This window comes from Bidens hawaiensis, unplaced genomic scaffold (assembly GCF_021521415.1).
Source record: "Bidens hawaiensis isolate Kalapana, Puna unplaced genomic scaffold, B.hawaiensis_p1.1 tig00028598_1, whole genome shotgun sequence".
Classification (NCBI taxonomy): Eukaryota; Viridiplantae; Streptophyta; class Magnoliopsida; order Asterales; family Asteraceae; genus Bidens; species Bidens hawaiensis.
The window spans coordinates 196,318-268,406 of NW_027505126.1; the positions used below are offsets into that span (position 1 = coordinate 196,318).

A 72,089-nucleotide genomic window follows, 5' to 3' on the forward strand; every position below is an offset into this window, starting at 1 on the left:
TCCCCCGGCTCGTGTACTACCCCCTTTGGCAATACTGCCAAAATTTCGAACGGGCCAAGGAGTGGCGTGAGGGCATAATTATTGATCCGATTCTTTCTTAGGGTCATAAAATATTGTATGGCAGTCTCCTTGACCGATTTTATGATTCGATTCAGTGGTTCGTCCCATACTCAGTTTTTCCTCCGGCTCGTGTACCCACTTTGTCAATACTGCCAAAATTTCGAACGGGCCACGTGGAGGCGTTAGGGCATAATTATTGATCCGATTCTTTCTTAGGGTCTTAAAATACTGTATGGTAGTTTACTAGACCGAATTTATGATCCGATTCAGTGGTTCGACCCATCCTCAGTTTTCCCCCGGCTCGTGTACTACCCCCTTTGGCAATACTGCCAAAATTTCGAACGTGCCACGGGGTGGCGTGAGGGCATAATTATTGATCCGTTTCTTTCTTATGGACATAAAATATTGTATGGCAGTCTCTTAGACCGAAATTATGTTCCGATTCAATGGTTCGACACGTCCTCCGTTTTTTCCTCCGGCTCATGTACTACCCCCATTGGCAATACTGCCAAAATTTCGAACGGGCCACGGGGTGGCTTGAGGGCATAATTATTGATCCGATTTTTTCTTAAGGTCATAAAATATAGTATGGCAGTCTCTTAGACCGAATTTATTATCATATTCAGTGGTTCGTCACATCCTCTGTTTTTCCCCCGGCACGTGTACTATCCCCTTTGGCAATACTACAAAAATTTCGAACGGGCCACGGGGTGTGTGAGGGCATAAATATTGATCGGCTTCTTTCTTAGGGTCATAAAATAATGTATGGCTGTTTCCTAGACTAAATTTTTAATCTGATTCAGTAGGTTCGACCCATATTCAATTTTTCTTCCTGCTCGTGTAGTACCCCCTTTGGCAATACAGCCAAAATTTCGTACGGGCCACGGGGTGGCGAGAGGGCATAATTATTGATCCGATTCTTTATTAGGGTCGTAAAATATTGTATGACACTCTCCTAGACCGAATTTATAATCCGATTCAGTAGTTTAACACATCCTCTGTTTTTCCCCGGCTCGTGTACTACCCCCTTCGGCAATACAGCCAAAATTTCGAACGGGCCACGGGGTGGCGTGAGGGCAGAATTATTGATCCGATTCTTTCTTAGGTTCATAAAATATTGTATGGCAGTCTCCTAGACCGAATTTATGATCCGATTCAGTGGTTCGACCCATCCTCAGTTTTTCCCCCGGCTCGTGTACTACCCATTTTGGCAATGCTGCCAAAATTTCGAACGTGCAACGGGGTGGCGTGAGGGCATAATTATTGATCCGATTCTTTCTTAGGGTTATAAAATATTGTATGGCAGTCTCCTAGACCGAATTTATGATCCGATTCAGTGTTTCGACCCATCCTCAATTTTTCCTCCGGCTCGTGTACAACCCACTTTGGCAATACTGCCAAAATTTCAAATGGTCCACGGGGTGGCCTGTGGGCATAATTATTGATCTGATTCTTTATTAGGGTCATAAAATATTGTATGGCAGTCTCCTAGACCGAATTTATGATCCGATTTAATGGTTCGACACATCCTCTGTTTTTCCCCCGGCTCGTGTACTACCCCCTTTGGCAATACTGCCAAAATTTTGTACGAACCACGGGGTGGCGTGAGGGCATAATTATTGATTCGATTCTTTCTTAGGGTCATAAAATATTGTATTTCAGTCTCCTAGACCAAATTTATTATCCGATTCAGTTGTTTGACGCATCCTCAGTTTTTCCTCCGGCTCATGTACGACTCCTTTTGGCAATAATGCCAAAATTTCGAACGGGCCCCGGGGTGGCTCGAGGGCATAATTATTGATCCGATTCATTCATAGGGTCTTAAAATATTGCGTGGCAGTTTACTAGACCGAATTTATGATCTGATTCAGTGGTTCGACCCATCCTCAATTTTCCCCCGACTCGTGTACTACCCCCTTTGGCAATACTGCCAAAATTTCGAACGTGCCACGGAGTGGCGTGAGGGCATAATTATTGATCCGTTTCTTTCTTAAGGTCATAAAATATTGTATGGCAGTCTCCTAGACCGAATTTATGATCCGATTCAGTGGTTCGACACATCCTCTGTTTTTACCCCGGCTCGTGTACTAACCCCTTATGCAATACTGCCAAATTTTTGAACGGGCAACGGGGTGGCGTGAGTGCATAAATGTTGATCCGATTCTTTATTAGGGTCATAAAATATTGTATGGTTGTTTCCTAGACTGAATTTATGATCCGATTCTGTGGTTCGACCCATACACAGTTTTTCTTCCGGCTCGTGTAAAACCCCTTGGCAATACCGCCAAAATATCGAACGGGTCACGGGGTGGCGTGTGGGCATAATTATTGATCCGATTTTTTCTTAGAGTCATAAAATATTGTATGGAATTCTCCTAGACCGAATTTATGATCTGATTCAGTGGTTCGACACATCCTCTGTTTCTCCCCCGGCTCGTGTGACCTTTGGCAATACTGCCAAAATTTCGCACGGGCCACGGGGTGGCGTGATGGCATAATTATTGATCTGATTCTTTCTTAGGGTCATAAAATATTGTGTGGCAGTTTACTAGACCGAATTTATGATCCGATTCAGTGGTTCGACCCATCCTCAATTTTCCCCCGGCTCGTGTACTACCCCCTTTGGCAATACGGCCGAAATTTCGAACGTGCCACGGGGTGGCGTGAGGGCATAATTATTGTTCCGTTTCTTTCTTAGGGTCATAAAATATTGCATGGCAGTCTCCTAGACCGAATTTATTATCCGATTCAGTGGTTCAACCCATCCTCAGTTTTTCTTCCGGCTCGTGTACTACCCCTTTGGCAATAATGCCAAAATTTTGAATGGGCCACGGGGTGGCGCGAGGGCATAATTATTGATCCGATTCTTTCTTAGGGTCTTAAAATATTGTATGGCAGTTTACTAGACCGAATTTATGATCCGATTCAGTGGTTCGACCCATCCTCAGTTTTCCCCCGGCTCGTGTACTACCCCATTTGGCAATACTGCCAAAATTTCGAACGTGCCACGGGGTGGCGTGAGGGCATAATTATTGATCCGTTTCTTTCTTAGAGTCATAAAATATTGTATGGCAGTCTCCTAGACCGAATTTATTATCCGATTCAGTGGTTCAACCCATCCTCAGTTTTTCCTCTGGCTCGTGTACTACCCCTTTGGCAATAATGCCAAAATTTTGAACGGGCCACGGGGTGGCGCGAGGGCATAATTATTGATCCGATTCTTTCTTAGGGTCTTAAAATATTGTATGGCAGTTTACTAGACCGAATTTATGATCCGATTCAGTGGTTCGACCCATCCTCAATTTTCCCCTGGCTCGTGTACTACCCCCTTTGGCAATACTGCCGAAATTTCGAACGTGCCACGGGGTGGCGTGAGGGCATAATTATTGTTCCGTTACTTTCTTAGGGTCATAAAATATTGCATGGCAGTCTCCTAGACCGAATTTATTATCCGATTCAGTGGTTCAACCCATCCTCAGTTTTTCTTCCGGCTCGTGTACTACCCCTTTGGCAATAATGCCAAAATTTTGAACGGGCCACGGGGTGGCGCGAGGGCATAATTATTGATCTGATTCTTTCTTAGGGTCTTAAAATATTGTATGGCAGTTTACTAGACCGAATTTATGATCCGATTCAGTGGTTCGACCAATCCTCAGTTTTCCCCGGCTCGTGTACTACCCCATTTGGCAATACTGCCAAAATTTCGAACGTGCCACGGGGTGGCGTGAGGGCATAATTATTGATCCGTTTCTTTCTTAGAGTCATAAAATATTGTATGGCAGTCTCCTAGACCGAATTTATTATCCGATTCAGTGGTTCAACCCATCCACAGTTTTTCCTCCGGCTCGTGTACTACCCCTTTGGCAATAATGCCAAAATTTTGAACGGGCCACGGGGTGGCGCGAGGGCATAATTATTGATCCGATTCTTTCTTAGGGTCTTAAAATATTGTATGGCAGTTTACTAGACCGAATTTATGATCCGATTCAGTGGTTCGACCCATCCTCAGTTTTCCCTCGGCTCGTGTAATACCCCATTTGGCAATACTTCCAAAATTTCGAACATGCCACGGGGTGGCGTGAGGGCATAATTATTGATCCGTTTCTTTCTTAGGGTCATAAAATATTGTATGGCAGTCTCCTAGACCGAATTTATGATCCGATTTAGTGGTTCGACACATCCTCTGTTTTCCCCCCGACTCGTGTACTACCCCCTTTGGCAATACTACCAAAATTTCGAACGGGACACAGGGTGGCGTGATGGCATAATTATTGATCTGATTCTTTCTTAGGGTCATAAAATATTGTATGGCAGTTTACTAGACCGAATTTATGATCCGATTCAGTGGTTCGACCCATCCTCAGTTTCCCCCGGTTCGTGCCCTTTAGCAATACTGCAAAATTTTCGAACGTGCCACGGGATGGCGTGGGTGCATAATTATTGATCCGTTTCTTTCTTAGGGTCATAAAATATTGTATGGCAGTCTCCTAGACCGAATTTATGATCCGATTCAGTGGTTCGACCCATCCTCAGTTTCCCCCGGCTCGTGCCCTTTGGCAACACTGCCAAAATTTCGAACGGGCCACGGGGTGGCATGAGGGCATAATTATTGATCCGATTCTTTCTTAGAGTCATAAAGTATTGTATGGCAGTCTCTTAGACCGAATTTATTATCCGATTCAGTGGTTCGTCTCAACCTCTGTTTTTCCCCCGGCTCGTGTACTACCCCCTTTGGCAATACTGCCAAAATTTCGAACGGGCCACGGGGTGGCGTGAGGGCATAAATTTCGAACGGGCCACGGGGTGGCTTGTGGGCATAATTATTGATCCGATTCTTTCTTAGGGTCACAAAATATTGTATTGCAGTCTCTTAGACCGAATTTATTATCCGATTCAGTGGTTCGTCACATCCTCTGTTTTTCTCCCGGCTCGTGTACTACCCCCTTTGGCAATACTGCCAAAATTTCGAACGGGCCACGGGGGTGGCGTGAGGGCATATATATTGATCCGATTTATTCATAGGGTTATAAAATATTGTATGGCTGTTTCCTAGGGTAAATTTTTGATCCGATTCTGTAGGTTCGACCCATACTCAATTTTTCTTCCTGCTCGTGTACTACCCCCTTTGGCAATACAGCCAAAATTTCGTACGGGCCACGGGGTGGCGAGAGGGCATAATTATTGATCTGATTCTTTATTAGGGTCAAAAAATATTGTATAGCAGTCTCCTAGACCGAATTTGTGATCCGATTCAGTGGTTCGACACATCCTCTGTTTTTCCCCCGGCTCGTGAACTACTCCCTTTGGCAATACTGCCAAAATTTTAAACGGGCCACGGGTTGGCGTGAGGGCATAATTATTAATCCGATTCTTTATTAGGATCATAAAATATTGTATGGCAGTCTCCTAGACCGAATTTATTATCCGATTCATGGTTCAACCCATCCTCAGTTTTTCCTCCGGCTCGTGTACTACCCACTTTGGCAATACTGCCAAAATTTCGAACGGGCCACGGGGTGGCGTGTGGGCATAATTATTGATCCGATTCTTTCTTATGGTCATAAAATATTGTATGGCAGTCTCTTAGACTGAATTTAATATCCGATTCAGTGGTTCGACACATCCTCGGTTTTTCCCCCTGCTCGTGTACTACCTCCTTTGGCAATACTGCCAAAATTTTGAACGGGCCACGGGGTAGCGTGAGGGCATAAATATTGATCCGATTATTTATTAGGGTCATAAAATATTGTATGGTTGTTTCCTAGACTGAATTTATGATCCGATTCTGTGGTTCGACCCATACACAGTTTTTCTTCCGGCTCATGTACTACCCCCTTGGCAATACCGCCAAAATATCGAACGGGCCACGGGGTGGCGTGTGGGCATAATTATTGATCCGATTTTTTCTTAGAGTCATAAAATATTGTGTGGCAGTCTCCTAGACCGAATTTATGATCCGATTCAGTGGTTCGACACATCCTCTGTTTTTCCCCCGGCTCGTGTGCCCTTTGGCAATACTGCCAAATTTCGAACGGGCCACGGGGTGGCGTGAGGGCATAATTAATGATCCGATTCTTTTTTAGGGTCATAAAATATTGTATGGCAGTCTCCTAGACCGAATTTATTATCCGATTCAGTGGTTCAACCTATCCTCGGTTTTTCCTTCGGCTCGTGTGCTACCCCTTTGGCAATAATGCCAAAATTTTGAACGGGCCACGGGGTGGCGCGAGGGCATAATTATTGATCCGATTCTTTCTTAGGGTCTTAAAATATTGTATGGCAGTTTACTAGACCGAATTTATGATCCGATTCAGTGGTTCGACCCATTCTCAGTTTTCCCCCGGCTCGTGTACGGTAATTATTCCCTTTTTTCTTTTCCAATACCACCAGTACCAGAAATGCATCTCCTTCGCCCTTCGCGGCTGCTAGTGAAGTGGAAACTGGCCAGTGGGGCGTCTTCTCAGAATCGATACCAAAGTGGTCAGCTCTATCTGATAAGGTAATGAACGACGTCTTCTGCTCCAGCTGCATCACTCTCCATTTTCTTGCTGGAACTTCATGAGATGCAAGGATTGACTACTGTGAAAAGAAAGATAGTTAGAGTATAGACTCTCCCGAATGGGAAAAGGGCCTACCTTAGGACATTCACCTGTGGAAGGAAGGTAAGCTACAACACGCTGCTTGAAAATGTCACCTGCATGTAGGTAAGGCGAATAATCCATCCCTCTCCTTAGTTTCACTATGTTCAACTAAATGAGTTGATAAACGAATCCCTTTCCTTTCTTTCAGTCGAGCTGAATGACATTCACCCTCACCCGTCATCCAACATGGTTTATCGGGAGAGGATGTGGTGGTAACCCCCTCAGCTTCGTCTAGAGCCGGGCGTCCAGCCGTGTAGGAAAACTCACCATAGCCACTAAAGCGACCCCACCCCCAACTCTAGCTGAGAAGCACCCTCCATCCACTTCCCCTTTTCCGTGTGCCCAAAAGCCCGACCGCCCGGTTTATGAGCCATTTCCGATTCCCTTACCCAATCTCATGAGAAGCAAGCCAAGCAGGCCCTACCTTAAAATGTCCCCAGACAGCCAGCCCTCACCAGGCTGCTAGCATTGCTAAATGCTCCACCACGAAGCAAGCTCTCCCGAATACGACAGATGCGGAAGTGGCGAAGCCGGAAGTGGCTAAAGAAGTCGGAGGAAGAAAGTAGTTGGACAACTGTATACACGAGGGTACATTAGGCAAGAGCTGGAAAGAGAGGATCAGATGAATTGAATCAATCGTTTTGGCAGCATCTTAAACCTTAATATCAATCTTTCATAGCATACCTCTATCTATCATTTATGACAAGATCACGGAGGTTTCTTCTTGACTGTCTTAGTTTGATTGTAAGTTTTCTTTGCCGTCTTAGTAACCTTATCAGTCTTAGTTTTCTGATCGGGCTTGGTGGTCTTAGTTTTCTGTTCGGTTTTAGTATCCTTATCACTCTTAGTGAGATTGTTCATATGATTGCGTATCTCTTCAATCTGTCTTTTCATCTCAGATATCTCTCTATCTTTATCTGAAACGAGGCTTTTCATCTCACTATCCATCTGGGTTAATCTCTCACTGAGAATAGTACTATTTACCATATACTGATTCAATTCATTCCTTAGAAAGGATAAGATTATTTCACTATACTGGGGTGTAATGTTAGACAGATCTTTGATCTCTATTGGTTCTGTATCAACCCAGAGATCCTCTCTAAAGACTGCTAACCTCTTTGTCCCCATACTAATACCTATCTGGTATAGTACTTCTTTTTTATGAACAGTAAGTGTTTTCCAATCACGACCAAAGTTGTTTGTAACAGATACCTGTTCTTTACGAGACGGGTTAGCATACTGTGACTTAAACCATTCAGGTGTGATCTGGTTTTTAGCAGCACCCTTGTACTTGAGAATACCTTTGCCTTCCACTGTTGTGTAACAATAAGATTTCGGGGCTAAAAAGTAGCCCTCTTTGATCCTGTCTTCTAGCTTAAACATACCTAAGACCGAAGAAGATATCAATCCATCTGGGAGCGGCTGTCCTAGCACAACCGAGTCAGTATCAGTGTAGTAACAGTCCTCCCTTGAGATGTAAGGGTACATATAGATCCTAGCACAGGCTGTGATAGCAGCAGCTAGTTGTATAGCACCGTTCTTCGGTGGGTTCCATGCTTCAGAGGTGGAGCCTGTGTTGACATGATAGGCAACTATGAACTTCTCCTCGTTAAGCGGTTCACCGAAGATAAACGAATCCTTCCTGATCAATCTTCTGTATCGATCATGATCACAGATCTCGGCTGTAGTGCTTGTTGGGTTAATACCAAATCTACCGTATAGTGAGTTCATCAGGGTCTGGAACACATAGGATAAAGCTTCATTACCAGCTTTCTTAGCTTCTAACCTACTTGAAAATAGTGAGCTAACAAACTCCTTGAAAGGGCTTTCCCTTTCCTCATAGATGTAGCCTGAGACTGGGAGCACGGTGTAGCCAAGATCTCTTGCATACTTTAATTCTTCGCTATAGTAGACACCTAGAAATTCACCTGTTGGAAAGACCAGTGTCTCGTTCTTTTCCCGATAGGGAAGAAAGGGTTTATTGATTGTCTTCGGACAGACCACATAGGCCTCTATAAAGCCACACAAACTATCTAAATCCTTGTCTTTTAGATCTCCATACCAGATCGGTTCACCACCTGGCATTTGGTATTCCTTCATTATAAAAGGATAGAGTGAGTTAACGTCATAATAGTAAAGGTTTTCACCATATGGTTTGTATGAATCAGTATGACCACCATAGTATGCTTTCCTGATAAATCTGTCTTGATTCTGATTTGGTATGTAGATAGGCCAATCTTCCTCATCATAATATCTCAAACGAAAGATGCTTAGAGCTAGTGAAGATAGCGTGATCTTGGAAACGATATCCAAACCAAAATTGTGATAATAGATCTCTTGTGCTTTCTGCATTATCCCACCAAGAAGGAGGATATCCTGCTTCATATACTCAATCAAGTCCTCCCTATCATCTTCCAAATTGTCTAGAGACACATTCTCGTGATCGATTGTTCCTTTACTACCAAGAGATGGGCATAGACTCTTAGCTAGCTCTTTCAGAGAACTTGGAAGTAGATTCAAGGAGTCTCTGATTCGAAATAACATCCTCTTATCAGAATAGACTGATAACTCGGAAAGCCTATTGTTCCTCATCAGTGGTTTAAGCGTGTAGCAATGATGGCATACAAGGTGTTTTAGGAGGTTTGGGCTAGGTCGTTGCGCTCCTGCCACCTCTTGGCAAAGTAGACTGCTGGGAAAGCCCCCTCCTGTCGCAACGGTGAGGGGCGTCAGAGGCTGTTGCCCCGTGGCCAACTCGAAGGGGTTGAAGTTCGACGCAGAGCTTTTTGGTTGTTAAGTTATAGCAGCACTCAGCAACATCCAACAACTCCAATCCTTCTGGTTTGCACTAAAGTGGCTTAAGTAGCCCTCGAGGAGTCCGTTTATTCTCTCCGTCTGAGCTTTCAAAGATATACCGACTTAGGTATCTGACCAAAAAATAACGACCTTCTAACATTACCGACTTTGAAATCTCGGGGTTTCAAAATGATTCAGAGAAAAAAAGCTCTTTTCATCATCAGAAACAACCCGCTTTCCGACCTCTTGCATTGCATTACCATAACGAAAAGATAAAATAATTCAAAAATGGTTCTTGTGACTCGGAATGAACCTTTCTCGGTGGAGGAAAGGAATAGCAATGGATTCCTATGGAGCATCCAGGAACAAGCAGATCATTCGGACGACGAATTCTTACGTGGAAAAAGGAAAGAAAAGGTCCGCTTCCACGATTTCATCTATATTGAATCTCTTAAGAATAGCTTATATAGTCATGGTTCAATTCAGATCCACTTACTTTTGATTTCTTTCTCATTTTTCGGATCTGAATGGAACAATTCAGAAGTAGGAAGACTTTGGCGATTCATATCATAATAGGTATAATATTTATGTCCCAGCACAGAAAATAAGAATAATGAAACATGAGGAAGAGTATACCCTGTAGTGACATAGCAGTTCTCCTAATCGACTACTTATCATAATGAACATTCAAAAAAAGCCCTTTCTCGAATTTGAAGCGATGACTTAAGCCTCTTTCTTAGCTTAGGGCCTTTAAAGTGAAAGAGCGTGACTCTTTAAAATAAAACCATTTGATTCAATTCATGAATTAGCCCACTAAGAGTCTACTCTACTGCATTTAAAAAATATCTAATTATATAGATATTTAAAAATCTTTAGAATGATTATAATCTAATAAAGTATATCATTCGTGTTTCTGTTACAATACGGCGAAAGTCAAAAGTTCGAATGAAGAGAAAAAAGTGGAGGCTGTACACCTCCTTTTCCTGGGATTGTAGTTCAATCGGTCAGAGCACCGCCCTGTCAAGGCGGAAGCTGCGGGTTCGAGCCCCGTTAGTCCCAACGCTGGATTCAAAAAATACATCAAATCATCTCTCCATTTTCTGTGAAAAAGGACTTCCCAGGTGAGCTAGAGTTTGATCAAGTCCAAAGTATAATCCAACTCTGGTGTCATGAAGGATCGCGAGACGCCTTTCTTCATCTATACCAGCTGCCACGCACGATGTCCCTGCAGTCTATATGCGATGAATAGACTCCGAACATACTTTATTTCCTGATAAAAAAATGCTTTGAAAATAGATTTCAATCTCAGTTTAGGAAGGTACCTTCATGGCTTCGATCAAACTATCAACTGACCGACAGGCTGGACCACTGGACATACCTACATACGGACTGCAGACAGACAGATACGAATTCTACACTCCGGCTATTACACATGACCAGAGGAAGGAAAGTCTAACCTATACCTATATGACTCCTACTCTTATTGATGAATGTGGGTGTTGATACCTCTTCCAGTCTTCTTTTTCATGCCCACCAGGCCAAAGAAAAGTCAAATGAGCGAGGAAGGTTATAGCAAAGCGCACGAAATAGAATCTATATGAGCGGGCATTCATTCTTTCAGCGGGGGTTGCTAATGCTAATACCAGAGGAGAGTAGTTCCCCAGCGACGATAGGTGATATCTGTGACCAGCCCCGGCCCCGGATCACATCCTTCACCCGCTCCTAACCTTGAAAGTAAGAGACTTTATCCTTATCCAATTCCATTGGGCGCTACAAAGTATCCTACTCCAACACTTGGGAATTGAAGCAAGAATCCTTCGGAATGATTGGCTTTAGCCCTTTCCCCTGGGAGCACATCCAAGACTCAAAATATGAACTTTGAATAAAACCTAAAATTTCGGTCTTGCAGCAGCAGCAGAAGAGTTCGCGGATCACCTATTTAATAAAGATTAAAATACCTTCCCGCTGCTGAAAGATCCCCATCAAATGCTACATCCGAAGCAACTATAAATCGATCTGCCAAACAAAACTCCCCTTTATAGAAGGGTTTCACCCCAAGCTCCTTTAGAGCAAGGCTTTTCCGGCTGTACTGACTTAGCTGAATAATCCGCTCTAGCAACTCTTGGTCAAGCTGTTTTCATCTACTTATACTTAGCTCCTAGCCCGCAAGGCACTTAAAAAAAGGTATTACTTAAGGCAAGGAAAGCGCCAAACGAAGTTCCGCAAGGTATTACTTCGGACATATCTTTTCGATTGTTAGCAGGAAGAGAAAGCAGACTAGATTGAAAGAGGAGAAAGGCGAGCGGAAAGCTGCAACTTCCTTGCTAGAAGGCCTTCCTCGCTAGAAGTACGATTGGAAGGCAAGGTAAAGCGGTAGCAAGCGAGGGCTTTTGTGGATCCTTCCCCGGTGGAATTGCTTTTTTTGAAAAAAAAAAACAGAACCCTACTTGAGTTTTTGAAACTAGATAATAAAAGAGTACAGAGTCATCTTCCGTTCATTTAGTATGATACTATTAATCATAATGAAAACTATACAGACTCTTATAGAACTTACCCTTTTTTAAGTCATTGACTTTTTTTTTTATTGATAAAATCTATCATTACACCCTTATTATAAACACTCTCAAGACATTTACCAGGTATTGGTGTTATAGACTGATAATCAGCTTGTATTCCAAGGAAACTAAGAAAGTTTTCACATTTTTCATCATCAAACACCACAAGATCACTATATTTGCATGATATATATATATATCTGATCAAGGTTTCTAGTAAAAGACACACCTGGATAGTATTCGGGAAACATAACATCAAATGTATCCATTAAACCTATATGAACTAATAACTTATAAAGTTGACCAATAAAATAACTCATATAAAATGCTTTATCTTCCCCATCTAGGAAAAGACTATCCAGAAAAGTCTCAATCAGTTTATACGTATAACTACCCACCTCAACTTTCTTCTTAATACTATTTAAGATAAGATTTTTTGGAAACGGGTATTTCATTTCTATACGGTATAACCTATCACAACACCCCATTTCAAAGAGCCGTGTTTCTAAATCAACCAGATTATAATCGAATTCAGATACATTATCAATCTCATCATGAGTATAACATGATAAAACAAAATTGGTAACTAAATAATAGATTATTCCTAATATAACAACTATATCAATATAAGCGGGATTAGTTATCACCGTTATCTCTGGTTTTTTAAGCTTGCTATAATAGTAGAATCCTGAGAATGCTGAAATATCAGATTCCGCATCAGCCAACTCAGAATCGAATTCTTTTGTGAGTATATCTGAAATATGAAAATTGAAAACATACTTACCACAATCAATTTGATCTTTAATTTTATGATATTCTTCCTCAGTGATTAAGATTCCTGTGTTATTACAGTCCTTATATGCAAAATAAAGAAAATCTGATACCTCTAACCTTTTCACAAGACTCATATCACCTCGTGCCTTAACTAAATCATAAACAACATCTTTCCAAGAATCCATTTTCTATTTTCCTTTTACGATATAAACTAAGGATTTACCCAGTTTCTGTTTCTCTGGTGTCTTTACCTATGGAATACTGATATACGATTAGATGACAAGCATGGATACAAACAATGGCATTTCCCAGTTCAATACCGGGTGTCTTAGCCTGGAATGAAAACATAGTTAGACAACCTCAGCTATGATAGGTTTCTCTCGCTGGGAGTAGAAACATCAGCTGGGGACAGGCATAGAATCATGAAACAATCTAATCTTATTAGACATTTGAAAAGAAGATAGATGTTTATAGATTTAGGGAATTTTCTAAGCACCACACCCTATCTAACTAAGCACCACACCCTATCTAATAGATATTTTAATTCCCTCTAGTATAGACTAGAGACAGACTAGTTTATATCTATAGTATATATCTCGACTTATAGTACTTGCGTTTCCGCTAAGAAGAAGAAAGTTTGGATGTTTAGAACGGGAATAGCACGTTCTGGAAAGTCAGAAAGCCTAGGTACCACACCAATGCAGACAGAGAGGCAAGAGCTGGAAATAGAGGATCAGATGAATGGAATCAATCGTTTTGGCAGCATCTTAAACCTTAATATCAATCTTTCATAGCATACCTCTATCTATCATTTATGACAAGATCACGGAGGTTTCTTCTTGACTGTCTTAGTTTGATTGTAAGTTTTCTTTGCCGTCTTAGTAACCTTATCAGTCTTAGTTTTCTGATCGGGCTTGGTGGTCTTAGTTTTCTGTTCGGTTTTAGTATCCTTATCACTCTTAGTGAGATTGTTCATATGATTGCGTATCTCTTCAATCTGTCTTTTCATCTCAGATATCTCTCTATCTTTATCTGAAATGAGGCTTTTCATCTCACTATCCATCTGGGTTAATCTCTCACTGAGAATAGTACTATTTACCATATACTGATTCAATTCATTCCTTAGAAAGGATAAGATTATTTCACTATACTGGGGTGTAATGTTAGACAGATCTTTGATCTCTATTGGTTCTGTATCAACCCAGAGATCCTCTCTAAAGACTGCTAACCTCTTTGTCCCCATACTAATACCTATCTGGTATAGTACTTCTTTTTTATGAACAGTAAGTGTTTTCCAATCACGACCAAAGTTGTTTGTAACAGATACCTGTTCTTTACGAGACGGGTTAGCATACTGTGACTTAAACCATTCAGGTGTGATCTGGTTTTTAGCAGCACCCTTGTACTTGAGAATACCTTTGCCTTCCACTGTTGTGTAACAATAAGATTTCGGGGCTAAAAAGTAGCCCTCTTTGATCCTGTCTTCTAGCTTAAACATACCTAAGACCGAAGAAGATATCAATCCATCTGGGAGCGGCTGTCCTAGCACAACCGAGTCAGTATCAGTGTAGTAACAGTCCTCCCTTGAGATGTAAGGGTACATATAGATCCTAGCACAGGCTGTGATAGCAGCAGCTAGTTGTATAGCACCGTTCTTCGGTGGGTTCCATGCTTCAGAGGTGGAGCCTGTGTTGACATGATAGGCAACTATGAACTTCTCCTCGTTAAGCGGTTCACCGAAGATAAACGAATCCTTCCTGATCAATCTTCTGTATCGATCATGATCACAGATCTCGGCTGTAGTGCTTGTTGGGTTAATACCAAATCTACCGTATAGTGAGTTCATCAGGGTCTTGAACACATAGGATAAAGCTTCATTACCAGCTTTCTTAGCTTCTAACCTACTTGAAAATAGTGAGCTAACAAACTCCTTGAAAGGGCTTTCCCTTTCCTCATAGATGTAGCCTGAGACTGGGAGCACGGTGTAGCCAAGATCTCTTGCATACTTTAATTCTTCGCTATAGTAGACACCTAGAAATTCACCTGTTGGAAAGACCAGTGTCTCGTTCTTTTCCCGATAGGGAAGAAAGGGTTTATTGATTGTCTTCGGACAGACCACATAGGCCTCTATAAAGCCACACAAACTATCTAAATCCTTGTCTTTTAGATCTCCATACCAGACCGGTTCACCACCTGGCATTTGGTATTCCTTCATTATAAAAGGATAGAGTGAGTTAACGTCATAATAGTAAAGGTTTTCACCATATGGTTTGTATGAATCAGTATGACCACCATAGTATGCTTTCCTGATAAATCTGTCTTGATTCTGATTTGGTATGTAGATAGGCCAATCTTCCTCATCATAATATCTCAAACGAAAGATGCTTAGAGCTAGTGAAGATAGCGTGATCTTGGAAACGATATCCAAACCAAAATTGTGATAATAGATCTCTTGTGCTTTCTGCATTATCCCACCAAGAAGGAGGATATCCTGCTTCATATACTCAATCAAGTCCTCCCTATCATCTTCCAAATTGTCTAGAGACACATTCTCGTGATCGATTGTTCCTTTACTACCAAGAGATGGGCATAGACTCTTAGCTAGCTCTTTCAGAGAACTTGGAAGTAGATTCAAGGAGTCTCTGATTCGAAATAACATCCTCTTATCAGAATAGACTGATAACTCGTAAAGCCTATTGTTCCTCATCAGTGGTTTAAGCGTGTAGCAATGATGGCATACTAGGTGTTTTAGCAGAAGAATCCCATCAAATCTAGAGAAGTTGTGAAAATAGACAGTATTAGCCTTCTCTTTCTTCACCATTGAAATGATCTTGTTGACCAAGTCATTCAGCACCTTTTTACTCCTTTCTTCAAAGGATTCAATGAATGAGCAGTCTTCACAGAAGTAGGTATAAATTAGACCATCCTTGATGTCTTTACCCGGATGAACAACCTTGAGACCACCAGCATAAACCCTATGTTCGTTATTGATCAGGATCGTCTCGAGATCGGACACCATGAATGGTTTCTTCCCCTTGCTCGTCTTTTTAAGAGCAGTTATATAACCTAGATAGTTATGCTTACTATGTTTGATCTTTCTAACAGAACTAGCTATTATAGGTTCGACATAAATCAATTCCTCTGACATCACCGGGATGAGTTCCCTATATCTAAGTATTTACCTTATATGCCTTAAATTTACAGATGAGTCGGGATCCTAATCTTACTATTACAATTATAGGATCAGCTCTTATTTGTAATCTTCCTTAAAGAAAGTCTAAGGTAGTTGCAGGTCCATTTTCCTTTTTTTATAATGTGCGGGATTCCTACTCTGAGTAGGCTTCTTCGTGCGTGCCATTCTAGGAGTCTTCTAGTAGCGCTCACTGCTGAGACGAAAGAAAGGAGCAAGATACGGCCAAAAAGCCGGAAATTCTCGTGCAGGAACAAGCGTAGGCCTGTAGCGCGCCCTTCAACCAGGAAGAAGTGCTTTTCTTGGCGAAGCGAGGAAGCACAGTTGCGCGCCTTTCCTTAGCCCCTCTATACTCTAGAGGTATTAGTACCAAGCTGGAAGCTTGCTGTGTAATTTCATAAAGAAAGGTGTGTGAACCTCAGCGAGTCCGGGTTTCATTTCAACCTAGCCTCCTGGACTGAACATACCTTCTTAATAGGTTATAACTATCAATAAAGTAGGAATGGCAGAGAAGGAGATGCGCTTTCTTGAGTTACAGACAAGGAACTCCATTCTGTTGACTCTACCAGATAGAATAGAACCCGTCTTTTTTCATAGTCTAGTCAAAAGAAGAGTTTGATCTGGGCTCAGAAGGAACGCTAGCTATATGCTTAACACATGCAAGTCGAAAGGGGAGCTGGGCAGAAGGAAAAGAGGCTCCTAGGGTTTATGAGAATCATATATAAGATCTCGTCTAAAGGCAGGGGTGAGCTTTCTCACTATACAATGTAAAAAAAGGACCAACGACGATGAAGGAGGAGTAGGAGCTAGCTTTCATTGAAGTAGGGGCGGAATCGAAGCGAATCAATTCTGAGTTCATGCCACGACGATCTATATGGAAGGGAAGTTTGATGCATTCCTGTTGAGAATGAAGAAGAAGAGATATCTTCTTTTGAACAGGAAAATTGGGTCACATCTTCTTCTATTTTGCTTTGCCGGAATTCTTTGATTGCTCCGCACGAATTTACAATGGAATCCTGTTCGTTGTAAGATCACTGAAGGAGGTCATCAATTTGGAGAGTTTTCTTCTACACGGAAACGAAGATCTTCGAGAACTAATATTGGACCGGGAATCAAAAAGGGAAAAAAGTAAAGTCTAAGCGCATATGGCACGAAAAGGAAATCCGATTTCGGTAAGACTTGATCTAAATCGTAGTTCAGATTCAAGTCAGTTCAGTGAGGGCGACCGCGAAAGTCACCGAAGGGGTTATTTTTTTTTACTTCACCCCAGATTAAAAAAAGTAAAGCGGGAAGGGCGTTGCAGATGTCCGGGACTACCCCCATTGGCAATACTGCCAAAGTTTCGAACGTGCCACGGGGTGGCGTGAGGGCATAATTATAAATTCGTTTCTTTCTTAGGGTCATAAAATATTGTATGGCAGTCTCCTAGACCGAATTTATGATCTGATTCAATGGTTCGACACATCCTCTGTTTTCCCCCCGACTCGTGTACTACCCCATTGGCAATACTGGCAAAATTTCGTACGGGACACGGCGTGACGTGAGGGCATAATTATTGATCCGATTCTTTCTTAAGGTCATAAAATATTGTATGGCAGTTTACTAGACCGAATTTATGATCCGATTCAGTGGTTCGACCCATCCTCAGTTTTCCCTCGGCTCGTGTACTACCCCCTTTCGCAATACTGCCAAATTTTCGAACGTGCCACGGGGTGGCCTGAGGGCATAATTATTGATCCGTTTCTTTTTTAGGGTCATAAAATATTGTATGGCAGTCTCCTAGACCGAATTTATGATCTGATTCAGTGGTTCGACACATCCTCTGTTTCCCCCCCGACTCGTGTACTACCCCCTTTGGCAATACTGCCAAAATTTCGATTGGGCCACGGGGTGGCGTGAGGGCATAATTATTAATCCGATTCTTTATTAGAGTCATAAAATATTGTATGGCAGTCTCTTAGACCGAATTTATTATCCGATTCAGTGGTTCGTCACATCCACTGTTTTTCCCTCGGCTCGTGTACTACCCCCTTTGGCAATAATGCCAAAATTTCGAACGGGCCACGGGGTGGCGTGAGGGCATAAATTTCGAACGGGCCACGGGGTGGCTTGTGGGCATAATTATTGATCCTATTCTTTCTTAGAGTCATAAAATATTTTATGACAATCTCTTAGACCGAATTTATTATCCGATTCAGTGGTTCGTCACATCCTCTGTTTTTCCCCCAGCTCGTGTACTACCCCCTTTGGCAATACTGCCAAAATTTCGAACGGGCCACGGGGTGGCGTGAGGGCATAAATATTGATCCGATTTTTTTTTAGGGATATAAAATATTGTATGGCTGTTTCCTAAGCTAAATTTTTGATCCAATTCTGTAGGTTCGACCCATACTCAATTTTTCTTCCTGTTCGTGTACTACTCCCTTTGACAATACAGCCAAAATTTCGTACGGGCCCGGGGTGGCGAGAGGTCATAATTATTGATCCGATTCTTTATTAGGGTCAAAAAATATTGTATAGCAGTCTCCTAGACCGAATTTATGATCCGATTCAGTGGTTTGACACATCCTCTGTTTTTCCCCCGACTCGTGAACTACCCCCTTTGGCAATATTGTCAAAATTTAAAACGGGCCACGGGGTGGCGTGAGGGCATAATTATTAATCCGATTCTTTCTTAGGGTCATAAAATATTGTATGGCAGTCTCCTAGACCGAATTTATTATCCGATTCAGTGGTTCAACCCATCCTCAGTTTTTCCTCCGGCTCGTGTACGACCCACTTTGGCAATACTGCCAAAATTTCGAACGGGCCACGGGGTGGCGTGTGGGCATAATTATTAATCCGATTCTTTCTTAGGGTCATAAAATATTGTATGGCAGTCTCTTAGACCGAATTTATTATCCGATTCAGTGGTTCGTCACATCCTCTGTTTTGCCCCCGGCTCGTGTACTACCCCCTTTGGCAATACTGCCACAATTTCGTACGGGCCACGGGGTGGCGAGAGGGCATAATTATTGATCCGATTCTTTATTAGGGTCTTAAAATATTGTATGGCAGTCTCCCAGACCGAATTAATGATACGATTCAGTGGTTCGACACATCCTCTGTTTTTCCCTCGGCTCGTGTACTACCCCCTTTGGCAATACTGCCAAAATTTTGAACGGGCCACGGGGTGGCGTAGAGGGCATAATTATTGATACGATTCTTTCTTAGGTTCATAAAATATTTTATGGCAGTCTCCTAGACCGAATTTATGATCCGATTGAGTGGTTCGACCCATCCTCAGTTTTTCCTCCGGCTCGTGTACTACCCACTTTGGAAATACTGCCAAAATTTCGAACGGGCCACGGGGTGGCGTGTGGGCATAATTATTGATCCGATTCTTTCTTAGGGTCATAAAATATTGTATGGCAGTCTCCTAGACCGAATTTATGATCCGATTCAGTGTTTCAAACCATCCTCTGTTTTTCCCCCGACTCGTGTACTACCCCCTTTGGCAATACTGTCAAAATTTTGAACGGGCCACGTGGTGGCGTGTGGTCATAATTATTAATCCGATTATTTCTTAGAGTCATAAAATATTGTATGGCAGTCTCCTAGACCAATTTTATGATCTGATTCAGTGGTTCAACCCATCCTCAGTTTTTCCTCCGGCTCGTGTACTACCCCTTTGGAAATAATGCCAAAATTTCGAACGGCCCACGGGGTGGCGCGAGGTCATAATTATTGATCCGATTCTTTCTTAGGGTCTTAAAATATTGTACGGCAGTCTCCTAGACCGAATTTACGATCCGGTTCAGTGGTTCGACCCATACTCAGTTTTTCCTCCGGCTCGTGTACTACCCAGTTTGTCAATACTGCCAAAATTTCGAACGGGCCACGGGGTGGCCTTAGGGCATAATTATTGATCCGATTCTTTCTTAGGGTCTTAAAATACTGTATGGCAGTTTACTAGACCGAATTTATGATCTGATTCAGTGATTCGACTCATCCTCAGTTTTTCCTCAGGCTCGTGTACTACCCACTTTGTCAACACTGCCAAAATTTCGAACGGGCCACGGGGTGGCGTGAGGGCATAATTTTTGATTTGATTCTTTCTTAGGGTCATAAAATTTTGTATGGCAGTCTCCTAGACCGAATTTATGATCTGATTCAGTGGTTCGACCCATACTCAGTTTTTCCTCCTATTCGTGTACTACCCCCTTAGGAAATACTGGCAAAATTTCGTACGGGACACGGAGTGACGTGAGGGCATAATTATTGATCCGATTCTTTATTATGGTCATAAAATATTGTATGAAAGTCTATTAGACCGAATTTATGATCCGATTCAGTGGTTCGACACATCCTTTTTTTTTCCACCGGCTCGTGTACTACCCACTTTGGCAATACTGCCAAAATTTCGAACGGGCCACGGAGTGGCGTGTGGGCATAATTATTGATCCGATTCTTTCTTAGGGTCATAAAATATTGTATGGCAGTCTCCTAAACCGAATTTATGATCCGATTCAGTGGTTCGACACATCCTCTGTTTTTCCATCGACTCGTGTACGCCCTTTGGCAATACTGCAAAAATTTTGAACGAGCCACGGGGTGGCGTGAGGGCATAATTATTAATCCGATTCTTTCTTAGGGTCGTAAAATATTGTATGGCAGTCTCCTAGACCTAATTTATAATCCGATTCAGTGGTTCAACCCATCCTCAGTTTTTCCTCCGGCTCGTGTACTACCCCTTTGGCAATAATGCCAAAATTTCGAACAGGCCACGGGGTGGCGCGAGTTCATAATTATTAATCCGATTCTTTCTTAGGGACTTAAAATATTGTATGGCAGTTTACTAGAACGAATTTATGATCCGATTTAGTGGTTCGACCCATCCTCTATTTTTCCCCGGCTCGTGTACTACCCCCTATGGCAATACTGCCATTTCGAACGGGCCAAGGAGTGGCGTGAGGGCATAATTATTGATCCAATTCTTTCTTAGGGTCATAAAATATTTTATGGTAGTCTCCTAGACCGAATTTATGATCCGATTCAGTGGTTCGACCCATACTCAGTTTTTCCTCCGGCTCGTGTGCTACCCACTTTGTCAATACTGCCAAAATTTCGAACGGGCCACGGGGTGGCGTTAGGGCATAATTATTGATCCGATTCTTTCTTAGGGTCTTAAAATACTGTATGGCAGTTTACTAGACCGAATTTATGATCCGATTCAGTGGTTCGACCCATCCTCAGTTTTTCCTCCGGCTCGTGTACTACCCCTTTGGCAATACTGCCAAAATTTCGAACGGGCCACGGGGTGGCGGGATGGCATAATTATTGATCTGATTCTTTATTAGGGTCATAAAATATTGTATGAAAGTCTCATAGACCGAATTTTTGATCCGATTCAATGGTTCGACATGTCCTTAGTTTTTGCTCCGGCTCGTGTACTACCCCCTTTGGCAATACTGCCAAAATTTCGAACGGGCCACGGGGTGGCGTGAGGGAATAAATTTTGATCCGTTTCTTTCTTAAGGTCTTAAAATATTGTATTGCAGTATCCTAGTCCGAATTTATGAACCGATTCAGTGGTTCGATGTATCCTCTGTTTTCCCCTTGGCTCGTGTACTACCCACTTTGTCAACACTGCCAAAATTTCAAACGGGTCACGGGGTGGTGTTAGGGCATAATTATTGATCAGTTTCTTTCTTAGGGTCACAATATATTATAAGGTTGTCTCCTAGACAGAATTTATGATCTGATTCAGTGGTTCGACACATCCTATGTTTTCCCTCCGGCTCGTGTACTACCCCCATCGGAAATACTAGCAAAATTTCGTACGGGCCACGGGGAGACGTGAGGGCATAATTATTGATCCGATTCTTTATTAGGGTCATAAAATATTGCATGAAATTCTCTTAGACCGAATTTATGATCGGATCAGAGGTTCGACACATCCTCTGTTTTCCCCCCGGCTCGTGTACTACCCCCTTTGGCAATACTGCCAAAATTTCGAACTGGCCACGGGGTGGCGTGAGGGCATAATTATTGATCCGATTCTTTCTTAAGTTCATAAATTATTTTATGGCAGTCTCTTAGACCGAATTTATTATCCGATTCAGTGGTTCGTCACATCCTCTGTTTTTCCCCCGGCTCGTGTACTACCCCCATTGGCAATACTGCCAAAATTTCGTACGGGCCACGGGGTGGCGAGAGGGCAAAATTATTGATCCGATTGTTTCTTAGGGTCATAAAATATTGTATGACAGTCTCTTAGACCGAATTTATTATCCGATTCAGTGGTTCGTCACATCCTCTGTTTTCCCCCGGCTCATGTACTACCCACTTTGGCAATACGGACAAAATTTCGAACGGGCCACGGGGTGGCGAGTGGGCATAATTATTGATCCGATTCTTTCTTAGGATCATAAAATATTGTATGGCAGTCTCCTAGACCGAATTTATGATCCGATTCAGTGGTTCGAACCATCCTCTGTTTTTCCCCCGACTCGTGTACTACCCCCTTTGGCAATACTGCCAAAATTTTGAACGGGCCACGGGGTGGCGTGTGGTCATAATTATTAATCCGATTCTTTCTTAGGGTCATAAAATATTGTATGGCAGTCAACTAGACCAATTTTATGATCCGATTCAATGGTTCAACCCATCCTCAGTTTTTCCTCCGGCTCGTGTTCTACCCCTTTGGCAATAATGCCAAAATTTCGAACGGGACACGGGGTGGCGCGAGGTCATAATTATTGATCCGATTCTTTCTTAGGGTCTTAAAATATTGTATGGCAGTCTTCTAGACTGAATTTATGATCCGATTCAGTGGTTCGACCCATACTCAGCTTTTCCTCCGGCACGTGTACTACCCACTTTGTCAATACTACCAAAATTTCGAACGGGCCACGGGGTAGCGTTAGGGCATAATTATTGATCCGATTCTTTCTTCGGGTCTTAAAATACTGTATGGCAGTTTACTAGACCGAATTTATGATCTGATTCTGTGGTTCGACCCATCCTCAGTTTTTCCTCCGGCTCGTGTACTACCCACTTTGTCAACACTGCCAAAATTTCGAACGGGCCACGGTGTGGCGTGAGGGCATAATTATTAATTTGATTCTTTTTTAGGGTCATAAAATATTGTATGGCAGTCTCCTAGACCGAATTTATGATCTGATTTAGTGGTTCGACCCATACTCAGTTTTTCCTCCTACTCGTGTACTACCCCCTTTGGAAATACTGGCAAAATTTCGTACGGGCCACGGGGTGACGTGAGGGCATAATTATTGATCCGATTTTTTATTAGGGTCATAAAATATTGTATGAAAGTCTCTTAGACCGAATTTATGATCCGATTCAGTGGTTCGACACATTCTCTGTTTTTCCCCCGGCTCGTGTACTACCCCCTTTGGCAACTCTGCCAAAATTTCGAACTGGCCACGGGGTGGAGTGAGGGCATAATTATTGATCCGATTCTTTCTTCGGTTCATAAAATATTTTATGGCAGTCTCCTAGACCGAACTTATGATCCGATTCAGTGGTTCGACCCATCCTCAGTTTTATCTCCGGCTCGTGTACTACCCACTTTGGCAACACTGCCAAAATTTCGAACAGGCCACGGGGTGGCGTGTGGGCATAATTATTGATCCGATTTTTTCTTAGGGTCATAAAATATTGTATGGCAGTCTCCTAGACCGAATTTATGATCCGATTCAGTGGTTCGAACCATCCTCTGCTTTCCCCCCGACTCGTGTACTACCCCCTTTGGCAATACTGCCAAAATTTTGAACGGGCCACGGGGTGGCGTGTGGTCATAATTATTAATCCGATTCATTCTTTGGGTCATAAAATATTGCATAGCAGTCTCCTTGACCAATTTTATGATCCGATTCAGTGGTTCAACCCATCCTCAGTTCCGGCTCGTGTACTACCCCTTTTGCAATAATGTCAAAATTTCGAACGGGCAACGGGGTGGCGCGAGGTCATAATTATTGATCCGATTCTTTCTTAGGGTCTTAGAATATTGTATGGCAGTCTCCTAGACTGAATTTACGATCCGATTAAGTGGTTCGACCCATACTCAGTTTTTCCTTCGGCTCGTGTACTACCCACTTTGTCAATAATGCCAAAATTTCGAACGGGCCAAGGGGTGGCGTTAGGGCATAATTATTGATCCGATTCTTTCTTAGGGTCTTAAAATACTGTATGGCAGTTTACTAGACCGAATTTATGATCTGATTCAGTAGTTCGACCCATCCTCTGTTTTTCCTCCGGCTCGAGTACTACCCACTTTGTCAACACTGCCAAAATTTCGAACGGGCCACGGGGTGGCGTGAGGGCATAATTATTGGTTTGACTCTTTCTTAGGTCATAAAATATTGTATGGCAGTCTCCTAGACCGAATTTATGATCTGATTCAGTGGTTCGACCCATACTCAGTTTTTCCTCCTACTCGTGTACTACCCCATTTGGAAATACTGGCAAAAATTCGTACGGGACACGGAGTGACGTGAGGGCATAATTATTGATCCGATTCTTTATTAGGGTCATAAAATATTGTATGAAAGTCTATTAGACCGAATTTATGATCCGATTCAGTGGTTCGACACATCCTCTGTTTTTCCCCCGGCTCGTGTACTACCCACTTTGGCAATACTGCCAAAATTTCGAACGGGCCACGGGGTGGCGTGTGGGCATAATTATTGATCCGATTCTTTCTTAGAGTCATAAAATATTGTATGGCAGTCTCATAGACCGAATTTATTATCCGATTCAGTGGTTCGACACATCCTCTGTTTTTCCCCTGACTCGTGTACTACCCCCTTTGGCAATACTGCCAAAATTTTGAACGGGCCACGGAGTGGCTTGAGGGCATAATTATTAATCCGATTCTTTCTTAGGGCATAAAATATTGTATGGCAGTCTCTTAGACCGAATTTATGATCCGATTCTGTGGTTCAACCCATCCTCAGTTTTTCCTCCGGCTCGTGTACTACCCTTTTGGCAATAATGCCAAAATTTCGAACGGGCCACGGGGTGGCGCAAGGTCATAATTATTGATCCGATTCTTTCTTAGTGTTTTAAAATATTGTATGGTAGTTTACTAGAACGAATTTATGATCCGATTCAGTAGTTCGACCCATCCTCTGTTTTTCGCCCGGCTCGTGTACTACCCCATTTGGCAATACTGCCAAAATTTCGAACCGGCCAAGGAGTGGCGTGAGGGCATAATTATTGATCCGATTCTTTTTTAAGGTCATAAAATATTGTATGGCAGTCTCCTAGACCGAATTTACGATCCGATTCAGTGGTTCGACCCATACTCAGTTTTTCCTCCGGCTCGTGTACTACCCACTTTGTCAATACTTCCAAAATTTCGAATGGACCACGGGGTGGCGTGATGGCATAATTATTGATCCGATTCTTTATTAGGGTCATAAAATATTGTATGAAAGTCTCCTAGACCGAATTTTTGATCCGATTCAATGGTTCGACATGTCCTTAGTTTTCCTCCGGATCGTGTACTACCCTTTGGCAATACTGCCAAAATTTCGAACGGGCCACGGGGTGGCGTGAGGGAATAAATTTTGATCCGTTTCTTTCTTAGGGTCTTAAAATATGTATGGCAGTATCCTAAACCGAATTTATGTTCCGATTCAGTGGTTCGACACATCCTCTGTTTTCCCCCCGGCTCGTGTACTACCCACTTTATCAACACTGCCAAAATTTCGAACGGGTCACAGGGTGGAGTTAAGGCATAATTATTGATCTGTTTCTTTCTTAGGGTCATAATAAATTGTAAAGCAGTCTCCTAGATCGAATTTATGATCTGATTCAGTGGTTCGACACATCCTATGTTTTCCCCCCGGCTCGTGTACTTTGGAAATACAGGCAAAATTTCGTACGGGCCACGGGGTGACGTGAGGGCATAATTATTGATCCGATTCTTTCTTTGGGTCTTAAAATACTGTATGGCAGTTTACTGGACCGAATTTATGATCCGATTCAGTGGTTCGACCCATTCTCAGTTTTTCCTCCGGCTCGTGTACTACCCCCTTTGGCAATACGCCAAAATTTCGAACGGGCCACGGGGTGGCGTGGTGGCATAATTATTGATCCGAATCTCTATTAGGGTCATAAAATACTGTATGAAAGTCTCCTAGACCGAATTTTTGATCCGATTCAATGGTTCGACATGTCCTTAGTTTTTCCTCCGGCTCGTGTACTACCCTTTGACAATACTGCCAAAATTTCGTACGGGCCACGGGGTGGCGTGAGGGAATAAATTTTGATCCGTTTCTTTCTTAGGGTCTTAAAATATGTATGGCAGTATCCTAAACCGAATTTATGTTCCGATTCAGTGGTTCGACACATCCTCTGTTTTCCCCCCGGCTCGTGTACTACCCACTTTGTCAACACTGCCAAAATTTCGAACGGGTTACGGGGTGGAGTTAAGGCACAATTATTGATCTGTTTCTTTCTTAGGGTCATAATAAATTGTAAGGCAGTCTCCTAGATCGAATTTATGATCTGATTCAGTGGTTCGACAAATCCTATGTTTTCCCCCCGGCTCGTGTACTTTGGAAATACTGGTAAAATTTCGTACGGGCCACGGGGTGACGTGAGGGCATAATTATTGATCCGATTCTTTATTAGGGTCATAAAATATTGTATAAAAGTCTCTTAGATACGATTCAGTGGTTCGACACATCCTCTGTTTTCCCCCGGCTCGTGTACTACCCCCTTTGGCAATACTGCCAAAATTTCGAACGGGCCACGGGGTGGCGTGAGGGCATAATTATTGATACGTTTCTTTCCTAGGGTCTTAAAATATTGTATGGCAGTTTACTAGACCGAATTTATGATCTGATTCAGTGGTTCGACCCATCCTCTGTTTTTCCCCCGGCTCGTGTACTACCCCCTTTGGCAATACTGCCAAAATTTCGAACCGGCCAAGGAGTGGCGTGAGGGCATAATTATTGATCCAATTCTTTCTTAGGGTCATAAAATACTGTATGGCAGTCTCCTCGACCGAATTTACGATCCGATTCAGTGGTTCGACCAATACTCAGTTTTTCCTCCGGCTCGTGTACTACCCACTTTGTCAATACTACAAAAATTTCGAACGGGCCACGGGGTGGCCTTAGGGCATAATTATTGATCCGATTCCTTCTTAGGTTCTTAAAATACTGTATGGCAGTTTACTAGACCGAATTTATGATCCGATTCAGTGGTTCGACCCATCCTCAGTTTTTTTTCCTCCGGCTCGTGTACTACCCACTTTGTCAACACTGCCAAAATTTCGAACGGGCCACGGGGTGGCCTTAGGGCATAATTATTAATCCGATTCTTTATTAGGGTCATAAAATATCGTATGATAGTCTCATAGACCGAATTTATGATCCGATTCAGTGGTTCGACACATCCTCTGTTTTTCCCCCGGCTCGTGTACTACCCACTTTGGCAATACTGCCAAATTTTGAACGGGCGACGGGGTAGTGTGTGGGCATAATTATTGATCCGATTCTTTCTTAGGGTCATAAAATATTTTACGGCAGTCTCCTAGACCGAATTTATGATCCGATTCAGTGGTTCGACACATCCTCTGTTTTTCCCCCGACTCGTGTACTACCCCCTTTGGAAATACTGCCAAAATTTTGAACGGGCCATGGGGTGGCGTGAGGGCATAATTATTAATCCGATTCTTTAATAGGGTCATAAAATATTGTATGGCAGTCTCTTAGACCGAATTTATGATCCGATTCAGTGGTTCAACCCATCCTTAGTTTTTCCTCCGGCTCGTGTACTACCCCTTTGGCAATAATGCCAAAATTTTGAAAAGGGCCACGGGGTGGCGCGAGGTCATAATTATTGATCCGATTCTTTCTTAGGGTCTTAAAATATTGTATGGCAGTTTACTACACCGAATTTATGATCCGATTCAGTGGTTCGACAGATCCTCTGTTTTTCCCCCGACTCGTGTACTACCCCCTTTGGCAATACTGCCAAAATTTTGAACGAGCCATGGGGTGGCGTGAGGGCATAATTATTAATCCGATTCTTTATTAGGGTCATAAAATATTGTATGGCAGTCTCTTAGACCGAATTTATGATCCGATTCAGTGGTTCAACCCATCCTTAGTTTTTCCTCCGGCTCGTGCACTACCCATTTGGCAATAATGCCAAAATTTCGAAAAGGGCCACGGGGTGGCGCGAGGTCATAATTATTGATCCGATTCTTTCTTAGGGTCTTAAAATATTGTATGGCAGTTTACTCGACCGAATTTATGATCTGATTCAGTGGTTCGACCCATCCTCTGTTTTTCCCCCGGCTCGTGTACTACCCCCTTTGGCAATACTGCCAAAATTTCGAACGGGCCAAGGAGGGGCGTGAGGGCATAATTATTGATCCGATTATTTCTTAGGGTTATAAAATACTGTATGGCAGTCTCCTAGACCGAATTTATGATCCGATTCAGTGGTTCGACCCATACTCAGTTTTTCCTCCGGCTCGTGTACTACCCACTTTGTCAATACTGCCAAAATTTCGAACGGGCCACGGGGTGGCCTTAGGGCATAATTATTGATCCGATTCTTTCTTGGGTTCTTAAAATACTGTATGGCAGTTTACTAGACCGAATTTATGATCCGATTCAGTGGTTCGACCCATCCTCGGTTTTTTTCCTCCGGCTCGTGTACTACCCACTTTGTCAACATTGCCAAAATTTCGAACGGGCCACGGGGTGGCGTGATGGCATAATTATTGATCTGATTCTTTCTTAGGGTCATAAAATATTGTATGGCTGTCTCATAGACCGAATTTATGATCTGATTCAGTGGTTCGACCCATACTCAGTTTTTCCTCCTACTCGTGTACTACCCCCTTTGGAAATACTGGCAAAATTTTGTACGGGACACGGGGTGACGTGAGGGCATAATTATTAATCCAATTCTTTATTAGGTTCCTAAAATATAGTATGAAAGTCTATTAGACCGAGTTTATGATCCGATTCAGTGGTTCGACACATCCTCTGTTTTTCCCCCGGCTCGTGTACTACCCACTTTGGCAATACTGCCAGAATTTCGAACGGGCCACGGGGTGTCGTGTGGGCATAATTATTGATCCGATTCTTCTTAGGGTCATAAAATATTTTATGGCACTCTCCTAGACCGAATTTATGATCCGATTCAGTGGTTCGACATATCCTCTGTTTTTTCCCCGACTCGTGTACTACCCCCTTTGGTAATACTGCCAAAATTTTGAACGGGCCACGGGGTGGCGTGAGGGCATAATTATTAATCCGATTCTTTATTAGGGTCATAAAATATTGTATGACAGTCTCTTAGACCGAATTTATGATCCGATTCAGTGGTTCAACCCATCCTTTGTTTTTCCTCGGGCTCGTGTACTACCCCTTTGGCAATAATGCCAAAATTTCGAACGGGCCACGGTGTGGCGCGAGGTCATAATTATTGATCCGATTCTTTCTTAGGGTCTTAAAATATTGTATGGCAGTTTACTAGACCGAATTTATGATCCGATTCAGTGGTTCGACCCATCCTCTGTTTTTCCCCCGGCTCGTGTACTACCCCCTTTGGCAATACTGACAAAATTTCGAACGGGCCAAGGAGTGGCGTGAGGGCATAATTATTGATCCGATTCTTTCTTTGGGTCAAAAAATATTGTATGGCAGTCTCCTAGACCGAATTTATGATCCGATTCAGTGGTTCGACCCATACTCAGTTTTTCCTCCGGCTCGTGTACTACCCACTTTGTCAATACTGCCAAAATTTCGAACGGACCATGGGGTGGCGTTAGGGCATAATTATTGATCCGATTCTTTCTTAGGGTCAAAATATTGTATGGTAGTCTCCTAGTCCGAATTTATGATCCAATTCTGTAGGTTCGACCCCTTCTCAGTTTTTCCTCCGGCTCGTGTACTAGCCCTTTGGCAATACTGCCAAAATTTCGAACGTGCCACGGGGTGGCGTGAGAGCATAATTATTGATCCGTTTCTTTCTTTGGGTCATAAAATATTGTATGGCAGTCTCTTAATCCGAATTTATGATCCGATTCAGTGGTTCAACACACCCTCAGTTTTTCCTCCGGCTCGTGTACTACCCATTTGGCAATACTGCCAAAATTTCGAACGTGCCACGGGGTGGCCTGAGGGTATAATTATTGATCCGTTTCTTTCTTAAGGTCATAAAATATTGTATGGCAGTCTCCTAGACCGAATTTATGATCCGATTCAGTGGTTCGTCACATCCTCTGTTTTCCCCGGGCTCGTGTACTATCCCCTTTGGCAATACTGTCAAAATTTTGAACGGACCACGGGGTGGCGTGAGGGCATAAATAATGATCCGATTCTTTTTTAAGGTCATAAAATATTGTATGGCAGTCTCCTAGACCGAATTTATGATCTGATTCAGTGGTTCGACCCATACTCAGTTTTTCCTCCTACTCGTTTACTACCCCCTTTGGCAATACTGCCAAAAATTCGTACGGGACACGGTGTGACGTGAGGGCATAATTATTAATCCGATTCTTTATTAGGGTCATAAAATATCGTATGAAAGTCTATTAGACCGAATTTATGATCCGATTCAGTGGTTCGACACATCCTCTGTTTTTCCCCCGGCTCGTGTACTACCCACTTTGGCAATACTGCCAAAATTTCGAACGGGCCACGGGGTGGTGTGTGGGCATAATTATTGATCCGATTCTTTCTTAGGGTCATAAAATATTTTATGGCAGTCTCTTAGACCGAATTTATGATCCGATTCAGTGGTTCGACACATCCTCTGTTTTTCCCCCGACTCGTGTACTACCCCATTTGGCAATACTGCCAAAATTTTGAACGGGCCATGGGGTTGCGTGAGGGCATAATTATTAATCCGATTCTTTATTAGGGTCATAAAATATTGTATGGCAGTCTCTTAGACCGAATTTATGATCCGATTCAGTGGTTCAACCCATCCTTAGTTTTTCCTCCGGCTCGTGTACTACCCCTTGGGCAATAATGCCAAAATTTCGAACGGGCCACGGGCTGGCGCGAGGTCATAATTATTGATCCGATTCTTTCTTAGGGTCTTAAAATATTGTATGGCAGTTTGCTAGACCGAATTTATGATCCGATTCAGTGGTTCGACCCATTCTCTGTTTTTCCCCCGGCTCGTGTACTACCCCCTTTGGCAATACTGCCAAAATTTCGAACGGGCCAAGGAGTGGCGTGAGGGCATAATTATTGATCCAATTCTTTCTTAGGGTCATAAAATATTGTATGGCAGTCTGCTAGACCTAATTTATGATCCGATTCAATGGTTCGACGCATACTCAGTTTTTCCTCCGGCTCATGTACTACCCACTTTGTCAATACTGCCAAAATTTCGAACAGGCCATGGGGTGGCGTTAGGGCATAATTATTGATCCGATTCTTTCTTAGGGTCAAAATATTGTATGGTAGTCTCCTAGTCCGAATTTATGATCCGATTCTGTAGGTTCGACCCATCCTCAGTTTTTCCTCCGGCTCGTGTACTAGCCCTTTGGCAATACTGCCAAAATTACGAACGTGCCACGGGGTGGCGTGCGGGCATAATTATTGATCCGTTTCTTTCTTTGGGTCATAAAATATTGTATGGCTGTCTCTTAATCCGAATTTATTATCCGATTCAGTGGCTCAACACATCCTCAGTTTTTCCTCCGGCTCGTGTACCACCCTTTTGGAAATACTGCCAAAACTTCGAACGTGCCACGGGGTGGCCTGAGGGCATAATTATTGATCCGTTTCTTTCTTAGGGTCATAAAATATTGTATGGCAGTCTCCTAGACCGAATTTATAATCCGATTCAGTGGTTCGTCACATCCTCTGTTTTCCCCGGGCTCGTGTACTATCCCCTTTGGCAATACTGCCAAAATTTTAAACGGACCACGGGGTGGCGTGAGGGCATAAATAATGATCCGTTTCTTTCTTAGGGTCATAAAATATTGTATGGCAGTTTTCTAGACAGAATTTGTGATCCGATTCAGTGGTTCGACACATCCTCTGTTTCCCCCTCGGCTCGTTTACTACCCCCTTTGGCAATACTGCCAAAAATTCGTACGGGCCACGGGGTGGCGTGAGGGCATAATTATTGATCCGATTCTTTCTTAGGGTCATAAAATATTGTACGGAAGTCTCTTAGACCGAATTTATGATCTGATTCAGTGGTTCGACACATTCTCTGTTATTCCCCCGGCTCGTGTATTACCCCCTTTGGCAATACTACCAAAATTTTGAACGTGCCACGGGGTGGCGTGAGGGCATAATTATTGATCCGATTCTTTCTTATGGTCATAAAATAGTGTATGGAAGTCTCCTAGACCGAATTTAGGATCCGATTAAGTGGTTCGACCCATCCTCAGTTTTTCCTCCGGCTCGTGTACTCCCGACTTTGGCAATACTGTCAAAATTTCGAACGGGCCACGGGGTGGCGTATGGGCATAATTATTGATCCGATTCTCTCTTAGGGTCATAAAATATTGTATGGCAGTCCCCTAGACCGAATTTATGATCCAATTCAGTGGTTCGACACATCCTCTATTTTTCCCCCGGCTCGTGTACTTCCCCCTTTGGCAATACTGCCAAAATTTCGAACGGGCCACGTGGTGGCGTGAGGGCATAATTATTGATTTGATTCTTTCTTAGGGTCATAAAATATTGTATGGTAGTTTACTAGACCGAATTCATGGTCTGATTCACTGGCTCGACCCATACGCAGTTTTCCTCCGGCTCGGCAATACTACTAAAATTTCGAACGGGCCACAGGGTTACGTGAGGGCATAATTATTGATCCGATTCTTTATTAGGGTCATAAAATATAGTATGAAAGTCTCTTGGACCGAATTTATGATCCGATTCAGTGGTTCGACCCATCCTCTATTTTCCCACGGCTCGTGTACTACCCCTTTTGGCAATACTGCCAAAATTTCGAACGGGCCACGGGGTGGCGTGAGGGCATAAATAATGATCCGAATTTATGATCCGATTCAGTGGTTCGACCCATCCTCAGTTTTTTTTCCTCCGGCTCGTGTACTACCCACTTTGTCAACACTGCCAAAATTTCGAACGGGCCACGGGGTGGCCTTAGGGCATAATTATTAATCCGATTCTTTATTAGGGTCATAAAATATCGTATGATAGTCTAATAGACCGAATTTATGATCCGATTCAGTGGTTCGAGACATCCTCTGTTTTTCCCCCGGCTCGTGTACTACCCACTTTGGCAATACTGCCAAATTTCGAACGGGCGACGGGGTAGTGTGTGGGCATAATTATTGATCCGATTCTTTCTTAGGGTCATAAAATATTTTACGGCAGTCTCCTAGACCGAATTTATGATCCGATTCAGTGGTTCGACACATCCTCTGTTTTTCCCCCGACTCGTGTACTACCCCCTTTGGAAATACTGCCAAAATTTTGAACGGGCCATGGGGTGGCGTGAGGGCATAATTATTAATCCGATTCTTTAATAGGGTCATAAAATATTGTATGGCAGTCTCTTAGACCGAATTTATGATCCGATTCAGTGGTTCAACCAATCCTTAGTTTTTCCTCCGGCTCGTGTACTACCCCTTTGGCAATAATGCCAAAATTTTGAAAAGGGCCACGGGGTGGCGCGAGGTCATAATTATTGATCCGATTCTTTCTTAGGGTCTTAAAATATTGTATGGCAGTTTACTAGACCGAATTTATGATCCGATTCAGTGGTTCGACAGATCCTCTGTTTTTCCCCCGACTCGTGTACTACCCCCTTTGGCAATACTGCCAAAATTTTGAACGAGCCATGGGGTGGCGTGAGGGCATAATTATTAATCCGATTCTTTCTTAGGGTAATAAAATATTGTATGGCAGTCTCTTAGACCGAATTTATGATCCGATTCAGTGGTTCGACCCATCTTCTGTTTTCCCCCCGGCTCGTTTACTACCCCCTTTGGCAATACTGCCAAAATGTCGTACGGGCCACAGGGTGGCGTGAGGGCATAATTATTGATCCGATTCTTTCTTAGGGTCATAAAATATTGTATGGCAGTCTCCTAGACTGAATTTATGATCCGATTCAGTGGTTCGACACATCCTCTGTTTTTCCCTCGGCTCGTGTACTACACACTTTGGCAATACTGCCAACATTTCGAACGGACCATGGGGTGGCGTCAGGGCATAAATATTGATCCGATTTTTTCTTAGGGTCAGAAAATATTGTATGGCGGTTTCCTAGACTTAATTTATGATCCGATTCTGTAGGTTCGACCCTTACTCAGTTTTTCTTCCGGCTCGTGTCCTACCCTCTTTGGCAATAATGCCAAAATTTCGAACGGGCCATGGGGGGCGCGAGGTCATAATTATTGATCCGATTCTTTCTTCAGGTCTTAAAATATTGTATGGCAGTTTACTAGACCGAATTTATGATCTGATTCAGTGGTTCGACCCATCCCCTGTTTTTCCCCCGGCTCGTGTACTACCCCCTTTGGCAATACTGCCAAAATTTCGAACGGGCCAAGGAGTGGCGTGAGGGCATAATTATTGATCCGATTCTTTATTAGGGTCATAAAATATTGTATGGCAGTCTCCTAGACCGAATTTATGATCCGATTCAGTGGTTCGACACATCATCTGTCTTTCCTCCGGCTCGTGTACTACCATTTGGCAGTACTACCAAAATTTCGAACGGGCCACGGGGTGGCGTTAGGGCATAATTATTGATCCGATTCTTTTTTAGGGTCAAAACATTGTATGGTAGTCTCCTAGTCCGAATTTATGATCCGATTCTGTAGGTTCGACCCATCCTCAGTTTTTCCTCCCGCTCGTGTACTAGCCCTTTTGGGAATACTGCCAAAATTTCGAACGTGCCACGGGGTGGCGTGAGGGCATAATTATTGATCCGTTTCTTTCATTGGGTCATAAAATATTGTATGGCAGTCTCTTAATCCGAATTTATGATCCGATTCAGTGGTTCAACACATCCTCAGTTTTTCCTCCGGCTCGTGTACCACCCTTTTCGAAATACTGCCAAAATTTCGAACGTGCCACGGGGTGGCCTGAGGGCATAATTATTGATCCGTTTCTTTCTTAGAGTCATAAAATATTGTATGGCAGTCTCCTAGACCGAATTTATGATCCGATTCAGTGGTTCGTCACATCCTCTGTTTTCCCCGGGCTCGTGTACTACCCCCTTTGGCACTACTGCCAAAATTTTGAATGGACCACGGGGTGGCGTGAGGGGATAAATAATGATCCGTTTCTTTCTTAGGGTCATAAAATATTGTATGGCAGTTTTCTAGACCGAATTTGTGATCCGATTCAGTGGTTCGACACATCCTCTGTTTTCCCCCCGGCTCGTTTACTACCCTCTTTGACAATACTGCCAAAAATTCGTACGGGCCACGGGGTGGCGTGAGCGCATAATTATTGATCCATTTCTTTCTTAGGGTTATAAAATATTGTATGGCTTTTCCTAGACTGAATTTATAATCCGATTCTGTAGGTTCGACCCATACTCAGTTTTTCTTCCGGCTCGTGTAGTACCCCCTTTGGCAATACAAACAAAATTTCGTACGGGCCACGGGGTGGCGAGAGGGCATAATTATTGACCTGATTCTTTATTAGGGTCATAAAATATTGTATGGCAGTCTCCTAGACCGAATTTATGATCCGATTTAGTGGTTCGACACATCCTCTGTTTTCCCCCCGGCTCGTGTAATACCCCCTTTGGCAATACTGCCAAAATTTCGAACGGGCCACGGGGTGGCGTGAGGGCATAAATAATGATCCGTTTCTTTCTTAGGGTAATAAAATATTGTATGGCAGTCTCTTAGACCGAATTTATGATCCGATTCAGTGGTTCGACCCATCTTCTGTTTTCCCCCCGGCTCGTTTACTACCCCCTTTGGCAATACTGCCAAAATTTCGTACGGGCCACAGGGTGGCGTGAGGGCATAATTTTTGATCCGATTCTTTCTTAGGGTCATAAAATATTGTATGGCAGTCTCCTAGACTGAATTTATGATCCGATTCAGTGGTTCGACACATCCTCTGTTTTTCCTTCGGCTCGTGTACTACACACTTTGACAATACTGCCAACATTTCGAACGGACCATGGGGTGGCGTGAGGGCATAAATATTGATCCGATTCTTTCTTAGGGTCAGAAAATATTGTATGGCGGTTTCCTAGACTTAATTTATGATCCGATTCTGTAGGTTCGACCCTTACTCAGTTTTTCTTCCGGCTCGTGTCCTACCCTCTTTGGCAATAATGCCAAAATTTCGAACTGGCCATGGGGGGCGCGAGGTCATAATTATTGATCCGATTCTTTCTTAGGGTCTTAAAATATTGTATAGCAGTTTACTAGACCGAATTTATGATCTGATTCAGTGGTTCGACCCATCCTCTGTTTTTCCCCCAGCTCGTGTACTACCCCCTTTGGCAATACTGCCAAAATTTCGAACGGGCCAAGGAGTGGCGTGAGGGCATAATTATTGATCCGAATCTTTCTTAGGGTCATAAAATATTGTATGGCAGTCTCCTAGACCAAATTTATGATCCGATTCAGTGGTTCGACACATCATCTGTCTTTCCTCCGGCTCGTGTACTACCCATTGGCAGTACTACCAAAATTTCGAACGGGCCACGGGGTGGCGTTAGGGCATAATTATTGATCCGATTCTTTCTTAGGGTCAAAATATTGTATGGTAGTCTCCTAGTCCGAATTTATGATCCGATTCTGTAGGTTCGACCCATCCTCAGTTTTTCCTCCGGCTCGTGTACTAGCCCTTTTGACAATACTGCCAAAATTTCGAACGTGCCACGGGGTGGCGTGAGGGCATAATTATTGATCTGTTTCTTTATTTGGGTCATAAAATATTGTATGGCAGTCTCTTAATCTGAATTTATGATCCGATTCAGTGGTCAACACATCCTCAGTTTTTCCTCCGGCTCGTGTACCACCCTTTTGGAAATACTGCCAAAATTTCGAACGTGCCACGGGGTGGCCTGAGGGCATAATTATTGATCCGTTTCTTTCTTAGGGTCATAAAATATTGTATAGCAGTCTCCTAGACCGAATTTATGATCCGATTCAGTGGTTCGTCACATCCTCTGTTTTCCCCGGGCTCGTGTACTACCCCCTTTGGCACTACTGCCAAAATTTTGAATGGACCACGGGGTGGCGTGAGGGGATAAATAATGATCCGTTTCTTTCTTAGGGTCATAAAATATTGTATGGCAGTTTTCTAGACCGAATTTTGATCCGATTCAGTGGTTCGATACATCCTCTGTTTTCCCACCGGCTCGTTTACTACCCTCTTTGACAATACTGCCAAAAATTCGTACGGGCCACGGGGTGGCGTGAGGGCATAATTATTGATCCGTTTCTTTCTTAGGGTCATAAAATACTGTATGGCAGTCTCTTAGACCGAATTTATGATCTGATTCAGTGGTTAGACACATCCTCTGTTTTCCCCAGGCTCGTGTACTACCCACTTTGGCAATACTGCCAAAATTTCGAACGGACCACGGGGTGTCGTGAAGGCATAAATATTGATACGATTCTTTCTTAGGGTTATAAAATATTGTATGGCTTTTCCTAGACTGAATTTATGATCCGATTCTGTAGGTTCGACCCATACTCAGTTTTTCTTCCGGCTCGTGTAGTACCCCCTTTGGCAATACAACCAAAATTTCGTACGGGCCACGGGGTGGCGAGAGGGCATAATTATTGATCTGATTCTTTATTAGGGTTATAAAATATTGTATGGCAGTCTCCTAGACCGAATTTATGATCCGATTCAGTGGTTCGACCCATCCTCAGTTTTTCCTCCTGCTCGTGTACTACTCCCTTTGGCAATAATGACAAAATTTCGAACGGGACACAGGGTGGCGCGAGGGTATAATTATTGATCCGATTCTTTCTTAGGGTCTTAATATATTGTATGGCAGTTTATTAGACCGAATTTATGATCTGATTCAGTTGTTCGACCCATCCACAATTTTCCCCCGGCTCGTGTACGACCCCCTTGCGCAATATTGCCAAAATTTCGAACGTGCCACGGGGTGGCGTGAGGGCATAATTAATGATCCGTTTATTTCTTAGGGTCATAAAATATTTTATGGCAGTCTCTTAAACCGAATTTATGATCCGATTCAGTGGTTCGACACATCCTCTGTTTTCCCCCGACTCGTGTACTACCCCCTTTAGCAATACTGCCAAAATTTCGAACGGGCCACAGGGTGGCATGAGGGCATAAATAATGATCCGTTTCTTTCTTAGGGTCATAAAATATTGTATGACAGTCTCCTAAACCGAATTTATGATCCGATTCAGTGGTTCGACCCATCCTCAGTTTTTCCTCCGGCTCGTGAACTACCCACTTTGGCAATACTGCCAAAATTTAGAACAGTCCACGAGGTGGCGCGAGTGCATAAAAATTGATCCGATTTTTTCTTAGGGTCATAAAATATTGTATGGTTGTTTCCTAGACTGAATTTATGATCCGATTATGTGGTTCGACCCATACTCAGTTTTTCTTCCTGCTTGTGTACTACCCCCTTTGGCAATACTGCAAAACTTTCGAACGGGCCACGTGGTGGCGTGAGGGCATAATTATTGATACGATTCTTTCTTCGGGTCATAAAATATTGTATGGCAGTCTCCTAGACCGAATTTATGATCTGATTCAGTGGTTCAACACATCCTCAGTTTTTCCTCTGGCTCGTGTACTACCCTTTTAGCAATACTTCCAAAATTTCGAACGGGCCACGGGGTGGCGTGAGGGCATAATTATTGATCCGATTCTTTCTTAGGGTCATAAAATATTGTACGGAAGTCTCTTAGACCGAATTTATGATCCGATTCAGTGGTTCGACACATTCTCTGTTATTCCCCCGGCTCGTGTATTACCCACTATGGCAATACTGCCAAAATTTCGAACGTGCCACGGGGTGGCATGAGGGCATAATTATTGATCCGATTCTTTCTTAGGGTCATAAAATAGTGTATGGAAGTCTCCTAGACCGAATTTAGGATCCGACTTAGTGGTTCGACCCATCCTCAGTTTTTCCTCCGGCTCGTGTACTCCCCACTTTGGCAATACTGCCAAAATTTCGAACGGGCCACGGGGTGGCGTGTGGGCATAATTATTGATCAGATTCTCTCTTAGGGTCATAAAATATTGTATGGCAGTCTCCTAAACCGAATTTATCATCCGATTCAGTGGCTCGTGTACTACCCCCTTGGCAATACTGCAAAAATTTCGAACGGGCCACGTGGTGGCGTGAGGGCATAATTATTGATTTGATTCTTTCTTAGGGTCATAAAATATTGTATGGCGGTTTACTAGACCGAATTCATGGTCCGATTCAGTGGCACGACCCATACGCAGTTTTCCTCCGGCTCGGCAATACTACTAAAATTTCGAACGGGCCACGAGGTCACGTGATGGCATAATTATTGATCCGATTCTTTATTAGGTCATAAAATATAATATGAAAGTCTCTTGGACCGAATTTGTGATCCGATTCAGTGGTTCGACACATCCTCTGTTTTCCTCCGGCTCATGTACTACCCCCTTTGGCAATACTGCCAAAATTTCTAATGGGCCACGGGGTGGCGTGAGGGCATAAATATTGATCCGTTTCTTTCTTAGGGTCATAAAATATTGTATGGCAGTCTCCTAGACCGAATTTATGATCCGTTTCAATGGTTCGACACATCCTCTGTTTTCCCCCCGGCTCGTGTAATACCCCCTTTGGCAGTACTGCCAATATTTCGAACAGGCCACGGGGTGGCGTGAGGGCATAAATAATGATCCGTTTCTTTCTTAGGGTAATAAAATATTGTATGGCAGTCTCTTAGACCGAATTTATGATCCGATTCAGTGGTTGGACCCATCTTCTGTTTTCCCCCCGGTTCGTTTACTACCCTATTTGGCAATACTGCCAAAATTTCGTACGGGCCACGGGGTGGCGTGAGGGCATAATTATTGATCCGATTCTTTCTTAGGGTCATAAAATATTGTATGGCAGTCTCCTAGAATTAATTTATGATCCGATTCAGTGGTTCGACCCTTACTCAGTTTTTCTTCCGGCTCGTGTCCTACCCCCTTTGGCAATACAACCAAAATTTCGTACGGGCTACGGGGTGGCGAGAGGGCATAATTATTGATCCGATTCTTTATTAGGGTCATAAAATATTGTATGGCAGTCTCTTAAACCGAATTTATGATCCGATTCAGTGGTTCGACACATCCTCTGTTTTTCCTCCGGCTCGTGTACTACCCCCTTTGGCAATACTGCCAAAATTTCGAACGGACCACGGGGTGGCGAGAGGGCATAATTATTGATCCGATTCTTTATTAGGGTCATAAAATATTGTATGGCAGTCTCCTAAACCGAATTTATGATCCGATTTAGTGGTTCGACACATCCTCTGTTTTTCCTCCGGCTCGTGTACTACCCCCTTTGGCAATACTGCCAAAATTTCGAACTGACCACGGGGTGGCGTGAGGGCATAATTATTGATCTGATTCTTTCTTAGGGTCATAAAATATTGTATGGCAGTCTCCTAGACCGAATTTATGATCAGATTCAGTGGTTCGACCCATCCTCAGTTTTTCCTCCGGCTCGTGTACTACCCACTTTGGCAATACTGTCAAAATTTCAAACGGTCCACGGGGTGGCGTTTGGGCATAATTATTTATCCGATTCTTTCTTAGGGTCATAAAATATTGTATGGCAGTCTCTTAGACCGAATTTTCGATCCGATTCAGTGGTTCGAAACATCCTCTGTTTTTCCCCCGGCTCGTGTATACCCCTTTGGCAATACTGCAAAAAATTCGAACGGGCCACGTGGTGGCGTTAGGGCATAATTATTGATCCGATTCTTTCTTAGGGTCTTAAAATACTGTATGGCAGTTTACTAGACCGAATTTATGATCTGATTCAGTGGTTCGACCCATCCTTAGTTTTTACTCCGGCTCGTGTACTACCCCCTTTGGCAATACTGCCAAAATTTCGAACGGGTCACGGGGTGGCGTGAGGGAATAAATTTTGATCCGTTTCTTTCGTAGGGTATTAAAATATTGTATGGTAGTATCCTAGACCGAATTTATGATCCGATTCAGTGGTTCGACAAATCCTCAGTTTTCCCCCCGGCTCGTGTACTACCCACTTTGTCAACACTGCCAAAATTTCGAACGGGTCACGGGGTGGTGTTAGGGCATAATTATTGATATGTTTCTTTCTTAGGGTCATAATATATTGTAAGGCAGTCTCCTATACCGAATTTATGATCCGATTTATGGGTTCGACACATCCTATGTTTTCCCCTCGGCTCGTGTACTACCCCCCTTTGGAAATACAGGCAAAATTTCGTACGGGCCACGGGGTGACGTAAGGGCATAATTATTGATCCGATTCTTTATTAGGGTCATAAAATATTGTATGAAAGTCTCTTAGACCGAATTTATGATCCGATTCAGTGGTTCGACCCATCCTCAGTTTTTTTTCCTCCGGCTCGTGTACTACCCCCTTTGGCAATACTGCCAAAATTTCGAACGGGCCACGGGGTGGCGTGATGGCATAATTATTGATCCGATTCTTTATTAGGGTCATAATTTATTGTATGAAAGTCTCCTAGACCGAATTTTTGATTCGATTCAATGGTTCGACATGTCCTTAGTTTTTCCTCCGGCTCGTGTACTACCCCCTTTGGCAATACTGCCAAAATTTCAAACGGGCCACGGGGTGGCGTGAGGGAATAAATTTTGATCCGTTTCTTTCTTAGGATCTTAAAATTTTGTATGGCAGTATCCTAGACCGAATTTATGATCCGATTCAGTGGTTCGACACATCCTCTGTTTTCCCCCGGCTCGTGTACCACCCACTTTGTCAACACTGCCAAAATTTCGAACGGGTCACGGGGTGGTGTTAGGGCATAATTATTGATATGTTTCTTTCTTAGGGTCATAAAATATTGTAAGGCATTCTCCTAGACCGAATTTATGATGTGATTCAGTGGTTCGACACATCCTCTATTTTCCCCCCGGCTCGTGTACTACCCCCATTGGAAATACAGGCAAAATTTCGTACGAGCCACGGGGTGACGTGAGGGCATGATTATTGATCTGATTCTTTATTAGGGTCATAAAATATTGTATGAAAATCTCTTAGACCGAATTTATGATCCGATTCAGTGGTTCGACACATCCTCTGTTTTCCCCCGGCTCGTGTACTACCCCCTTTGGCAATACTGCCAAAATTTCGAACGGGCCACGTGGTGGCGTGAGTGCATAATTATTGATCCGATTCTTTCTTAGGGTCAAAATATTGTATGGTAGTCTCCTAGTCCGAATTTATGATCCGATTCTGTAGGTTCGACCCATCCTCAGTTTTTCCTCCGGCTCGTGTACTACCACTTTGGCAATACTGCCAAAATTTCGAACGTGCCACGGGGTGGCGTGAGGGCATAATTATTGATCCGATTCTTTGTTAGGGTCATAAAATATTGTATGGCGGTCTCCTAGATCGAATTTATGATCCGATTCAATGGTTCGTCACATCCTCTGTTTTCCTCCGGCTTGTTTACTACCCCATTTGGCAATACTGCCAAAATTTCGAACGGCCTACGGGGTGGCGTGAGGGAATAAATATTGATCCGTTTCTTTCTTAGGGTCTAGAATATTGTATGGCAGTCTTCTAGACCGAATTTATGATCCGATTCAGTGGTTCGACACATCCTCTGTTTTCCCCTCTGCTCGTGTACTACCCACTTTGTTAATACTGCCAAAATTTCGAACGTTCCACGGGGTGGCGTTAGGGCATAAATATTAATCCGATTATTTCTTAAGGTCATAAAATATTGTATGGCTGTTTCCTAGACTGAATTTATGATCCGATTCTGTAGGTTCGACCCATACTCAATTTTTCTTCAGGCTCGCGTACTACCCCTTTGGCAATACAACCAAAATTTCGTACAGGCCACGGGGTGGCAAGAGGGCATAATTATTGATCCGATTCTTTATTAGGGTCATAAAATATTGTATGGCAGTCTCATATACCGAATTTATGATCCGATTCATTGGTTCGACACGTCCTCTGTTTTTCCACCGGCTCGTGTACTACCCCCTTTGGCAATACTGTCAAAATTTCAACCGGGCCACAGGGTGGCGTGAGGGCATAATTATTGATCTGATTCTTTCTTAGGGTCATAAAATATTGTATGGCAGTCTCCTAGACCGAATTTATGATCCGATTCAGTGGTTCGACCCATCCTCAGTTTTTCCTCCAGCTGGTGTACTACCAACTTTGGCAATACTGCCAAAATTTCGAACGGGCCACGGGGTGGTGTTTGAGCATAATTATTTTTCCGATTCTTTCTTAGGGTCATAATATATTCTATGGCAGTCTCCTAGACCGAATTTTTGATCCGATTCAGTGGTTCGACACATCAATTGTGTTTCCTCCGGCTCGTGTACTACCCCCTTTGGCAGTACTACCAAAATTTCGAACGGGCCACGGGGTGGCGTGAGGGCATAATTATTGATCTGATTCTTTCTTAGGGTCATAAAATATTGTATGGCAGTCTCCTAGACCGAATTTATGATCCGATTCATTGGTTCGACACATCCTCTGTTTCTCCCCCGGCTCGTGTACTACCCCCTATGGCAATACTGCCAAAATTTCGAACGGGCCACGGGGTGGCGTGAGAGCATAATTATTGATCCGATTCTTTCTTAGGGTCATAAAATATTGTATGAAAATCTCTTAGACCGAATTTATGATCCGATTCAGTGGTTCGACACATCATCTGTCTTTCCTCCGGCCCGTGTACTATCCCCTTTTGGCAGTCTCTTAAACCGAATTTATGATCCGATTCAGTGGTTCGACCCATCCTCAGTTTTTCCTCCGGCTCGTGAACTACCCACTTTGGCAATACTGCCAAAATTTCGAACGGGCCATGGGGTGGCGTTTGGGCATGATTATTTATCCGATTCTTTCTTAGGGTCATAAAATATTGTATGGCAGTCTCCTAGACCGAATTTATGATCCGATTCAGTGGTTCGACACATCATCTGTCTTTCCTCCGGCTCGTGTACTATCCCCTTTGGCAGTACTGCCAAAATTTCGAATGGGCCACGGGGTGGCGTTTGGGCAAACTTATTTATATGATTCTTTCTTAGGGTCATAAAATATTGTATGGCAGTCTCCTAGACCATATTTATGATCCGATTCAGTGGTTCGACACATCATCTGTGTTTCCTCCGGCTCGTGTACTACCCCCTTTGGCAATAATGACAAAATTTCGAACGGGCCACAGGGTGGCGCGAGGGGATAATTATTGATCCGATTCTTTTTTAGGATCATAAAATATTTTATGGCAGTCTCCTAGACCGAATTTATGATCCTATTTAGTGGTTCGCCACATCCTCTGTTTTTTCCCCGGCTCGTGTACTACCCCCTTTAGCAATACTGCCAAAATTTTGAACGGACCACGGGGTGGCGTGAGGGCATAAATAATGATCCGTTTCTTTCTTAGGGTCATAAAATATTGTATGGCAGTTTTCTAGACCGAATTTGTGATCTGATTCAATGGTTCGACACATCCTCTGTTTTTCCCCCGGCTCGTGTACTACCCACTTTGGCAATACTGCCAATATTTCGAATGGACCACGGGGTGTCGTGAGGGTATAAATATTGATCCGATTCTTTCTTAGGGTTATAAAATATTGTATGGTTGTTTCCTAGAGTGAATTTTTGATCCGATTCTGTAGGTTCGACCCATACTCAGTTTTTTTCCGGCTCGTGTAGTACCCCCTTTGGCAATACAACAAAAAATTTCGTATGAGCCACGGGGTAGCGTCACGGCATAAAAATTGATCTTATTCTTTCTTAGGGTCATAAATATTGTATGGCAGTCTCCTAGACCGAATTTATGATCCGATTCAGTGGCTCGACCCATACGCAGTTTCATCCGGCTCGGCAATACCACTAAAATTTCGAACGGGCCACGGGGAGACGTGAGGGCATAATTATTGATCCGATTCTTTATTAGGGTCATAAAATATAGTATGAAAGTCTCTTGGACCGAATTTATGATCCGATTCAGTGGTTCGACACATCCTCTGTTTTCCCCCGGCTCGTGTACTACCCCCTTTGGCAATACTGCCAAAATTTCGAACGAGCCACGGGGTGGCGTGAGGGCATAAATATTGATCCGTTTCTTTCTTAGGGTCATAAAATATTATATGGCAGTCTCCTAGACTGAATTTATGATCCGTTTCAATGGTTCGACACATCCTCTGTTTTCCCCCCGGCTCGTGTAATACCCCCTTTGGCAATACTGCCAAAATTTCGAACGGGCCACGGGGTGGCGTGATGGCATAAATAATGATCTGTTTTCTTTCTTAGGGTAATAAAATATTGTATGGCAGTCTTTTAGACCGAATTTATGATCCGATTCAGTGGTTCGACACATCTTCTGTTTTCCCCCCGGCTCGTTTACTACCCCCTCTAGCAATACTGCCAAAATTTCGTACGGGCCACAGGGTGGCGTGAGGGCATAATTATTGATCCGATTCTTTCTTAGGGTCATATAATATTGTATGACAGACTCTTAGACCGAATTTATGATCTGATTCAGTTGTTCGACATATCCTCTGTTTTTCCCCCGGCTCGTGTAATACCCACTTTGGCAATACTGCCAACATTTCGAACGGACCACGGGGTGGCGTGAGGGCATAAATATTGATCCGATTCTTTATTAGCGTCATAAAATATTGTATGGCAGTCTCCTAGACCCAATTTATGATCCGATTCTGTGGTTCGACAAATCCTCTGTTTTTCCTCCGGATTGTGTACTACCCCCTTTGGCAATACTGCCAAAATTTCGAACGGACCACGGGGTGGCGTGAGGGCATAATTATTGATCTTATTCTTTCTTAGGGTCATAAATATTGTATGGCCGTCTCCTAGACCGAATTTAAGATCCGATTCAGTGGCTCGACCCATACGCAGTTTTCCTCCGGCTCGGCAATACTACTAAAATTTCGAACAGTCCACGGGGTGGCGTGAGGGCATAATTATTTATCCAATTCTTTCTTAGGGTCATAAAATATTGTATGGAAGTCTCTTAGACCGAATTTATGATCCGATTCAGTAGCTTGACCCATACTCAGTTTTTCCTCCGGCTCGTGTACTACCCCTAATGACAATAATGGCAAAATTTAGAACGTGCCACGGGGTGGCGTGAGGGCATAATTATTGATCTGATTCTTTCTTAGGGTCATAAAATATTGTATGGCAGTCTCCTAGACCGAATTTAGGATCCGATTCAGTGGTTCGACCCATCCTCAGTTTTTCCTTCGGCTCGTGTACTACCCACTTTGGCAATACTGTCAAAATTTCAAACGGTCCACGGGGTGGCATTTGGGCATAATTATTTATCCGATTCTTTCTTAGGGTCATAAAATATTGTATGGCAGTCTCATAGACCGAATTTATGATCCGATTTAGTGGTTCAACACATCATCTGTCTTTCCTCCGGCTCGTGTACTACCCTTTGGCAGTACTACCAAAAAATCGAACGGGCCACGGGGTGGCGCGAGGGCATAATTATTGATCTGATTCCTTCTTAGGGTCATAAAATATTGTATGGCAGTCTCCTAGACCTAATTTATGATCCGATTCAGTGGTTCGGTCCATCCTCAGTTTTTCCTCCTGCTCGTGTACTACTTCCTTTGGCAATAATGACAAAATTTCGAACGGGCCATAGGCTGGTGCGAGGGCATAATTATTGATCCGATTCTTTCTTAGGGTCTTAAAATATTTTATGGCAGTTTACTAGACCGAATTTATGATCTGATTCAGTGGTTCGACCCATCCTCAATTTTCCCTCGGCTCGTGTACTACCCCCTTGCGCAATACTGCCAAAATTTCGAACGTGCCACGGGGCGGCGTGAGGCCATAATTATTGATCCGTTTCTTTTTTAGAGTCATAAAATATTGTATGGCAGTCTCCTAGACCGAATTTATGATTCGATTCAGTGGTTCAATACATCCTCTGTTTTTCCCCGGCTCGTTTACTACCCCTTTTAGCAATACTGCCAAAATTTCGAACTGACAACGAGGTGGCGCGAGGGCATAAATATTGATCCGATTCTTTCTTAGGGTCATAAAATATTGTATGGTTGTTTCCTAGACTGAATTTCTGATCCGATTATGTGGTTCGACCCATACTCAGTTTTTCTTCCGGCTTGTGTACTACCCCCTTTGGCAATACCTCCAAAATTTCGAACGGGCCACGGGGTGGCGTGTGGGCATAATTATTGATCCGATTATTTCTTAGGGTCATAAAATGTTGTATGGCAGTCTCCTAAACCGAATTTATGATCCGATTCAGTGGTTCGAAACATCCTCGGTTTTTCCCCCTTCTCGTGTACTACCCCTTTGGCAATAATGCAAAAATTTCGAACGGGCCACGTGGTGGCGTGAGGGCATAACTATTGATTTGATTCTTTCTTAAGGTCATAAAAAATTGTATGGCAGTCTCCTAGACCGAATTTAGGATCCGATTATGTGGTTCGACCCATACTCAGTTTTTCTTCCGGCTTGTGTACTACCCCCTTTGGCAATACCTCCAAAATTTCGAACGGGCCACGGGGTGGCGTGTGGGCATAATTATTGATCCGATTCTCTTTTAGGGTCATAAAATATTGTATGGCAGTCTCCTAGACCGAATTTATGATCCGATTCAGTGGTTCGACACATCCTCTGTTTTTCCCCCGGCTCGTGTACTACCCCCTTTGGCAATACTGCCAAAATTTCGAACGGGCCACGTGGTAGCGTGAGGGCATAATTATTGATCTGATTCTTTCTTAGGGTCATAAAATATTGTATGGAAGTTTACTAGACCGATTTTATGATCTGATCCAGTGGTTCGACCCATCCTCAATTTTCCCCCGGCTCGTGTACTACCCCCTTTGGCAATACTGCCAAAATTTCGAACGGGCCACGGGGTGGCTTGAGGGCATAATTATTGATCCGATTCTTTCTTTGGGTCATAAAATATTGTTTGGAGGTCTCTTAGACCTAATTTATGATCCGATTCAGTGGTTCGACAAATCTTCTGTTATTCCCCCGGCTCGTGTTTTACCCCCTTTGGCAATACTGCCAAAATTTCGAACGTGCCACGGGGTGGCGTGAGGGCATAATTATTGATCCGATTCTTTCTTAGGGTCATAAAATATTGAATGGCAGTCTCCTAGACCGAATTTAGGATCCGATTCAGTGGTTCGACCCATCTTTAGTTTTTCCTCCGGCTCGTGTACTCCCCACTTTGGCAATACTGCAAAAATTTCGAATGGGCCACGGGGTGGCGTGTGTGCATAATTATTGATCCGATTCTTTCATAGGGTCATAAAATATTGTATTGCAGTCTCCTAGACCGAATTTATGATCCGATTCAGTGGTTCAACACATCCTCTGTTTTTCCCCCGGCTCGTGTACTACCCCCTTTGGCAATACTGCCAAAATTTCAAACGGGCCACGTGGTGGCGTGAGGGCATAATTATTGATCCGATTATTTCTTAGGGTCTTAAAATATTGTGTGGCAGTCTCCATGACCGAATTTATGATCTGATTCAGAGGTTCCATCCAAACTTAGTTTTTCCTCCGGCTCGTGTACCCCTTTAACAATACCGGCAAAATTTCGAACGTGCCACGGGGTAGCGTCACGGCATAAAAATTGATCTTATTCTTTCTTAGGGTCATAAATATTGTATGGCAGTCTCCTAGACCGAATTTATGATCCGATTCAGTGGTTCGACCCATACGCAGTTTTCCTCCGGCTCGGCAACTACCCACTTTGGCAATACTGCCAAAATTTCGAACGGGCCATGGGGTGGCGTTTGGGCATGATTATTTATCCGATTCTTTCTTAGGGTCATAAAATATTGTATGGCAGTCTCCTAGACCGAATTTATGATCCGATTCAGTGGTTCGACACATCATCTGTCTTTCCTCCGGCTCGTGTACTATCCCCTTTGGCAGTACTGCCAAAATTTCGAACGGGCCACGGGGTGGCGTGAGGGCATAATTATTGATCTAATTCTTTCTTAGGGTCATAAAATATTGTATGGCAGTCTCCTAGACCAAATTTATGATCCGATTCAGTGGTTCGACCCATCCTCAGTTTTTCCTCCTGCTCGTGTACTACCCCCTTGCGCAATACTGCCAAAATTTCGAACGGGCCACAGGGTGGCGCGAGGGCATAATTATTGATCCGAATCTTTCTTACGGTCTTAAAATATTGTATGGCAGTTTAGTAGACCGAATTTATGATCTGATTCAGTGGTTCAACCCATCCTCAATTTTCCCCCGGCTCGTGTACTACCCCCTTGCGCAATACTGCCAAAAATTCGAACGTGCCACGAGGTGGCGTGAGGGCATAATTATTGATCCGTTTATTTCTAAGGGTCATAAAATATTGTATGGCAGTCTCCTAGACCGAATTTATGTTCAGATTCAGCGGTTCGACACATCCTCTGTTTTTCCCCCGGCTCGTTTACTACCCCCTTTGGCAATACTGCCAAAATTTCGAACTGACCACGAGGTGGCGCGAGGGCATAAATATTGATCCGATTCTTTCTTAGGGTCCTAAAATATTGTATGGTCGTTTCCTAGACTGAATTTATGATCCGATTATGTGGTTCGACCCATACTCAGTTTTACTTCCGGCTCGTGTACTACCCCCTTTGGCAATACCTCCAAAATTTCGAACGGGCCACGGGGTGGCGTGTGGGTATAATTATTGATCCGATTCTTTCTTAAGGTCATAAAATATTGTATGGTTGTTTCCTAGACTGAATTTATGATCCGATTATGTGGTTCGACCCATACTCAGTTTTTCTTCCGGCTCGTGAACTACCCCCTTTGGCAATACAACCAAAATTTCGTACGGGCCACGGGGTGGCGAGAGGGCATAATTATTGATCCGATTATTTATTAGGGTAATATAATATTGTATTACAGTCTCCTAGATCGTATTTATGATCCGATTCAGTGGTTCGACACATCATCTGTCTTTCCTCTGGCTCGTGTACTACCCCCTTTCGCAATACTGCCAAAATTTCGAATGGGCCACGGGGTGGCGTGAGGGCATAATTATTTATCCGATTCTTTCTTAGGGTCATAAATTATTGTATGGCAGTCTCCTAGACCAAATTTATGAACCGATTCAGTGGTTCGGCCCATCCTCAGTTTTTCCTCATGCTCGTGTACTACCCCCTTTGGCAATAATGACAAAATTTCGAACAAGACACAGGGTGGCGCGAGGCATAATTATTGATCCGATTCTTTCTTAGGGTATTAAAATATTGTATGGAAGTTTACTAGACTGAATTTATGATCTGATTCAGTGGTTCGACCTATCCTAAATTTTCCCCCGGCTCGTGTACTACCCCCTTGCTCAATACTGCCAAAATTTCGAACGTGCCACGGGGTGGCGTGAGGGCATAATTATTGATCCGTTTATTTCTAAGGGTCATAAAATATTGTATGACAGTCTCCTAGACCGAATTTATGATCCGATTCAGTGGTTCGAAACATCCTCTGTTTTTCCCCCGGCTCGTTTACTACCCCCTTTGGCAATACTGCCAAAATTTCGAACTGACCACGAGGTGGCGTGAGGGCATAAATATTGATCCGATTCTTTCTTAGGGTCATAAAATAGTGTATGGCTGTTTCCTAGACTGAATTTATGATCTGATTATGTGGTTCGACCCATTCTAAGTTTTTCTTCCGGCTCGTGTACTACCCCCTTTGGCAATTCCAACAAAATTTCGAACGGGCCACGGGTGGCGTGTGGGCATAATTATTGATCCGATTCTTTCTTAGAGTCATAAAATATTGTATGGTTGTTTCCTAGACTGAATTTATGATCCGACTATTGTTGGTACATAAATGTCAGTAGTTCATAGTCTAGCGTTTGTAATCGAGTCTGTAATGTAATTATGTTTTAGTTTATGATTTTGTATGTAAGCGAAGTTGTCAACAAGTTCGCTTAGGCGAACTTGTTGAACAAGCGAAGTTGTAGACAAGTTCGCGTAGGCGAACTTGTTCAACGAGCGAAGTTACTGACAACTTCGCCTGAGGCGAAGTTGTCGTGTATTTAAGTAACCTACGGGTTTATGGTTTAACAGTTAGTGTTTTGGTTAATCACGTGTATTTCAGCAAGTCAGTAGACGAGAGATCGAGTCTGTAATAGACGTGTTACAAGCTATATTACATAACGTGTTCGTTTGTATCGCGTGTGATTGTCTTACGTATTCTACGCTCGTAACTACCTACGCAGGGATTCCGCACCTGCGTATATAGCGATATCCCGTGTAAGATCCGTCCGGGAACCTACAATTGGTATCAGAGCTTTTGGCTCGATTGTGTGGTTCGGGATTTCACGCGGGTGTAGAAAACGTCTCGTTTGACCTATTCGCGGGACGCGTTTTCGTTGATATTGTGCTATACTCACCTTATACAGTCATTTTCAAGCCGTTACACCGACCGGAAACTGCTAAATCGTCGAAAACAGATCTGAATATTTTCATTGTTCTTCGGGCGAAGTTGCTGTTCTTCAGGCGAAGTTGCCGTCACTGGAAGTAGGGTTTCGGCGAAGATATAAGGTTGAGCGAAGTTATCCACAACTTCGCCTACCTCATAAGTTTGCCTAAGCGAAGTTATCCTCAACTTTGCTTACCTCCTAAGTTCGCTTACCTTAAGCGAAGTTATTCTCAACTTCGCCAAGTCACGCGAATTTAAGGATTTTCCAGCGAAGTTAACACTTAAGCGAAGTTATCCTTAACTTCGCCTATAGTACTGTTTGCAAGAATTTTTTTGTTTTTTTCAGGTTTTTCGTGTTTTCGAGAAGATGTCGTCAATTAACATCTCAGAGTTAGTCAAAATGGAAGTTGAAGCGGGGTCGGCTACTAAGGCCCCAAGGTTGATCAAAGGAACCGACTTTGTAGCTTGGAAGGATAGGTTCATTCAGTATATTAAATACCAGGATGCAAAGATGTGGGTGTGCATCCAGGATGGATATATTCCACCAACAATGGAATACGAAGGTCTGGATGTGATAAAGAAGTACAGCAAGATGGAGGAAGAAGAGAAGAAGATGTACGAGGCCGAGAGCAAGGCCCATGCTGCAATTACTATGGCTCTTCCTCAAGAGATTCTCCATACATTCCGGAAGTACACTTCTGCACGAGAGCTTTGGGATGCTCTTGAGAATAGATTCGAAGGGAACGTGGGTATTCGTGCCTCGAAGATCAAGCTGTTAAAGACCCAGTTCTCTGTCTTCAAGTATTTGAAGAACGAATCGCTCGATGATATTATCACCCGATATTATCATCTAATGACAGAGCTGAACAACTATTCTATTGCTTACAGAGAGGAGGAAATAGTTGAGAAGCTTCTCGACGCTCTCCCACCAAAGTGGGAAATGTACACTGTTCTAATGAGGGAAGACAAAGACTTTCCTAATTACGACTTGGAGACAGCAGTAAACAAGCTCAGAACCTTTGAGCTTAATATGGTTCGTAAAGAAACACCAACGGATCAGGTTCAAGACCCTCGTATGTATGGTGCCAAAGTTAACTCAGGCTCAAGTTCGAAGTCTGAATCTGCTGCTTACTACTCCAAAGGAGAGTCTGGTTCTAACTCTTCTCATGAAGGAAATGTGTCAGTAAACATGAACGGTGATGTTTGCTTTGTTGCTGGAGGATCAAGTGCTTCGAAACCTCAAGCATCCAAAAGTAGTTACTCTCCCAGTGCTTCAAGCAATAACTACACTAAGATGCCAATGAGTGTCAAATCTGCTGAGAAGCAGTTTGCACTCTATGCATCTTTTATTGCTTCTTACGAGAACTACATACAAGGGAAGATTGTGGACCCTGCTGCTTTGGAAGAAGACTATGACCAGATCGATCCTGATGATCTGGAGGAGATGGATCTGCAGTGGCAGATAGCGATGATAGTCAGAAGAGTGAAGCGTTTCATGAATAAGACTGGCAGAAAGTTCGTAGGTGGAAAGCCAGGATTTGATAAGTCCAGGGTGAGGTGTTACAATTGTCAACAAAATGGACACTTTGCAAAGGAGTGCACTAATGCACGTGTAGAACGTAGTCAGGGGAGGACTACACAGCAAAGTGGAAATAACATCAGGGATAATGCCATGATGTCTGATGCTGGTGAATACAACTGGAACATGTTCTCTGGAGAACTCTTTGAGCAGGCACACATGGCAAAGGTTGCAGCTGAAGAATGTATGAAAGCTGCTGAAAATGAAAAAGCTTTCATGGCTAATGACCAGAACTCCGAGGTATGTACTAAACCTATCTGTACTAAATGTGAGAACTTGTCTGAACAGCTTGCTACAATTACTGATCAGTATGTTAAGTTGGATGCCGAATTTAAAACCTTGAAAGAAGATCATCACTTCACAAAAACAAGAGAAAATAATTATAGAATAAAAATTAAAGCTTGTGAAAAAGACGTTAAAAGTTTAAAAACAAAATTAGCTGAGAAAATTGATGTGATCGATCTAAGCTACGAGGTTTTAGAAGAGAAAACCAAGTTAATCGCTGAGAAAGAAAAACAGATTGCTGATCACCAGGTAAAAGTGGTGGAACTAAATAGGAAACTGGAGCAATTCCGGAATTCCTCTGCTATTCTTGATCACCTCGTTAGTGATCAAGGTTCCTCACCTAAGAGGGGAGGAATTGGTTACCATGAGGTTCCACCACCTTATAACCATAATTATACTTTCAATCCTAGTGTTCATGAATCTGTTAATTTTGTAGCTGATCAGACAGGTCCTGCTAAGGAAACTGGTAAAGTACCGGAAGTTAGTAAAGGCGAAACAAGTTCGCCTGTCTCAAAAGTTAAAATTTCTATTTCAAGTCCAGTCTCATCTGATTCGGATAAGTCATCCGAGTCGGGTAAGACAAAAGAGAAGGAAGTATTACCCACTAGTGGAGAAAAAGTTAAATCAACTAAAAGTAGTACTCCACTCAACCCATATGTCCCACCTTATGTGAGATGTACGGTTGGTAATACTGCCTCCACATCTAAAACATCTGCTGAAAAGAAAGCTGAATATAGGTGTTGTTTTAGATGTAATCAAATAGGGCACCTTGTTGCTGATTGCCCTCTGAAGCAGCGTTTCAGAGAGGTGAGGCCCTCGAAAACTGAGACTAAGGTTTTTGGTAATCGTTTAAATGTTAAAAATGAAAACCATTCAAATTTGAGAGCTAATACAGGTTTTCAAAGAAACACATCTCGTTTTTACACTACTAATAACCAAACCAAATGCTATAATTCTTTTGATTCTCTTAATGTACGTCGGTTTGGTTGGCCTCACTATCAGTCTCCAAGGAGGTATCCTGTTAGGACTCGTGGAAATTTTTCTAATGCTAACTTTGGTCAGCCAAGTTGTATGAGTTCTGTTACGAAGGTTAAACGACCCAAGACCAAGAGGTCTTGGGTCCCCAAATTTTAATAATCTCTTTTGTTTGTGCAGGAACAGTTGAACAGGGCTTCCAATAATCTTTGGGTTGTGGACAGCGGCTGTTCCCGACACATGACTGGTAACAAGAATTTGTTACAAGATTTAAAACCTGTTCAAGGGGCAAGAGTCAGTTTTGCCGGTGAGAGTGGAGGCAAAATAACAGGAAGGGGTACGGTAACTAACGAGAAGATGACGTTAGAAAATGTGAACTTTGTTGAAGAACTGAAGCACAATCTGCTGAGTGTGTCGCAGGTTTGTGATAAAGATTATACCGTACACTTCACGAAGACTGATGCTATTGTGTTGAAGCCTGGTTTTCAAATACCAGAGGAGTGGATAGTAATGAAGGCTCCACGTGATCGAAATACGTATATGATGGATTTAAGTTCAACTGAAATGTCAACGGAAGAATCGTGTCTTTTGACGAAAGCAAGCGAATCGGAATCTGAACTGTGGCACAGGAGAATGTGGCACATTCATCTTCGGAAGATGAACCATATTGTCAGACATGGGCTTGTGTTGGGTGTTCCCTTAAAAAGTTTCAATTTTGAAGACAAATGTCTTGCGTGCAAAAAGGGAAAGCAGCACAAGAAGTCCCATCTCACCAAGAAAGTAAACTCAATTGCCAGTACACTAGAGCTGCTTCACATGGATCTCTTCGGTCCTGTGAATGTAAGAAGTCTAGGTGGTACAACTTATTGCTTGGTGATCACTGATGACTACTCACGATACTCGTGGGTATACTTCCTGAAATCAAAGGACGAAACGGCTCAAATGGTGAAGAATCTGATTACCAAAGTTGAGAACATTATGGATAAACGAGTGAAGTTCATCAGAAGTGACAATGGTTCCGAGTTTAAAAATTTTGAAATGGAGATCTTCTGTCTGTCAAGAGGGATTAAACACCAATTCAGCGCTCCGTATACTCCGCAACAGAATGGAGTGGCTGAAAGGAAGAATAGAACTTTAATTGAAGGTGCCAGGACTATGCTGGCTGATTCGAAGCTTCCGGTGGTGTTCTGGGCTGAAGCTGTTTCTACAGCTTGCTATGTACTGAATAGAGTTTTAACGGTAAAAAGACTTAATAAAACATGCTACGAGCTTATGCATGGGAGAAAGCCCAATTTGTGTGGACTTGAAGCTTTCGAGTCCCCGTGTTCAATTTTAAAGGCACATTCAAAGTTTGGTGAAGCAGCCGCTGAAGGAATCTTAGTCGGCTATGAAGTTGGGACTCCCAACAGGCGTGTCTTTAATACAACGAACGGCAAGGTTGAGGTGGTATGTAACACCGACATTACGAGTTACAGATCGCCAAGACCGAGCATCGGACCTCCTGGGATTTTCGACTATGATAGGCTCTTCAAGTCTTTTAACATACCTGATTTGGTTCGTACAGAAGAAGAAGAACGTGTTGCTACGAAGATGATTCTAGATGAGGAGGAAAATTTGGCACATAGACAGCTATTTGATGATTGTCAACCATCCTCATCAAATTCTATTGATTCCCCTGCTGTCTCTCCTGAAGAAGAGTTTATCAATCCTTTTCACTCTCAGCCAGAAACAACCATTGATGAGCTCTCAACTAATTTAGAAGATAATTTGCATGTCGGTGCTGTGCCGACCACGAGAATTCACATAGATCACCCTTTGGAAAATGTTCTAGGTGATGTGTCCTCCGGTGTACAAACCAGAAGTAGCTTGAATGAGCACACCTGTGTTTATACAAGCATTAAGGAAACGGGTATAATGAACGAATGTTTGTACTCATGCTTTATTAGCCAGATTGAACCGAAAAATTATCAAATGGCTCTTAAGGACAGCTCGTGGGTCGAGGCCATGCAAGAAGAGTTGGGTCAATTTAAAAAGATGGAAGTTTGGACTTTGGTTGAAAAACCAAGGAATGTGCATGCGATAGGCACAAAATGGGTGTTTAAGTACAAGAGAGATGAAAAGGGGATTATTATAAGAAACAAGGCGAGGCTGGTCGTTAAAGGATTTAATCAGCAAGAGGGGATAGATTATAATGAAGTGTTCGCTCCGGTGGCCAGGTTGGAAGCGATAAGATTGTTTTTGGCGTTTGCTGCTTTTAAGAAGATGAAAGTGTTTCAGTTGGACGTGAAGAGTGCGTTCCTCAATGGGAAAGTTGATGAGGTTGTGTATGTTGAGCAACCTCCGGGTTTTCCTGACCCAGACTTTCCTGATCATGTGTACAAGTTGAGCAAGGCGCTGTATGGATTACATCAGGCACCTCGTGCCTGGTATTCAATGTTATCGGACTACTTGCTAGAAAATGGTTTTGAAAGGGGTTTGATTGACAGCACACTGTTTGTGAAGAGAGATGGAAGTGACTTCCTGCTAGTTCAAGTCTACGTGGATGACATCATATTTGCTGCATCAAGAGTCTCCATGTGTCAGGAATTTGAGGCCGTCATGAAGAAAAGATTCGAGATGAGTGCTATGGGTGAACTAACGTTCTTTTTAGGATTGCAGGTTGATCAAAAGAAGGATGGGATGTTCATTCATCAAACAAAATATGTTCATGATGTCCTCAAGCGCTTCAAGATGGAGGACTCTTCTCCATTTGACACTCCAATTTGCGTCAACCACAAGTTGGGAGCAGAAATTGACGGTGACGCAGATGTGGACCCAACTCAGTATCGGGCTATAATAGGTTCTTTGATGTATTTAACTGCTTCTAGGCCTGATATAATGTTTGCTGTTTGTCTTTGTGCTCGTTTTCAGGCAAACCCAAAGGAATCTCACATGAAGGGTGTGAAGAGGATTTTGCGGTATCTCAAAGGCATGCCGAAGCTAGGGTTGTGGTACCCGAAGGGAGGAGACGTGGAACTGGTTGCTTATACAGATTCTGATTATGGAGGGTGCAATCAGAGTCGGAAGTCGACAACAGGAGGATGTCAGTTTCTCGGTGGAAGATTAGTTTCCTGGCAGTGCAAGAAACAGACATCAGTCGCAATCTCTACGTGCGAAGCTGAATATATGGCAGCATCCAACTGCTGCTCTCAGGTTTTGTGGATTCAGCAACAATTGCGCGACTATGGTCTGAATTTCTTACTCACTCCTATTTTAATTGATAACACTGCTGCCATCTCAGTAATTAACAATCCCGTGAAACATAGTAAAACTAAACATATTGACATTCGTCATCATTTCATACGGGATTGTGCTGAGAAGAAACTGATTAAGGTCGAAAAGGTCGATACGCTAGAAAATTTCGCTGATTTATTTACAAAAGCGTTTGATAAATCCAGATTTCAAAACCTAATTGAGCTAAACGGGATGATCAATCCCGAGTAACCATGTTTTTTTTGGTGTTTATTTAAAAAAAAAAAAAAAAAAAAAAACGTCACTATTGCTTAAAATTAGTCGGTTATCTCAGTTTGATGGACATATCCTCGGATATGTTTTGGTCCTCGTTTTTACGTGTAGAAAATGAGGGTCGCCATTAACCAGATGACTGAAAGTGACCGGGGCGGTTATGATGTGTTTTCTTTCTGTCGCTGAAAATTAGTCGGTCATACTTAGTTAGAAGGACACATACTTGTATGTGGTCGGTCCAGTTGATCCATTGGATCTTCAGGATTGCCGTTTACCTGAAGACTTTGACGTGATCGGGGCGATTGAAGTCAAAATTTTTTTTTTTTGAAAATGAAATTACTTTTCAAGTCTGTTACTTCGTAAGAAGTTAGTTAGCTATGTTAAACGGAAAATTGATCCAACCATGGAAAATGATAGATATACTAACTTTGTGTTCTTAACTAGTGAAGTTATTAGGCTTAAAAGGCTTTAGGACAATCATTGTATGTCATGGTAACTTTTTATGGTGCGTAAAAGTAGATGTGATACAAATTAAAGTTTACTTGATTTTATGTGGAAACTCCTTAAGAGTTTTGCGTGTCTTCATGTATATCTTTCCGAATGATAGGCAGAAAAGTGATTACCCAATCATACACGAACCCATGTGTGTTCTGATTCCAGTGAAGATAGCGTTTCAAGACACTGCAGTGATCCAGATTCGGGACTTGCAGTTGTTTATTACTCTGAAGTCTATAAGTTGTATCGAAAAAAAAAAAAAAAATTTAGTACTTATGAAGTTATTGTAACATTCGAGAGTTAAAGATATCGAGACTTCTCAATCATGGAGCAAGTATGAGTACGGGAAACAAACATAGAATACTTACAAGTTAATCAGACACTATGGGTCAAAGTCAATTCGGGGTGACTTGGGGAAAGCCAAATACGCTTTGAGGATAGATAGGAGGCATCAATATTTCTGAGTTGTTGCCCACTTAAATTTTAAGGATTAATTGAACCTAACTCGTATCACAGAAACGATGAAAACCATCTTAAGTATATTACCTGCTTACAACCTGTCTCTATATGTCATAATACAGCTAAACACGAATCTATGTGACAGTCACGTAGCTAGTATGATTCCTGTTCGGATCTTTTCTAAAACGTAGCAGTCCCTATCGAGACTGAAATTTGATCCCTTATACTTTATATTTTTTTACGTTTTTGTACTTAGATAGCTTTATGATTTCTTAACTGGTTACTTAGAATTGATCATGTTAGTTATTTCTTAAAGGACAATTTTTAACTTAATTGACAACTGTTAAAATCTTAAGGGTTAAATTTTGAAATTTTAGGCGATGTTGTTGAACAGGCGAAGTTGTGAATAACTTCGCCTAGGCGAAGTTATCCGTAACTTCGCCTGTATAACTCCGCCTCTATATAAGGATGTTCAAAGGTCACACTATTCATCAGAAATTCAAGCGAACTTATCCGAGAAATTTCCGGCGAAGATATATATTATCCGGCGAACTTGTTTCGTTTCCAATTTCGACCCTTTTTTCTCAGTTTTGTTCATAGATTCGAGGTGGGTGTTATCGATTAATCGTATATCCAACGACAGTGATGCTTTTCATAGGTCGTTTTGAACGGTTTCGTGACCTCGGTCCTGTGACCTTTCAAAACCGAGAATTACAAGCTTGTATTACGTGTTCATGGACAAACTGTTCGTCCACATAACCTTAATACCAAGTGTTTTTGAGTTCTTCATCGTCAAACTTAGACGAATCATCGGATTCCGACTGTTAGAATCTTAACAGTCGCCGATTCAGTTCAAGCGAAGTTAAGGTTTCGGCGAAGTTATCCTCAACTTCGCCTGACGATTAATTTCGCCTGAGGCGAAGTTATCCGCAACTTCGCCTAAGGCTTAATTTCGCCTAACCCTTATCTTCGCCTGAGGCGATGTTGTGAAGAGGCGAAGTTATCACTAACTTCGCCCAGAACATTTTACTTAAAATTAATTAGACGAACTTAAAGATGAAGCGAAGTTGTTCCCAATTTCGCCTCACCTTTAACTTAGCCTATACAGGTTTGTTCACAACTTCGCTCCTGGTTATCAAGCGAACTTGTGTACAACTTAATCGTTTATCTAACTTGGTTCGTTTAGTGCAGATATGGCTGCTGTTGGAGGTGCAGGAGGTGCAGGTGATGACGGTGATGATCACAGACAATTCTTCCCAGCCCATAACCAATTCATAACACTTGATCCAGATGCACAGGGCGTGGAGGACTACAGGGAGATAATTACTTTTCTTCTTCGCTCAAGGATATATCATGCAATAACCACTACCCTGCCTATTTCGCTACCGAATATTGAAGACTTTTGGCAGACGGTAGAGTACGATTGCCGGGTTGAGCCCCCGGTTATGCGAGCCACCGTAAATGGTCAAGTTGTTCAGTTTTCTTCTGAACATATACGGGTGGCGTTGCAGTTTGGTGAAGAGACGAGGGATGACCCAACAGAGTTTGTTGCACCATTCTGTGATGGGGCGTTCCTCAGGATGGGGTATTCTGGTCTCTTAGGAGACACTCAACGGAGGAAGGGGTTCCTCTTAGATCAATGGCGCTTCCTTATGCACGTCATGATCGTATGTATGTCAGGAAGGAAGGCAGGCACTGATGGCATGGGTGCGACAATGCAGTCTGCTATGACTGCATTGACTTATAATAAAAGATATTTGTTCAGCCAGATGATCTTTTACGAGATCGACAGGCAACGAAGGGCTGTGGCGCGTGAGCGGCATACAATGTATCCTCGATTCCTACAGATGATTTTCAATCATGTGGCTCCGACGCTGCCTCAACGACGCCCTATTCGATACGTGGAAAGTGTGACAAAACGTATCTTTGCACAGTGTCGCACTTCCAGTGCACGAAGCAAGCCTGAGCTGCGTCCCAGGCATACTCCGCTCTTTGGGTATCTAATAAACCCGGAGTATGTGCCTGCAGCAGGGGACGAGTTCAGAGACCCAAGACCACAACAGGCGGCAGCACCCCAGGCTGTATCAGCTGCGCCTGCTGTATCTGCTGCTGTGTCAGCTGCTGAGATTGATCTTGATGCTATGTTGGGAGGCCACGGAATGTTTGATATGGACCGAGTTGATCCTCAAGAAAATATTCAAGTCTCGGGTCCACAGGCTGACTTTGATGATGTCATGGAAGAGGCTAGACGGATGATGGTAACGCATGAGAGAACGGTTGGGAAACAGAAGAGAATTGTTGACGATGACGACGAGGAAGATGATGAAGAAGAAGCTGTGCAGCTGGTGAGAAAGCGTTCACGAAGGGAAACGACAGGTATGGGTGTAGGAGCTGGAGAGACTTCACGGTTGGTACGTTTTGCTCCACCTGCCTTGTCTGGTATGTCCTTTGTTCCTACCACTGTGCAGGTATCGAGTACAAGCGCTACGGTTGTTCCCGTAGTGGCTACATCATCGGCTGACATTCCACCGATCACAGCCGTCCAGACGTCGTCTCCAGCAATTGTGTCTCTACCACCTCAAACGCTTACTCCAGCGGTGGTAGTAGCACGATTTGTCGAGTCTACGGTCACCACTTCTGCAGGGTTATCGGGTACGGTACCACCTGCGGACACGCCCTCTTCTGACTCGGAACGAATAGCTTCACTAGAGCGGATTGTAGCTGAGCAGTCCAAGACTATTCAAAGCCTAGTGGAAGCAAATCAACTGCAGGCATCCCTCCTGGCTGAGCACGGGAAAATAATAGATGCCTTGAAGGTGTTCTTGGCATCTCAGGGGGAGATGAGCTGTAGAGGAGATGAGTTGAGGACCAAGCGCCGAAACGATCAAGACGATGATCCCAATGCACCGGAAGGTGCAGGTGGTGAGTTGCCAAGAACTTCTATAGCTCTTGGGGCTTCCACAGCTGAGGGGGAGTCTGCATCTGGTGATGATGTGGTAGATGTTGGTGATGATGTGGATGTGGTTGATGATATGATTGAGGCGCTAAAAGAGATAGACGATATGTTAGAGGATGATGAGTTGATGAATGAAGATGATGTTCTGCCAATCGATGAGATTGAAAAGATTGGTGCAGAAATTGTTGTTGAGAATGTGATAGAAGAAGGAGAGATTGTTGAAGAAAATGTAGAGCATGAGATCCCTGTGGTTGAACAGTCGACTATATGTGAAGATGCTGCGGTTGACAACACTGAGTGGGAAGAACAGCCAAACTGGAAGGAAGGCTGCGCTCAGTGGTTTGTAAAGACGAAGAAGCCTGCAGTACCAACGATGTTCAAAAAGTCATATAATATAAAGGGATATGCAGAATCAAAGAAGGGAATCATATGCTAGTTGTACGATGAAGAGTTGAAACTATTTGTGATCAAACGTTACGACGGCATTCAGTACTTCAAGAAGATGTTAAGATCCCTGAATACCTTACCGGCGTGTGAGGTGAAAGACTTAGCAAGACTGGGGCTGATAAATAGAAGCGATGATAACATGGCGAGAGTAATTGGGAAAATTGTTTGGAAGGAGGCCATTAAAGACAAAAAGTTTGAACTTCTGAAGCCTCAGAAAGGGAAGTTAGTAGAAGACAAAGATAGAGGGATGAGGGCAGACGGCAAACCATGGATGGTTATGAAGTATAAACCAGTCCGTCATTTAAAAGAAGTGCCGATGAAGGTGATGCCCAAGAACGTCTTGAAAGACTTGAAGTGGTGGTACGTGGATTGTGAAACTGCTGAAGCGGTTATGGAGGATGAAGATGAACAAGAGATCATGAGAGTGTATGATCCTATGCACTTAGTCAATCTGTCTCAAGCCGACTTGCAGGTACTACATGCTAAGAAGATTTTCTACATTCCTGCTTGGAAAGAGGAAGCTAAGAAGTACCAGAAGTTGGTTTCTGTATGTGTTAGACAGGGAGTGCATGCTTGAAGAGATGAAGAGAGAAGACGAAAGATTACAAGACACAAGCTTTGAAGATCAAGATATGAAGCTACTGCCAAGGGGGAGTTTGTTGGTACATAAATGTCAGTAGTTCATAGTCTAGCGTTTGTAATCGAGTCTGTAATGTAATTATGTTTTAGTTTATGATTTTGTATGTAAGTGAAGTTGTCAACAAGTTCGCTTAGGCGAACTTGTTGAACAAGCGAAGTTGTAGACAAGTTCGCCTAGGCGAACTTGTTCAACGAGCGAAGTTACTGACAACTTCGCCTGAGGCGAAGTTGTCGTGTATTTAAGTAACCTACGGGTTTACGGTTTAACAGTTAGTGTTTTGGTTAATCACGTGTATTTCAGCAAGTCAGTAGACGAGAGATCGAGTCTGTAATAGACGTGTTACAAGTTATATTACATAACGTGTTCGTTTGTATCGCGTGTGATTGTCTTACGTATTCTACGCTCGTAACTACCTACGCAGGGATTCCGCACCTGCGTATATAGTGATATCCCGTGTAAGATCCGTCCGGGAACCTACAATTATGTGGTTCGACCCATACTCAGTTTTTCTTCCGACTCGTGAACTATCCCCTTTGGCAATACAACCAAAATTTCGTACGGGCCACGGGGTGGCGAGAGGGCATAATTATTGATCCGATTATTTATTAGGGTCATAAAATATTGTATGGCAGTCTCCTAGACCGAATTTATGATCCGATTCAGTGGTTCGACACATCCTCTGTTTTTCCCCCGGCTCATGTACAATCCCCTTTGGCAATACTGCCAAAATTTCGAACGGGCCACGGGGTAGCGTTTGGGCATAATTATTTATCCGATTCTTTCTTAGGGTCATAAAATATTGTATGGCAGTCTCCTAGACCTAATTAATGATCCGATTCAGTGGTTCGACACATCATCTGTCTTTTCTCCGGCTTGTGTACTCCCCCTTTGGCAGTACTACCAAAATTTCGAACGGGCCACGGAGTGGCGTGAGGGCATAATTATTGATCTGATTCTTTCTTAGGGTCATAAAATATTGTATGGCAGTATCCTAGACCAAATTTATGATCTGATTCAGTGGTTCGGCCCATCCTCAGTTTTTCCTCATGCTCGTGTATTACCCCCTTTGGCAATAATGACAAAATTTCGAACGGGACACAGGGTGGCGCGAGGGCATAATTATTGATCCGATTCTTTCTTAGGGTCTTAAAATATTGTATGGAAGTTTACTAGACCGAATTTATGATCTGATTCAGTGGTTCGACCCATCCTCAATTTTCCCCCGGCTCGTGTACTACCCCCTTGCGCAATACTGCCAAAATTTCGAACGTGCCACGGGGTGGCGTGAGGGCATAATTGTTGATCCGTTTAATTCTAAGGGTCATAAAATATTGTATGACAGTCTCCTAGACCAAATTTATGATCCGATTCAGTGGTTCGAAACATCCTCTATTTTTCCCCCGGCTCGTTTACTATCCCCTTTGGCAATACTGCCAAAATTTCGAACTGACCACGAGGTGGCGTGAGGGCATAAATATTGATCCGATTCTTTCTTAGGGTCATAAAATAGTGTATAGCTGTTTCCTAGACTGAATTTATGATCTGATTATGTGGTTCGACCCATTCTCAGTTTTTCTTCCGGCTCGTGTACTACCCCCTTTGGCAATTCCTCCAAAATTTCGAACGGGCCACGGGTGGCGTGTGGGCATAATTATTGATCCGATTCTTTCTTAGGGTCATAAAATATTGTATGGTTGTTTCCTAGACTGAATTTATGATCCGATTATGTGGTTCGACCCATACTCAGTTTTTCTTCCGGCTAGTGAACTACCCCCTTTGGCAATACAACCAAAATTTCGTACGGGCCACGGGGTGGCGAGAGGGCATAATTATTGATCCGATTATTTATTAGGGTCATAAAATATTGTATGGCAATCTCTAGACCGAATTTAAGATCCGATTCAGTGGTTCGACACATCCTCTGTTTTTCCCCCGGCTCATGTACATTCCCCTTTGGTAATACTGCCAAAATTTCGGACGGGCCACGGGGTGGCGTTTGGGCATAATTATTTATCCGATTCTTTCTTAGGGTCATAAAATATTGTATGGCAGTCTCCTAGACCGAATTAATGATCCGATTCAGTGGTTCGACACATCATCTGTCTTTCCTCCGGCTCGTGTACTACCACCTTTGGCAGTACTACCAAAATTTCGAACGGGCCACGGGGTGGCGTGAGGGCATAATTATTGATCTGATTCTTTCTTAGGGTCATAAAATATTGTATGGCAGTATCCTAGACCAAATTTATGATCCGATTCAGTGGTTCGACCCATCCTCAGTTTTTCCTCCTGCTCGTGTACTACCCCCTTGCGCAATACTGCCAAAATTTCGAACGGGCCACAGGGTGGCGCGAGGGCATAATTATTGATCCGATTCTTTCTTACGGTCTTAAAATATTGTATGGCAGTTTAGTAGACCGAATTTATGATCTGATTCAGTGGTTCAACCCATCCTCAATTTTCCCCCGGCTCGTGTACTACCCCCTTGCGCAATACTGCCAAAATTTTGAACGTGCCACGGGGTGGCGTGTGGGCATAATTATTGATCCGTTTATTTCTAAGGGTCATAAAATATTGTATGGCAGTCTACTAGACCGAATTTATGATCCGATTCATTGGTTCGACACATCTTCTGTTTTTCCCCCGGCTCGTTTACTACCCCTTTGGCAATACTGCCAAAATTTCGTACTGACCACGAGGTGGCGCGAGGGCATAAATATTGATCCGATTCTTTCTTAGGGTCATAAAATATTGTATGGTTGTTTCCTAAACTGAATTTATGATCCGATTATGCGGTTCGACCCATACTCAGTTTTTCTTCCGGCTTATGTACTACCCCCTTTGGCAATACCTCCAAAATTTCGAACGGGCCACTGGGTGGCATGTGGGCATAATTATTGATCCGATTCTTTCTTAGGGTCATAAAATATTGTATGGCAGTCTCCTAGACCGAATTTATGATCCGATTCAGTGGTTCGAAACATCCTCGGTTTTCCCCCTTCTCGTGTACTACCCCTTTGGCAATAATGCAAAAATTTCGAACGGGCCACGTGGTGGCATGAGGGCATAATTATTGATTTGATTCTTTCTTAAGGTCATAAAAAATTGTATGGCAGTCTCCTAGACCGAATTTATGATCCGATTCAGTGGTTCAACCCATCCTCAGTTTTTCCTCCGGCTCGTGTACTACCCTTTTAGTAATACTGCCAAAATTTCGAACGGGCCACGGGGTGGCGTGAGGGCATAATTATTGATCCGATTCTTTCTTAGGGTCATAAAATATTGTATGGAAGTCTCTTAGACCAAATTTATGATCCGATTCAGTGGTTCGACACATCCTCTGTTATTCCCCCGGCTCGTGTATTACCTCCTTTGGCAATACTGCCAAAATTTCGAACGTGCCACGGGGGTGGCGTGAGGGCATAATTATTGATCCGATTCTTTCTTAGAATCATAAAATATTGTATGGAAGTCTACTAGACCGAATTTAGGATCCGATTCAGTGGTTCGACCCATCCTCAGTTTTTCCTCGGGCTCGTGTACTCCCCACTTTGGCAATACTGCCAAAATTTCGAACAGGCCACGGGGTGGCGTGTGGGCATAATTATAGATCCGATTCTCTCTTAGGGTCATAAAATATTGTATGGCAGTCTCCTAGACCGAATTTATGATCCGATTCAGTGGTTCGACACATCCTCTGTTTTTCCCCCGGCTCGTGTACTACCCCCTTTGGCAATACTGCCAAAATTTCGAACGGGCCACGTGGTGGCGTGAGGGCATAATTATTGATCTGATTCTTTCTTAGGGTCAAAAAATATTGTATGGCAGTTTACTAGACCGATTTTATGATCTGATCCAGTGGTTCGACCCATCCTCAATTTACCCCCGGCTCGTGTACTACCCCCTTTGGCAATACTGCCAAAATTTCGAACGGGCCACGGGGTGGCGTGAGGGCATAATTATTGATCCGATTCTTTCTTAGGGTCATAAAATATTGTATGGAAGTCTCTTAGGCCGAATTTATGATCCGATTCTGTGGTTCGACACATCCTCTGTTATTCCCCCGGCTCGTGTATTACCCCCTTTGGCAATACTGCCAAAATTTCGAACGTGCCACGGGGTGGCGTGAGGGCATAATTATTGATCCGATTCATTCTAAGGGTCATAAAATATTGTAAGGCAGTCTCCTAGACCGAATTTAGGATCCGATTCAGTGGTTCGACCCATCCTTAGTTTTTCCTCCGGCTCGTGTACTCCCCACTTTGGCAATACTGCAAAAATTTCGAATGGGCCACGGGGTGGCGTGTGAGCATAATTATTGATCTGATTCTTTCTTAGGGTCATAAAATATTGTATGGCAGTCTCCTAGACCGAATTTATGATCCGATTCAGTGGTTCGACACATCCTCTGTTTTTCCCCCGGCTCGTGTACTACCCCCTTTGGCAATACTGCCAAAATTTCAAACGGGCCACGTGGTGGCGTGAGGGCATAATTATTGATCCGATTATTTCTTAGGGTCTTAAAATATTGTGTGGCAGTCTCCATGACCGAATTTATGATCCGATTCAGAGGTTCCATCCAAACTCAGTTTTTCCTCCGGCTCGTGTACCCCTTTAACAATACCTGCAAAATTTCGAACGTGCCACGGGGTAGCGTCACGGCATAAAAATTGATCTTATTCTTTCTTAGGGTCATAAATATTGTATGGCAGTCTCCTAGACCGAATTTATGATCCGATTCGGTGGTTCGACCCATACGCAGTTTTCCTCCGGCTCGGCAACTACCCACTTTGGCAATACTGCCAAAATTTCGAACGGGCCATGGGGTGGCGTTTGGGCATAATTATTTATCCGATTCTTTCTTAGGGTCATAAAATATTGTATGGCAGTCTCCTAGACCGAATTTATGATCCGATTCAGTGGTTCGACACATCATCTGTCTTTCCTCCGGCTCGTGTACTATCCCTTTTGGCAGTACTGCCAAAATTTCGAACGGGCCACGGGGTGGCGTTTGGGCAAACTTATTTATCCGATTCTTTCTTAGGGTCATAAAATATTGTATGGCAGTCTCCTAGACCGTATTTATGATCCGATTCAGTGGTTCGACACATCATCTGTCTTTCCTCCGGCTCGTGTACTACCCCCTTTGGCAGTACTACCAAAATTTCGAACGGGCCACGGGGGTGGCGTGAGGGCATAATTATTGATCTAATTCTTTCTTAGGGTCATAAAATATTGTATGGCAGTCTCCTAGACCAAATTTATGATCCGATTCAGTGGTTCGACCCATCCTCAGTTTTTCCTCCTGCTCGTGTACTACCCCCTTGCGCAATACTGCCAAAATTTTGAACGGGCCACAGGGTGGCGCGAGGGCATAATTATTGATCCGAATCTTTCTTACGGTCTTAAAATATTGTATGGCAGTTTAGTAGACCGAATTTATGATCTAATTCAGTGGTTCGACACATCATCTGTCTTTCCTCCGGCTCGTGTACTATCCCTTTTGGCAGTACTGCCAAAATTTCGAACGGGCCACGGGGTGGCGTTTGGGCAAACTTATTTATCCGATTCTTTCTTAGGGTCATAAAATATTGTATGGCAGTCTCCTAGACCGTATTTATGATCCGATTCAGTGGTTCGACACATCATCTGTCTTTCCTCCGGCTCGTGTACTACCCCCTTTGGCAGTACTACCAAAATTTCGAACGGGCCACGGGGTGGCGTGAGGGCATAATTATTGATCTAATTCTTTCTTAGGGTCATAAAATATTGTATGGCAGTCTCCTAGACCAAATTTATGATCCGATTCAGTGGTTCGACCCATCCTCAGTTTTTCTTCCTACTCGTGTACTACCCCCTTGCGCAATACTGCCAAAATTTCGAACGTGCCACGAGGTGGCGTGAGGGCATAATTATTGATCCGTTTATTTCTTAGGGTCATAAAATATTGTATGGCAGTCTCCTAGACCGAATTTATGTTCAGATTCAGTGGTTCGACACATCCTCTGTTTTTCCCCCGGCTCGTTTACTAACCCCTTTGGCAATACTACCAAAATTTCGAACTGACCACGAGGTGGCGCGAGGGCATAAATATTGATCCGATTCTTTCTTTGGGTCATAAAATATTGTATGGTTGTTTCCTAGACTGAATTTATGATCCGATTATGTGGTTCGACCCATATTCAGTTTTACTTCCGGCTCGTGTACTACCCCCTTTGGCAATACCTCCAAAATTTCGAACGGGCCACGGGGTGGCGTGTGGGTATAATTATTGATCAGATTCTTTCTTAAGGTCTTAAAATATTGTATGGTTGTTTCCTAGACTGAATTTATGATCCGATTATGTGGTTCGACCCACACTCAGTTTTTCTTCCGGCTCGTGAACTACCCCCTTTGGCAATACAACCAAAATTTCGTACGAGCCACGGCGTGGCGAGAGGGCATAATTATTGATCCGATTATTTATTAGGGTAATATAATATTGTATGCCAGTCTCCTAGATCGTATTTATGATCCGATTCAGTGGTTCGACACATCATCTGTCTTTCCTCTGGCTCGTGTACTACCACCTTTCGCAATACTGCCAAAATTTCGAATGGGCCACGGGGTGGCGTGAGGGCATAATTATTTATCAGATTCTTTCTTAGGGTCATAAAATATTGTATGGCAGTCTCCTAGACCAAATTTATGAACCGATTCAGTGGTTCGGCCCATCCTCAGTTTTTCCTCATGCTCGTGTACTACCCCCTTGGGCAATAATGACAAAATTTCGAACGGGACACAGGGTGGCGTGAGGCATAATTATTGATCCGATTCTTTCTTAGGGTCTTAAAATATTGTATGGAAGTTTACTAGACCGAATTTATGATCTGATTCAGTGGTTCGACCCATCCTAAATTTTCCCCCGGCTCGTGTACTACCCCCTTGCGCAATACTGCCAAAATTTCGAACGTGCCACGGGGTGGCGTGAGGGCATAATTATTGATCCGTTTATTTCTAAGGGTCATAAAATATTGTATGACAGTCTCCTAGACCGAATTTATGATCCGATTCAGTGGTTCGAAACATCCTCTGTTTTTCCCCCGGCTCGTTTACTACCCTCTTTGGCAATACTGCCAAAATTTCGAACTGACCACGAGGTGGCGTGAGGGCATAAATATTGATCCGATTCTTTCTTAGGGTCATAAAATAGTGTATGGCAGTTTCCTAGATTGAATTTATGATCTGATTATGTGGTTCGACCCATTCTCAGTTTTTCTTCCGGCTCGTGTACTACCCCCTTTGGCAATTCCTCCAAAATTTCGAACGGGCCACGGGTGGCGTGTGGGCATAATTATTGATCCGATTCTTTCTTAGGGTCATAAAATATTATATGGTTGTTTCCTAGACTGAATTTATGATCCGATTATGTGGTTCGACCCATACTCAGTTTTTCTTCCGGCTCGTGAACTACCCCCATTGGCAATACAATCAAAATTTCGTACGGGCCACGGGGTGGCGAGAGGGCATAATTATTGATCCGATTATTTATTAGGGTCATAAAATATTGTATGGCAGTCTCTAGACCGAATTTAAGATCCGATTCAGTGGTTCGACACATCCTCTGTTTTTCCCCCGGCTCATGTACAATCCCCTTTGGCAATACTGCCAAAATTTCGAACGGGCCACGGGGTGGCGTTTGGGCAAACTTATTTATCCGATTCTTTCTTAGGGTCATAAAATATTGTATGGCAGTCTCCTAGACCGAATTTATGATCCGATTCAGTGGTTCGACACATCCTCTGTTTTTCCCTCGGCTCGTGTACTACCCCCCTTTGACAATACTGCCAAAATTTCGAACTGACCACGAGGTGGCGCGAGGGCATAAATATTGATCCGATTCTTTCTTAGGGTCATAAAATATTGTATGCTTGTTTCCTAAACTGAATTTACGATCCGATTATGCGGTTCGACCCATACTCAGTTTTTCTTCCGGCTCGTGTACTACCCCCTTTGGCAATACCTCCAAAATTTCGAACGGGCCACGGGGTGGCGTGTGGGTATAATTATTGATCCGATTCTTTCTTAGGGTGATAAAATATTGTATGGTTGTTTCCTAGACTTAATTTATGATCCGATTATGTGGTTCGACCCACACTCAGTTTTTCTTCCGGCTCGTGAACTACCCCTTTTGGCAATACAACCAAAATTTCGTACGGGCCACGGGGTGGCGAGAGGGAATAATTATTGATCCGATTATTTATTAGGGTCATAAAATATTGTATGGAAATCTCCTAGACCGAATTTATGATCCGATTCAGTGGTTCGACACATCCTCTATTTTTCCCCCGGCTCATGTACAATCCCCTTTGGCAATACTGCCAAAATTTCGAACGGGCCACGGGGTGGCGTTTGGGCATAATTATTTATCCGATTCTATCTTAGGGTCATAAAATATTGTATGGCAGTCTCCTAGACCGAATTAATGATCCGATTCAGTGGTTCGACACATCATCTGTCTTTCCTCCGGCTCGTGTACTACCCCCTTTGGCAGTACTACCAAAATTTCGAACGGGCCACGGGGTGGCGTGAGGGCATAATTATTGATCTGATTCTTTCTTAAGGTCATAAAATATTGTATGGCAGTATCATAGACCAAATTTATGATCCGATTCAGTGGTTCGGCCCATCCTCAGTTTTTCCTCATGCTCGTGTACTACCCCCTTTGGCAATAATGACAAAATTTCGATCGGGACACAGGGTGGCGCGAGGGCATAATTATTGATCCGATTCTTTCTTAGAGTCTTAAAATATTGTATGGAAGTTTACTAGACCGAATTTATGATCTGATTCAGTGGTTCGACCCATCCTCAATTTTCCCCCGGCTCGTGTACTACCCCCTTGCGCAATACTGCCAAAATTTCGAACGTGCCACCGGGTGGCGTGAGGGCATAATTATTGATCCGTTTATTTCTAAGGGTCATAAAATATTGTATGACACTCTCCTAGACCGAATTTATGATCCAATTCAGTGGTTCGAAACATCCTCAGTTTTTCCCCCGGCTCGTTTACTACCCCCTTTTGGCAATACTGCCAAAATTTCGAACTAACCACGATGTGGCGTGAGGGCATAAATATTGATCCGATTCTTTCTTAGGGTCATAAAATAGTGTATGGCTGTTT

The 72,089-nt window shown here is 43.1% G+C and overlaps 1 long non-coding RNA gene and 1 other non-coding gene across 2 annotated transcripts; both read left to right on the top strand.

Moving 5' to 3' along the window:
• Window positions 1-10,479: 10,479 nt before the first annotated feature.
• TRNAD-GUC (transfer RNA aspartic acid (anticodon GUC)) lies at window positions 10,480-10,553 on the top strand. The gene has a single exon. It is a non-coding gene; the product is annotated as a tRNA-Asp (tRNA).
• Window positions 10,554-24,930: 14,377 nt separating this feature from the next.
• LOC143610896 (uncharacterized) lies at window positions 24,931-36,597 on the top strand. Its single transcript, XR_013149669.1, has 2 exons — window positions 24,931-25,037; window positions 36,499-36,597. It is a non-coding gene; the product is annotated as an uncharacterized LOC143610896 (long non-coding RNA).
• The last annotated feature ends 35,492 nt before the right edge of the window (window positions 36,598-72,089 follow it).